The following is a 71,921-nucleotide window of genomic DNA, read 5'->3' as shown; positions in this document are numbered from 1 at the left end:
TCTCAGCCTTGTCCCTTGTACAGACCCACCCGAGACTGGCTTAAAACCCAGTCGAGCTAATCACACAAAGACAATATTAACAAAAGATGATTAATTATCTGAAACAGGTGTATCGCAGTATAGAAGGAAACTTTTTGTATGAGAAAATTGCTCGCTTTAACTAAACTTTTAATAGAACATCTTGAAGCCTCTCGAAGTCTTTCTCAGAATTGTACCAAACAGAATTCACAGAAGAAGATAAAGGACAGGCGACGACCCCGAGCCGACCCTGAAACCAAACGGGACCTGCAACCAGCGAGGGGGAATTCTGCTAAGAGAGAAGAACAGAGAGAATTGAATAAATGATGTATTTAAGGAACTGGACGGTTGCTTAGAAACTTATGAAGATTCTAGACTTGATGCAATCGGTTTAAGAAATGTATATAAACTGGTCTAAGCGAGTTGAGCTTTGCCACTCACTCAGGTGACGGCCCAACTCCGAGTTGTCAATAAAGCAAACCTAGAGGTACTCACGTCTGGTTTTTCCCTTGTAGAGATGGCACCCCAGATGGGACTCTAGGACACAAGAGGAAGGAGAGCCAGGAAATCCTCCGGACAAGCCCCTTACCAACGCTCACTTGCCGGCAACAATAGGCGAGTTCACCTACGAGACTTGGGCACGGGTGATTCCAGACAAAACTGGGAGTACTCTTGTGTTTAAACTTGCTAAGAGCTTAGCTAAGTCCATTAGAATTTTTGTGAAAATGGGAACTGTACCCAGCGTTGGAAGGGGGACGCCCCTTGCTGAGGTCTTAGAGAATTGGAAGCAAATAACTTTGGCACAAACTTTACAGGAGCGAAGGTTAATTTTGCTGTGCCAGGAGGAATGGCCGTTCCTGACTCGGACTAGAGGAGGAGGACGACCTATGAATATTTGGCCTCCTACAGGAACAACCTTTAAACTCCATAAATTAAAATTTTTAAGGATAATATTGGAAGATTCTGGCAGCCAGGATATTGATTATTGGCATATATGGTATAATTGGGCTTATCGAAGGCGTAAACCACCTAAGACAAAAGTGAGCTCGCCTCCCTCCGCCCCAGAGGCCGAGGAGGTTAATTATGAGAGATTTAATTATGTGGCAAAGTAAAATGCCAAGACTGAGAGATGATGCCGAAAAACGTGCACAAATGTCGTCTGGAATAGTTACTGACTATACTCCTAATCGGAATGATGTGAAAACTCTGTTGAGAGAATTATTCCAGATGGATGAAAGAGAAAAGATTTTCCAAAAGGACAGAGAAATTGCTCAAAGGGGGCAAGGGGTAAACCCCTGGCCCACTGAAAATCCTCTTTGCGACCTAACTACTCCAGATGGCATGCAAGCCTACCAGGTTGCTGTCCGGCAATTATTAGATGCCGTGCGGCAGTGTGGTGAAAAGACTGCAAATTGGACAAAAGTTTTAGAGTGCAGACAAAAACCTGATGAACATCCAAGCGATTACTGGACACAGCTAAAAGCAACTTTATTAAAGTATGGGGGGATGACAAGGGAAAATTTTCAGGAACCACTAGCCATTAGTGTTTTTGTGGAACAATCATCCCCAGACATTAATAAATATTTTAAAAAGCACATGCCAGGATGGCAAGGGGAAACCTTAACTGAAATACTTAGTATTGCTACCTTTGTTTGGGACGGAAGAGATGAAGAAAAACAGAAGAGAGAGAGAGTGAGAAACAGAAACAGGAAAGAAAGCGAGAACGACAGGGAAAGGAGAGGGAAATCAGTCTATTGGCAGCTGCTATAACACAAACTTACAACCCCAGGGGAAGAGGTAGGGGTCTCTCAAGAGGAAACCCGAGGGGCAGAGGACGTGGGGGAAGAGCCCCATTTCCCCCATTTCAAAACCAGTCACAGAATCACAGATTCACAGAATCACAGCATCACAGAATAGTAGGGGTTGGAAGGGACCTCTGTGGGTCATCTAGTCCAACTCACCTGCCGAAGCAGGGTCACCTAGAGCAGGCTGCACAGGACCTTGTCCAGGTAGGTCTTGAATATCTCCAGAGAAGGAGACTCCACAACCTCCCTGGGCAGCCTGTTCCAGTGCTCCGTCACCCTCAGAGTGAAGGAGTTCTTCCTCATGTTCAGACGGAACTTCCTGTGCTTCAGTTAGTGCCCATTGCCCCTTGTCCTGTCACTGGGCACCACTGAAAAGAGCTTGGCCCCATCCTCCTCACACCCACCCTTCAGATATTTGTAGGCATTTATTAGGTCCCCTCTCAGCCTTCTCTTCTTCAGGCTGAACAAGCCCAGCTCCCTCAGCCTCTCCTCGTAGCAGAGATGTTCCAGCCCCCTCATCATCCTTGTAGCCCTCCGCTGGACTCTCTCCAGTAGCTCTTCATCTTTCTTGAACTGGGGAGCCCAGAACTGGACACAGTACTCCAGATGAGGCCTCAGCAGGGCAGTGTAGAGGAAAAGGAGAACCTCCCTCGACCTGCTGGCCATACTCTTCTTGATGCACCCCAGGATTCCATTGGCTTTCTTGGCAGCCAGGGCACACTGCTGGCTCATGGTCAACCTGTCGTCCACCAGGACACCCAGGTCCCTGTCCGCAGAGCTGCACTCCAGCAGGTCCGCCGCAAGCCTGTACTGGTGCATGGTGTTGTTCCTCCCCAGGTGCAGGACCCTGCATTTGTCTTTGTTGAACCTCATCAGGTTCCTCTCTGCCCAACTTCCCAGCCTGTCCAGGTCACGATGAATGGCAGCACAGCCTTCCGGTTTGTCTACCACACCTCCCAGTTTGGTGTCATCAGCAAACTTGCTGAGGGTACATTCTAACTCTTCATCCAGGTCGTTGATGAAGAAGTTAAACAAGACTGGGCCCAGTACTGATCCCTGGGGGACACCACTAGTTACCAGCCTCCAACTAGACTCAGCGCCACTGATGACAACCCTCTGAGTTCTGCCATTCAGCCAGTTCTCCATCCACCTCACCGACCACTCATCCAGCCCACACTTCCTGAGCTTCCCTAGGAGGATATCATGGGAGACTGTGTCGAAAGCCTTGCTGAAGTCCAGGTAGACAACATCCACGGCTCTCCCTTCATCTACCCAGCCAGTCATGTCATTGTAGAAAGCTATCAGATTGGTCAGGCATGATTTCCCCTTGGTGAATCCATGCTGACTACTCCTGATAACCTTCTTTTCTTCCACTTGCTTGATGATGGCCTCCAGGATAAGCTGCTCCATCACCTTTCCCGGGATGGAGGTGAGGCTGACCGGCCTGTAGTTCCCTGGGTCCTCCTTCTTGCCCTTTTGGAAGATTGGAGTGACATTGGCCTTTCTCCAGTCCTCGGGCACCTCTCCTGTCCTCCAGGACCTCTCAAAGATGACGGAGAGTGGCTCAGCAATGACATCCACCAGCTCTCTCAGCACTCGTGGGTGCATTCCATCGGGGCCCATGGATTTGTGGATGTCCAGATCACTTAAGCGATCCCTCATGCAGTCCTCCTCGACCAAGGGAAAGTCGTCCTCTTTGTAGGCTTCTTCTCTTACGTCCGGGGCCTGGGATTCCTGAGGGCCATTCTTAGCACTGAAGACTGAAGCAAAGAAGGCATTCAGTAGCTCTGCCTTCTCCGCATCCTCCATCACCAGGACACCCGTCTCATTCAGCAGCAGCCCCACATTGTCCCTAGCCTTTCTTTTGCTGCTGATGTAGTTGAAGAAGCCCTTCTTGTTGTTTTTGACATCCCTTGCCAGATTCCATTCCAGGTGGGCCTTGGCCTTCCTCGTCGCATCCCTGCATGCTCTCACCACGTTTCTGTACTCTTCCCAAGTGGCCTGCCCCTCTTTCCACATTCCATGGACCTTTCTCTTCTGCCTGATCTCCGCTAGAAGCTCCTTGTTTAACCATGCAGGTCTCCTGCCTCCTTTGCTCGATTTCTTTCTCAGGGGGATGCACTGCTCCTGAGCATGGAAGAAGTGACGTTTAAAGAGCGACCAGCCCTCTTGGACCCCCCTGCCTTCGAGAGCCCTGGCCCACGGGATTCCTCCCAGTAGCTCCTTGAAGAGGGCAAAGTCAGCCCTCCTGAGGTCCAGGGTTTTGATCCTGCTTATTGCCCTGCTTCCTCCACGCAGGATCCTGAACTCCACCATTTCATGGTCACTGCAGCCGAGTCTACCTCCGACCTTCACATCCTCCACCAGTCCCTCCTTGTTTGTTAACACGAGGTCCAGCAGCGCGCCTTTCCTTGTTGGTTCCTCCACCACTTGCATCACAAAGTTATCATCGATGCTCTGTAGGAACCTCCTGGATTGCACCTGCCTAGCGGTATGGTCTTCCCAGCTGATGTCAGGGTGGTTGAAGTCCCCCATGAGAACCAGGGCCTGTGATTGTGAGGCTGCTTGCAGCTGCCTGTAGAAGGCCTCATCAATCTCCTCCTCCTGGTCAGGCGGCCTGTAGTACACACCCACCATAATGTCACCCTTATGAGCCTGTCCCTTAATTCTAACCCACAAGCTTTCAACTTGTTCCTCATTTGCCCCCAGGCCAAGCTCAATGCATTCTACTTGCTCCCTCACATATAGAGCAACTCCCCCACCTCTCCTTGTTGGTCTGTCTTTCCTAAAGAGTCTGTAGCCATCCATGACAGCATGCCAGTCATGCGAGTTGTCCTACCACGTTTCTGCGATGGCGACCAAGTCGTAGCCGTCCTGCTTTATAATGGTTTCCGGCTCCTCCTGTTTATTGCCCATGCTACGTGCGTTGGTATAGACACACTTGAGCTGGGCTGTCAATCTCACCCCTGGTCTTGGCACGCCAAGCCTATGCTCATCCCTAGTGAGCTGGGCAATATCCCCTTCCCCAGTCAACTTCTAATACTCTAGAATGTTTTTATTGTGGAAATTTAGGACATCTTCAACGGGAATGTCCGCTTCGCCCAAGAAGTCCTGGACGAGGAGCCACCCCTGCGTATCCACCGCGTCCTCATTCGCAGTGAAATATTAGAGACTCCACACTTGCCGGAGAAACGCGAAAATGTCCCTCGAAGGAGTAGAGGTAAATGAGTACGGACGAGTTCCTGCAAAGGTAAATGGGATTTCTGTAACGTTTTTAGTAGATGCGGGAGCAACGTTGTCTCTATTAAGCTATGCCATTCCACAAGTTTCAGAAGAAAAAGTAATTATACGGGGAGCGTTAAAAATTTTATCCGCACACGAGTGGGTTACACTAGGTTTTGCTTTATTCACAACTCAGAGTTGGGCCATCACCTCAGTGAGTGGCAAAGGTTAACTCGCTAGACCAGTTTATATACATTTATTAAACCGATTACATCAAGTCTAGAATCTTCATAAGTTTCTAAGCAACCGTTCCGTTCCTTTGAGTACATCATTTATTAAGTTCTTTCTATTCTTCTGTCTTCGTAGAATTCTCCCTCGCTGGTTTCAGGCCTTGCTTGGTTTCAGGGTCGTCTGGGCTTCTTTTGTAAATTCTGTTTGATACAATCCATACAATTCATTTCTATCCCAATTGCAACATACCGATTGTATGGTTTCTTAACACAGCTGTGTTTACACAGCTGAATCTACATACTAGTTCTATGATTTTATTCTATTCTATAATCAATCTTTATAACCAATCTCTAACATTCCCTCCTTTTGTTTTTATTGCATCCCTGCAATTACTAATTATTATATTTCCAAACTTTTTTTTTTTGACACTTCTTAGTGATTGACATTAAACAAGTTATTATACATTGAACAATCACAAACAGACAAACAACGATTATTACAACAAAGAATACCTGGACTTCAGGAGATATACCTTGATACCAATAAGCATGGTTTCTCATCTGGGAAAAAGAATCCTGGAGGTACAAAAGGTATTGAGTGATTTGCTCATCTCCATCCAAAAGGCTAGTTTTTGCTGGAACATAAGTTCTCGGAACGGCAAGAATTCTACCAAAAAGAATTTCTGCAGGGGACACTCCTACAGGTTGTCTTGGAGTGTTTCTAATATCCCATAAAACTAAGTTCAAAGCTTCTGGCCATTTTAATCCAGTTTGTTTACAAACCTTAACTAACTTTTTCTTCATAGTTCTATTCATCCTTTCTACTTGTCCAGAGGACTCTGGATAATAAGGGATGTGTAATTGTTGTCTAATTCTTAAAGCATGACATATTTCAACCAAAATAGCTGCCGTGAAGTGTGCTCCCCTATCTGAGTCAATTATTTCTGGAACGCCATATCGTGGAATTAATTCTTTTAACACAATCTTAACTACTGGTTTTGAATCATTCTTTCTTGTTGGGAAAGCTTCTACCCATCTGGATAACTGATCTACAATCACTAACAAGTACGCATAACCCAGAGTTTTAGGCATCTCAGCATAATCAATTTGGAGCTTTTGAAAAGGAAAGGTGGCCGGAGGCCTTTTACCTTGTGGCAGGTTAATTTGCAATGTAGCATATTGCTTGCAGAGTTTACAGTTCTCACAAACTCTTTGTGCTGCAGCGTAAATTCCTGGCACTGTCCACAGTCTTTGAATTCAGGAGGCTATGCTCTCCGGTCCTCCATGAGTTTTCTCATGGAACCAACGGGTTAAGGGTAATAAATACCTTTTTGGCAACAGAGGTTTGTTGTTCAAAATCCATTGCTCTCCTTGCCTTTGAGCTCCTAGTCATTCCCATAAGGATAGTTCATCTTCGGTTAAGGATTCATAGAGTTGGCACATGTCCGGTGGGCTTGTCCATTCTGCCTTTGTTTGCAGTGCAGCCATAAGAAGGTTGCAATGCCTAGCAGCTGCTCGGGCTGCTTGATCAGCCAAGTGGTTACCTCTTGAGACGGCATCTTGTTTTGCTGGCTGCTTCTCTCAGTGCGACAACTTCCGCACCTTGCGCTCCCAGAGACAAAGGTAGAGGTCCAGCAATTAATATCGTTGTTTCTGTCGTCACCGCAAAACCCACAACCCGTCGTTCTTTATCGTAATATGATGATCCATCTGTAAAAAGACTCATCTCCGGGTTATCAAGTGGTTGATCTGTTATGTCGTCTCGAGACTTGCTAGTAAAGGTTAAAATTTGCATACAGTCATGAGTATCTTTTTCACCATCAGTTGGCAAAGGTAACAGTGTGGCAGGGTTAAGCGTGTTGCACCTTTCCAATTTCAAATTGTCAGCTAATAACAATACCAATTCATAATGATGTGCTCTTTGGGGTGAAAGAGATTTTTCAGCATATTGTTTTAACAAAATTTCCACCTCATGGGGTACGCATACGGTTAGTGCATGTCCTAAAACAATTGACCTAGATTTTTCTACCATCTCAGCTGCAGCTGCAATTGCTCGGATACAAAACGGAGTTCCTTTTACTACAGGATCTAACGTAGTTAAAAAATAAGCTACTGGTCTTTCATGAGGCTCTAAAGTTTGGACTAAAATTCCTCTGGCTGTTCCCTTTATCTCATCACAATAAAGTTTAAAGGGTTTGGTATAATCAGGGAGTCCTAATGCTGGGGCATTCAGTAAGGCATTCTTTAGTGTCCGAAAAGCTTTTTCTCTTTCAGATCCCCATGCTATAGGTTCCACCTCCTCATTCCTGGTTGCTTCATGCAACGGTTTTGCTATTTCACTAAATCCAGGGATCCAAGATCTGCAAAATCCAACTTGCCCAAAAAATCCCCTTAACTGCTTCTTAGTGGTAGGTCTTGGCAGTTCCTGTATTATTTTAACTCTTTCAGGATCAATTTCTCTTTTTCCCGGACTTAATAAAAATCCCAGGTACTTTACCTTAATCTGGCAAAACTGCAGTTTGGATGGAGAGACTCGATGACCCTTCTGCACCAATTGACAACACAAATATTTAGTATCACGTATACAATTTTCTTTTGTCTTTCTCACAAGTAAAAGATCATCCACATATTGTATAAGAACAGACAAACAGGGAAAATTTAAATCTTGTAAATCATTTCTCAAAATCTGAGAGAAAATAGTGGGTGAACTAGTAAAACCTTGCAGCAATCGTGTCCAGGTTAACTGTTTCCCTTGCCAGGTAAAGGCAAAAATATGTTGACTTTGTTCTGCTATTGGTATACAAAAAAAAAGGCTCCTGTTAAATCAAGCACAGTATAATACTGGCCCCAAGGAGGTATTTGAGTTAATATCAAACTCGGGTCTGGAACAACTGGATGGGGTGCAATGACATGCTCATTAACTGCTTGTAAATCTTGAACAAACCTATATTCAGGGTCTCCGTCGTTGTCCAACCTGTTTTTACTTACAGGTAAAATTGGGGTATTATAAGGGCTCCTACATTCTTTTAGAATTCTCTCTTTTAAGAATTTATCAGTTTGTTTACCAATACTAGGAATTGCTTCTGAAACTATTGGATATTGTTGAACAGAAGGAGGTGTCCCTCCTTTTGTTTGGATTACCACAGGATCAGCTGATTTTAAGAGCCCTACTTCATCTCCAGAAGTGCTCCATAATTCATGAGGAATATCAGAGAGTTCCTCAGGGATCTTTTTTCCCTCCTTTTTATTTTCTGGTATTTTGATTAAAGACATGCCAATTACTATTAATTGGATACCAGTTGGAGTTAAAGAGATACAAGTGCCAAATTCTTGCAACAAATCCCGTCCCAGCAAAGACACAGGTATTTCAGGGGAGACAACAAACTTTCCCCGAGCCATTTTTTCTCCCAATAACACTGGAAGGGGAAGCGAAAGGGGCAATTCTTTACCTCCCACCACTCCATCTACCTTTATTTTTTCTCCTGATAATTGCAGAACAAAAAAGTTTAATAATGATATAATTGCTCCCATATCTACTAGAAAATTGACAAAAGTACCATTTACCTTTGCTGTGACGTGACCGTTATGATCTACCTTAACTCCAACCATTTCCATCAATTACTGTGAGTGAGGTCTGGGAGGTCTTTCTCCGTAGTTTCTAACTTCGACTGCCAAAGTCACTGGTCTCAAGGGGCATGCACGCTGTATATGACCTAAATTACCACAATAAAAACATTCAGGAGTGTTAAAATATGGGGAAACAGGGGGAGGAAGACCTCTGCCTCTTTAGCCTCTTCCTCTGATTCCTCTTCGGGGAAATCCCCGGCATCTTCCTCTTTGGTTATAATTCTGAGCAATCGCTGCAGTGAGCAAGACGATTTCTCTTTCTTTTTCTTTGCGTTCTCTCTTCCTCTCTGCTTTCAGTTTCTCCTCTTCTTGCTTCTGTTGTTCTTCGCTCCTTTCGTCAAATTTTTCTCTTTCATCTGGTTGGAATAATTCTCGGAGGAGAGTTCTTACAACATTCCAATTAGGAAAATAATCAGTTATGATGCCAGATAATAGTTGAGCACATTTTTCTGCATCATCTCGTAGTCTCGGCATTTTTGCTTGCCAAGCTACCAAATCTCCTTGTTTCCAAGGTTCACGTCTCACCATGGCTTGGATTGCAGGGACCTCTGGCGGGGCTCCTGGTACTGCCCTAGGGTTTGGAATGTAATCCAATTTCATGGGATACATTCCAATCCCTTTTGAGGTAGAATTATCATCGTCTGCCTTCGGAGCAGAAGGAGCAAAGGGAGCAGAGGGTGATAATCGACCTCCATTATTATGATTACCTGCAGGTTTCCTTCTTTGTTGGGCCCAATTATACCAAATATACCAATAATCAATATCTTTAGTTCCTGTATTTTCTAAAATTATTCGCAAAAATTTTAACTTCTGTATCTTGAAAGTTCCCTTAGGGGGCCACACATCCATAGGTCCCCCTCCTCTAGTTCTAGTGAGAAATGGCCATTCCTCCTGACATAATAATATCAATTTCTTTTTCTTCAAAGTCTGAGACAAAGGTATATTACTCCAATTTTCTAGAACCTCAGCAAGGGGCGTCCCCCTTTCAACGCTGGGTGTAGTTCCCATATCAAATACTTCAAGCAAAATTTAAACACAAGAGAAAAATCTCAACAATCATTCTGAACACACTCGAGACCAAAAGCTCTCAGACTCACCTAGTCCTTCTGTTTTGTGCCGGCACTTTGAGTGTTGGTCTCGGATGTTCCCAGAAAAGATCCTGAGTATCCATCTCCTGTGTCCTAGTGTCCCATCGGGGGTGCCAAATTCTGTTAAAAATTTTATCCTCGCACGAGTGGGTTACACTAGGTTTTGCTTTATTCACAACTCAGAGTTGGGCCATCACCTCAGTGAGTGGCAAAGGTTAACTCGCTAGACCAGTTTATATACATTTATTAAACCGATTACATCAAGTCTAGAATCTTCATAAGTTTCTAAGCAACCGTTCCGTTCCTTTGAGTACATCATTTATTAAGTTCTTTCTATTCTTCTGTCTTCGTAGAATTCTCCCTCGCTGGTTTCAGGCCTTGCTTGGTTTCAGGGTCGTCTGGGCTTCTTTTGTAAATTCTGTTTGATACAATCCATACAATTCATTTCTATCCCAATTGCAACATACCGATTGTATGGTTTCTTAACACAGCTGTGTTTACACAGCTGAATCTACATACTAGTTCTATGATTTTATTCTATTCTATAATCAATCTTTATAACCAATCTCTAACAGGAGCCCCAATACTCCAGTCAGAGAAATGGATCCCCTGCTCCGGCCCCTCTTCAGATCACCTTTTGGACTGAGGGGAGTCACTGCCTGTCACTGAGGGGAGTTACAGTATGGGAAGCGTGTTTCAGGACTGCACAGGACTTATTATGGGATGTTTAGGGGAGGAACTAAAGGTGGGGAAAGGGATGGATCTAGGTGATATGGGGAGGAACAAGAGTGGGAAAGTAGAGGGATAAGGAAATAAAAGGCACTGGTTGCCTGTAAACAAGTGGTTGGTTGGTATGCTTGTCTGGCCATGTCCTCCACCTGATCAGTGCAGTCTGTCCTGTCTTCTTATTAAATCCCTTTCTAATTCTTTTCTGGATGAGGGACTGTCTGTTCTGTGTGCATGCATGTGCATGGGAGTCTGAGTGTCAGCAAATGGAGTCTGACCACAAGTCGGAGGGCCTGTGTGTCTGTGGTGCCAGCAACTGCAGCGACTGAGGGTGTGCATGCCATTGTGGGATCACTACTGAATATTAAGCCAGACTAGCTGGCAAGTAGGATAAAAGGCTTGGGAGCCAGGTATCAAAGCAGCCATATGTCTGGGATGGATACTGGAGAGATCAGAGGGCATGCAAGTTGGCTACTGGAGGGACCTTTGGATCTAGGGGTTGATGGAGAGACTCATTTGTATGTGTGTGTGTGTGTCTATGCATGAGGCAACCAGAGACAAGAAGATCCAAGGGCTAGTTCCCAGGTAGACTGAGTGTTTAAGATCAATTACTGGAAGGATCCATAGCTTGTGTCTGCGTGTATGTTTGTGCATGCAAGGGGGTCTGTTTACCAACAACTGGAGTGGGTTTGTGACCTTGAGCGCTTGCATGTCCAGGTGTCATATTGCATATATTTATATATTTCTCACTGACTTCATCCTGATCAGCCAGGGAGGGGACCACGATGAGACTGTTGGTGCCATTTGTGTTTGCATGGGTGCTGTGTTCTCTGTAATGATCTGTGTAACTGGTTGTGTATATATGTGCATTGTATACATGTGTGTATATGTGTGCCTACTGGGAATAATTTCTTAGCCTTGCTACTGATTGGTCTTGGGAGCATGGAGCTGGAGTAGCTCACCTTTGTCAGGCTCCTGGATTCATTAACTCCTAACAATTCCTCCTGACCAATTTCAGAGGAAGGATCCTCTGAAATGGCTCTCTGTATTCCTCGGATTTTTGCAATCTCTATGTTTGGACCTACTCTTGAGTGGTATTGATAATAGCATACTAAGTGCTGTGAGGCAGTGTTATAAATATAGATGTTATGCATTGTAGCAATGCTTCCCACATATTCAGACCTGTGATGCAGTATTCGGAACCATGGTAATGTGGCTTTTGTTCAGCGTGAATTGGAGCTTTCCTCCAAGGCCCTTCCTAGGACTACTTGAGAGCTTAGAGATTCATAGACTGTTTGCAGGTTTATGGCCTAATGGTGTTTTAAATTTTACATTGATCTAGTGCAGCTGTTTTGTCCAATAGACTCTTAGTATGAGGCTGTCTCACAACTTGCTATTTGTTATTTTTTGCTGTTTGAATTGATACTACTATAAATCCAAATAAAGTAGCTTATTACACCGACCTGTTTGCATAGTAAATGACTAGTGACCAGACATGATCTAGACATTAGGGATCATTTCACCCATTATCAAAGTGCCACATTTATACAGACACCTTTATTATTGCAGGTTGAGAGGGGAAAAATAAAGAAACTTTTTAAAATCTACATGTGGTTTTCAAGTTACAAAACTGACTCCCTGTCTTAGTACTCCCTGGTCATCTGTTTATGGATCAACACATCTGAATAACAAATAGCTGGTTTGTTATTGCATAAACATGGTTTTGAGATCACAGAATGGAACTGTTCTCAGTTTGGGGGGAGGGAGCATTTAATTTTTTTCCCTTGATGTCCTTGTAACTTTTGAAAGTGGTTGCGTGGGTTTGTCTTCACAGAGCTCACATGGGAATTATTTATGAATATGGCTTTTTTCAAAATGGTCTTCACTTGACCCTGCTCATCATGGACTTTGAAATGCCTGGAATTCAGAGACAGGCTAGAGAGTATCCCTGTGATTCAAAGCACTATCAGACCAGATAGCTTAAGGAGCAATTAAAAATATTTTTTACCGCCTTTGTATCACGTGTAGTGTGGCTTGTTAAATCTGTCGAAGGCTGAATGAAGCTATTTAGCGTGACAGGAATTACTGCTGTGCCAAGAGTTAGGGAATTAGATAGAAAGAAGCTTCTGATTGTGATATAAGCACTGTCTGTGTGATATGCAAATGATTTTTAGTTAAGTTATATGCAGTAACACAGGGCTGTATACTCATGTGCGCATTGCTGTCATATTACTATGTGAAGGTTGTAGCATGCATGTAGATGAGAGGTTGTACTGGGTCTGGCTGGGATGGAGCAGCCCATATGGTGCTGTACTTTGCATTTGTGACTAAAAAAGTGTTGATAATACACCAATGTTTTGACTCCTACTGAACAGTGCTTGCACAGTGTCAAGGCTTTCTCTATCTCCCTCCCCCCCCTCCCCAGGAGGAGGAGGAGGGGGGGTGGGTAAGGGGCTGGAAGGGGACATAGCTGGGACAGCTGAACCAAAATGACCAAAGAAATATTCCATACCATATGACATCATGCTCAGCAATAAAAGCTCAGGGAAAGGAGGAGGTAGGGGGGAGATGTTCGTGGTTATGACATTTGTCTTCCTAAGCTACCACTATGCATGCTGAGGTCCTGCATCCCAGGAAGTGGTTGGGCATCTGCCTGCCAATGGAAGTAGTAGTAGTGAATGAATTCCTCTTTTTGTTTTGCTTGCATGCACAGCTTTTGCTTTCCCTATTAAACTGGCATTATCTCTATCCATGACTCTTCTCACCTTCCTTCTATTTTCTCCCCATCCCACAGGAGAGGGGAGTGAGTGACAGGCAGGGTGGGTGTTTTGGCTGATGGCTGGGGTCAACCCACCACATTAGTCCTTTTTATTGACAAGCTAAAAAGTTTGGGACATGAGATGACAGTTTTCATCTGCGCGTGCTATACCTGTTGCGGTTGTTAATTGGCAGGCTTCTGTGTGGGTCACAGAGCTTGCTTGCTTTACAGTCTCTTAGAGTCTAGGGTTTGTTACTAGCTACTTTCAGCTCTTGCTGATTATTGTACTGCTTATCACTCTATTTTACTGTGCCTGGGAAAATTTTGATAAAAGCAATGGCCATGCACTTAGGTGGCATACAGCCCTGACACTGATGCTGTTTCTGTGCTGAGTGAGTTGTCTTGTAGACAGAAGGAAGGATTACACCTCCCTCTTCTCCTCTGGGATTGATGTGGCTAGGTTTGTTGAATGGGCTCCCGAGGTTTTTGTGCACCCTCATTGTAAGGGTATGTGGAAGGAGAGTGTCCCTCCTTTAAGGGCATCTGGTCAAAGGAGCCATAAACAAGAACATACAGAGCCAAACCTGACTGACACGTGATAAGGGAGGTCATGATGAGAACAAACCTGGTCAGTCATACTAATTGGTAAGGATATATGGAGTCTGAGAACGTTGATTTTCACAGCTGGGAGAATAAGGAAAGAGAGGGAGACAAACACGCAGAGACATAAAACCTTGTCACCGTTTAGAGCAGGGTGACAATAAACTGAGTGGCAGATGCTCTCTCTTAACCCCTGCCCTCCCCACCAGGGGAAGGGAAAAAGGAGAAAAAGACAGACTTACAAATGGAATATGAAAACCAGCTTTACTAATAATGCTAATAATACTAATTATATTAATAATAAAAGAAATAAAACAAAATATACAAAACTGATACTGAGTTTCCTGGAGCTGGGTGCTGAGGAGTGGTAGAGACAAAGCATTATGAACTGACCGCAATCCCCATTCCCAGTCCCCCTGTGCTGCTTGGTGGGAGGAGGTAGAAGAGTCTAGAGTGAAGTTGAGCCTGGGAAGATGAGGGGGTGAGGGGAAGGTGTTTTTTAGATTTGTTTTTATTTCTCACTATCTTACTCTCTTATTAATTGGCAATAAGTTAAATTAGTGTTCCCCAAGTCAAATCTGTTTTGCCAGTGATAGTAATTGCTGAGCAATCTCCCTGTCCTTATCTCGACCCATGAACTTTTTCATCGTATTTTCTCCCCTTGTCCTGTTGATGGAGGGGAAGTGATAAAGTGACTCGGTGGGCACCTGGAGGACAGCCAAGGTTAACCCACCACACCTGCCTTCTCTTAAGGAGCAGCTAGTCCTTGCTGCTCCCTGACAAGACCTCTGACATTCCAGGGTACTTGTTCCAGTCAGTGCTGGGGGCTGTGCCTTGTGGCACATCACCATCACCGTTGAAAAGTCGTGCACCACCTTCAGTGGAATTTCCAGGCCCCTTTCTATGCACCCTTCTTCAAAAACGACTGTATCTGTTGGCTACTTCTGGGAGCTGTTTACTTGGCCTGGCAGTTTTATAGGTCTCCCCCTAGTACCTTTCTAGGTTAGCTGGAGACAAAAGCTCAGTGCATCCTCTCATCAGAGGCCACACCTAGAGTACCGTGTCCAGTTCTGAGCTCCTCAATACAAGAGAGATATGGACATACTGAAGAGTCCAGCAAAGGGCCACAAGGATGAATAAGGATCTGGAGCATCTCTCCTATGAGGAAAGGCTGAGAGAGCTGGGACTGTTTAGCCTAGAAAAGGGAAGGCTTGGGGGGATCTTATTAATGTATATAAATACCTGAAGGGAGGGTGTAAATGAGACAGAGCCAGGCTCTTTTCTGTGGTGCCCAGTGACAGGACAAGAGGCAATGGGCACAAACTAAAATACAGGAGGTTCCATCTGAACATCAGGAAACACATTTTTTACTGTGAGGGTGACTGAGCACCACAACAGGTTGCCCAAAGAGGTTGTGGAGTCTCCCTCCTTGGAGTTATTCAAAATCTGTCTGGTCCTGGGCAACTGGCTTTAGGTGACCCTGCTTGAGCAGGGGTGTTGGACCAGATGGCCTCCAGAGGTCCCTTCCAACCTCAACCATTCTGTGATCAGGAATAGCTGACAGAGCTCTTCAGAGCCTGCTAGAGCTTGCTAGATGTAAAAGCCTCTTGTAGCTTTCCTTTCCCAGCAGCATCAGCCACCTTGAAGTTCCTACTCCATTGGAAGCACCTGCCCTCCCCCAGCCCTTTGTGAACTGCTCTCCTGCATCTATGCCCGACCATGCTAGAAATGTTGCTTTCCTGTGTTTCTTCTGGAAATGAAGTGCTTTCATGTTCAGTTGAGGAGAAGGCTGTTCCCTTCATGCTGCAGGGTTGTCATAAGCCCCTCAGGTTGCAGCATGCACATATGGAGTTATGTATGACTTGGAGGGAGCTTTATCTAGGTAGTTTATGGAAGAAACCAAGAAATCTTATATTGTTCCTGTCAGTGTTGGTCACTCAAGGCAAAAACACAACTCTACATTAGCCACAAAATCCCAGAGCATCTATCATGTAGAGATAAAAGTGATGTCAAGAGCCTGAATGGGGAATCATCAGATTTGAGAAGTCATGGCAGCCCAGCGAAGTTCTCACTGACTGGAAAAGGGGAAACATAACCCCTATTTTTAAAAAGGGAAAAAAGGAAGACCCAGGGAACTACAGGCCAGTCAGTCTCACCTCTGTGCGTGGAAAGGTCATGGAGCAGATCCTCCCAGAAACTATGCTAAGGCACATGGAAAATAAGGAGGTGATTGGTGGCAGCCAACATGGCTTCATTAAGGGCAAATCGTGACTGACAAATTTGGTGGCCTTCTATGATGGGATTACAGCGTTAGTGGATAAGGGAAGAGCAACTGATGTCATCTACCTGGACTTGAGCAAAGCATTTGACACTGTCCCGCATGACATCCTTGTCTCTAAATTGGAGAGACATGGATTTGATGGATGGACCATGTCACAATTTAAAGCAGGGCGTCAATAAACTGAGTGACAGACACTCTCTATTAACCCCCACCCTCCCACCAGAGGAAGGGAAAAGGAGGAAAAGGGAGAGAGGCTTACAAATTGAATAAAAAAAGTTTTACTAATAATACTAATAATATTTATAATAAGAGAAATAATGTAAAATATACAAAACCGATACTGAGTTTCCCGGAGTTGGATGCTGGGCGCTGACATCCCACCAGCAGCTGCCAGGCAGCACCAGGAAGTCCCAGACTGGACTCGGCAGTGGGCAGGAACTGGACTCAGGAATGCATGGATAGAAATCTGAATCAGGACCACAGGTAGAACAACGAGCAGGGTCCTTTTCAGAAGCCAGCCATGGACAAAGAGAGCGAGACCCTCGTGATCCCCCAGCTTTAAACTGAGTATGACATGCATGGCATGGAATACCTAGTTGGTCAATATCGGGTCACCTGTCCTGTCCGCCACTCCCTGCAAGTACGACCCCTTCCAACTCCTCACTTGCGGGACCTAAGAGGTCTATCGGTGACCTTGGCTGCTATAGTGATAATTATGAACAGGGGCCTTTTTCTTTTTTTTTTACTATACCAATCCATCCTGATGGTAGTGTTAAGTTTGTGTTTTCAGTGCTGACAACAAATAGACAAGGACCGGTGCAATGGTATCAATGGGTAGTCTTGCCTCAAGGAATGAAAAATTCACCAACAATGTGTCAAATTTATGTGGATGCAGCATTGAGACCATTTAAAGAAAAATACCCACAGCTATTGGTGTATCGTTATATGGATGATATACTAATAGCAGGAAAAGACAACACTGAACAGATTAAACAAGAATTGTGAAACATGTTGGAGGTCTATCAGTTACAAATTGCACCTGAAAAGGTGCAAAGGGTCTCACCATGGAAATATTTGGGGTGGAAATTATTAGACCACACCATCGAGCCTCAAAAGGTGTCAACAAGAGTGAATGTTCAAACACTTAACGATGTGCAAATTTTGTTAGGAAACATTAGTTGGGTGAGGAATTTATTGGGCATTGACAATCAGATATTGCAACCGTTGTTTGAATTATTAAAAGGAGATACAGAATTAACAGTGCCCAGATTGCTAACAAAAGAATCAGAACAGGCCTTGCAAAAGGTAGAACAAATTTTAAGTCAAAGGCAAGCACATCGTATTGTGTATATACATCCTATACATCCTATAGAATTATTAATCATTAATAATGATTTTCAACCCATAGGACTGATAATGCAATGGGTAGACAAAGAGCCAGAAACAGGAAGATTAAAAATTTTGGAATGGCAGTTTTTATCTCACCAGCCTCAAAAAACAATCACGACCAGACCAGAAATGTTTGCACAGTTAATCATGAAAGGTAGAAACCGAATTGTGGAATTGAGTGGAAAAGAACCCGAAACTATTATCATTCCTATGACAGAGCAATATTTACAATGGTGTTTACAAAATGGCCAGTTTTTACAGATTGCTTTAGCAGCTTTTACTGGACAGATAAAGGTGCAACATCCAAGTCATCGCCTGATTACTTTTATGGAGCAACAGTGTTCAGAGCAGAAATCTAAGTGTAGTGCGACTCCAGTAAATGGGCCAACAGTTTTTACAGATGGTAGTGGAAAAACTGGAAAGGCAGCCCTGACTTGGCTTGAAAATGGACAGTGGAAATCACACGTAGTGATTTTACAGGCCTCCCCACAAATTGTAGAATTCTGAGCAATAATTTAAGTATTTAAAAAAAGGATGAAAGAGCCAGTTAATATTATCACGGCCTCGGCCTATGTAGCTGGAGTGGTGCAACGCTTGGAAAGATAATTTTTAAAACATTAATCATCTGGAGATGAGTCTGGAGAGCTGACTGCTGGAAACTGGAGTGGCACTTTTCCTAACAGAATTCCCTTTGGTGATTGTTTTACCTTGCAATTCAAGCACTCGTGCCTCTAGACTTGAGGTAGGTTTTCCATCCCACTTCCTCATGTCCTCTCCGTGGTCATGCAGGTAGAACCACAGGGTGCCCCGTGGTGTGTAGCTTCTGTATCCGCTCTCTTGAGCAGAGAAACGCTTGTTCCTAATAGCTGAGATGGTGGCCCGTACAGGTGGGGAGTAGGACATGCTCTCTTTGAGTCACTGGACCTTCTGGGACAATTTTTCCACAGCTGAGACAAGGGAGGAAGAGAGACTTTCTTCATATTGCCGGAGTCAGCCACTTCATCCACTGTTGGTGCCTCTTCACCTTTCCAGTTTACAACTGCCAGTGAGTTGGCATATGAGGATGGTGCACTCCGTACAAACTTCCTCCACATGGGTCGTGTGCACTGGACTTCATCTGGGTCTGTGGGTAACTGCTCATCGTCTGTGTCATAGTAAACCAGCTCCCACACAGCTAATTCCCTCAGGTACTGGATACCTCTCTCCATATTGGTCCACTTGCCTGGAAAACACACAACATCCTCACTGAAGGGGTACCTTTCCCTCATGCCTGACAGAAGTCTCCTCCAGAGGCCGAGAACTTGTGTCCCTTTTCCAATGGCCTTGTCAATGCCCCCTTCCCTGGCCAGGGATCCCAGCTGCTTGGCTTCCCTGCCCTCTAATTCCAAGCTACTGGCCCCGTTATCCCAGCACCACAGCAGCCAGGTGACAATGTGTTCGCCTGGGTAGCGGCTGAAATCTTTCCGCATGTCTCGCAGCTTGCTCAGGGACAAAACACCAGGGGTGCCCACCATTCTAGGCATTTGCCCATGCTAATCCACATACCCAACCACTCATAGCTACCCAGCCCAGGGGCAGGTCTCTGCATGATGTTGTTAACTACTTATTTATCCCTAAACAAGACTTGAAGCCCATTCAGGAGACAGAACAATAGAAGCATGCTGGCCTGAGCATCCCAGGATACTCGAAATTCTCAAAAGCTGTTACAAGCCTGAAGGAGAGAGGAGAAGTGAAAGAGTGGGGGAAAGCATCCCCTCTGGTTTTCCCCACAGAGTGGGTTCGATTATTAATAGATTCTGAGAGATAGCATCCAAAGTATGGAAATGACCGCAGTGCTGCACACAAATACAAGCCTAACTTCATGCCCAGTGATGTTATCATATCATAAATCGATATTGCATAGTACAGCAAAATGGTAATCCTGATCCTTTTCCCAGAGGTAATGAACAGCATTGCAGGGAACACATACAGCAGATAAGGCTTTACATACCACAGCCATCTGACCAAACACAGCAGCATTTTGACCAGTGACTATTAAACTAATACAATAAATGTGTATAATAAATTCTAAGAAAGTTGTTTTAACACACTCTGCTCAGCACTGCTGTTATCCCCACCCCACGTTTGGGTGTCAAATTAAATGTTGCAGTTTGGCCGTGGCCAACAACAAAGGGCCACGGGTCGCTCTATCGCCCCCCCCCCCGCTGGGGTGGGGAGGAGAATGGAAAGAAAAAGGAAAAACTCGTGGTTCGGGATAAGGGCAGTTTAACAGAACAGAAAACAAAACAAACAGTAACAGCAACAATACTGATAAGGAGAATATACAAAACAAACAGTGAAATGCACAGAGCAACTCTCACTGCCCGATGCCCTGCGCGCTCGCGAGCCATGATTAACTTCCCCACAGCCAGCTTCCCCATCCGGAACCCAGCATGACGGCATATGGTATCAAATACCCTGTCTGTTTGTCCAGTTTGGGTCAGCCGGCCCTGCTGTGTCCCCTCCTGGCTTCTGGTGAAAATTAACCCTATCCTGGCCGAACCCAGGACAAGTCCACAATATATTTTGAAGTATACATTCAAAGAAGATGTATCTGTTGTAATCAATAAAATTAAAAAAACACAGAGAGAAAGAAAGTGTTATTCATAAATAAAACTTGATTACAAATACTTGAAATTTATTCTAACAAGCATGGAATTTCCAGTCCAGATTGTATATGCTAGAGGAGTCAATGCTTTTATAGCCTGGGGTTTTTTTGTTTGATTTGAGTTGGGTTGCATTCTTTTTCCTGTCCATTGGTGTTGCAGAATAAGTTTATTCAACGAAATTCTTTAAACCTATTCTTTTAGCTGTATTTTTATGTTTGAATAACTTTGCTTAGCATGAATTAGAAGGAGAGTGTGAGCTTGCTGGAATTCCAGGTCTCTTGTCGTGACCTTATCCTGGCCTGATTGCTGGGATACAGGAAGGCCCTGGCACCACTGTGAACTGGGAGATAAGGAGGCTACTGCTGTCAGAGGAAGCTGTAACTCTTTCAGATAAAAACTGCTAACATAACGGCCTGTCTGGAGACAAAGGAAGAATCCAATAAGGAACAAAAGGACCCCAGACCAAGAATTACCATTGGACCAAGAGGTGCATGCAAGGCACATGAACAGCATGGACATAAATTGCAAGGGTATAAATGTCCAGGGATTTCTTTGTTCTGAGTCCCTCTCTTAAAGAGGCACCCAGTCTGGAGTGTTTCTTTTCTGTACCTTTCAATCTATTTCTTTAATTAAATTACTTTATAAGCACAGACGTCTGAGACTATGCTATGGGAAACCTAGGGTCCAGAACTTTAACAACTGGGATGATTTAAATGCAAAATCTGTTCTAGCAATGATCCTTCTGGCACTGTTCTGACTTCAAATAACTTTCTGAAATGCCTGAAATATGTTACTATGTACAGAATAGTATTTTGAAGGCAAGCTGTATATTTAATGATATATATGTATAGTATAAATACATACACATAAAAATTAGTGTATTATTTCCTCTTATTTCTTTTTTTTTTTAACTTCTAAATTTGCCCAAACCAAGATAGTGCTGTATGATGTTTACTGGCAAGCACTTTGCTATGGAAAGATTTACTTTTTCAAGTAAGTTTTAAAAAAATAATATCAGTGACTCCTTCTTGGAAACAGCAATACATTTATGAGTGGTTGTTTTAATTCAAACCCATTGATCTCAGAGTCATGAGGGCTGACAGTCTTGAAGGAATTTTCATTCTATTTCTGTTAAGTTCTATTCTCATTAAGGTCATGTACAACATAATGGACATATACAATAATTTTAAAATACTAGTCCATACATTTTTTACTATATTGCTGAACTAGTTTTTCTTATTGTTTGTGTCCTGTTCTCATTCTTAATAAAATCAAAAACATAACAAACCACCAGGGATTTTAAGTCATTTGTCAGCATTACTGCATTTTGATCATATCTCTGTATTCCATATCAATTTAATGACAGATCTGCCCATTTGATGAGTCTTAGCTTCTGTCACCACTTACACTGGTAGACTGAAGCATCTGGGTAAAAATAAGCTGAATTCTATCTGTTATATAGTAGCATTAAATAGAGATAGAAAATCAAAGATTTGAGCAAATTTTAAATCTTTAACTGGAAGTTTGTTTTCTTGCTTTCTGTTGTAGACCAATGTAAGTGTTTATATGATGAAAACCAGCCAAACTTTTAGTATCTCCCCAAATTAAGAAATGTGAAATACTATAATACGCACTTAGATAAAGAAAACAGTGGATTTATTTTACATCCACCGAATAGGTTGATTATTTCATAGAATCATAGAATGGATTGGGTTGGAAGGGATCTTTAGAGGTCATCTAGCTCAACCTCCCTGCAGTGAGCAGGGACATCTTCAACTAGACCAGGTTGCTCAGAGTCCTGTCCAACCTGGCCTTGAATGTTTCCAGGGATGAGGCCTCCACAACCTCTCTGGGCAATCCGTTACAGTGTTTCACCACCCTCACTGTAAAAAATTTCTTCCTTAGATCCAGTCTAAATCTACCCTCCCTTAATCTGAAACCATTATTCCTTGTCCTGTCACAACAGGCCTTGCTAAAAAGATTGTCCCCATCTTTCCTATAGGCCCCCTTCAGGTACTGAAAGCCCACAATAAGGTCTCCCCACAGCCTTCTCTTCTCCAGGCTGAACAGTCCCAACTCTCTCAGTCTGTCCTCAAAGCAGAGGTACTCCAGCCCTCCGATCATCTTTGTGGCCCTCCTCTGGACCCACTCCAACAGCTCCATGTCCTTCTTGCGCTGGGCGCTCCAGAGCTGGACACAGGACTCCAGGTAGGGTCTCACCAGAGCGGAGCAGAGGGGCAGAATGACCTCCCTCGATCTGCTGGCCACGCTTCTCTTGATGCAGCCCAGAATCCCGTCCACTAGTTCTTTAAACACCTGCAAGTTTACTCTCCTAAAATTCAGGGTCTTGACCTTACTCTTCTCCTGGCCCATGTCCCTTGAGATCATGAATTCCACCAGTGCACGGTTATTGCAGCCCAGGCTGCCACCTCTCTAATTAGCTCATCTGTGTTGGTAAGCAACAGGTCCAGTAGTGCTTCTCCTCTGGTTGGGCTGTCTATCACCTGGATGAAAAAGTTATCCTCAATGCACTCCAAGAGTCTTCTGGACTGTGTACAGCTTGCTGCACTGCTTTACAGAGTGTGGGTATGTCATTAGTGCCCTGATCTTCCAGGTAGCCAGGTGGTTTCTCCCCCCCCCACCAAATATGATATGCCAGTATGAAACTTGTATTTGAACATTTGATAATGAACACTTGATGAATTTCAAAAACATGGTCCTATGTAATGTCTCAAGTAGATCAGTCCTTATCTTTTTTTTTTTTTGCTGTTTTGTATCCTGAGGATGGGAGCAGTTTTTGCCTAACAGAGATGCAAATACCCTTATATAACTTTTTAGGTGGGAGTAAAGTAAACACAGTGCTATAAGAAAGGTACAGATGTCACTTTCATGCAACTGTTTTTTCATGTTAAATGATTATCTTTCATTTAATACTTTCCTAGGTCAGGAGCAGATGAATTCAGCTAGCTTGCTCGCTTCCTTCCTTCCTGAGATTCTGCTATAATATTGCATTAGCTCATGCTATAACTCAGTGCAAATTTCTACGCTGTTCATTGTATTTACTAGACATAACAGAATTGTTGCATATTGCTAGTCTTACGCATGGCATTAATCTAAAATGACAGGGGTAATTAAGGAGGCTTAGATTAGTATGGTGAAGAGTTTGCACTATCTTTTGAAGTTCCTCTCTTATTCCTAGAACATGAGTTTGACAGAATAAAATGGCCCTTGTTTTGGTATATAATTGCTGAATGTGTGCATTGCTGTTCTCAAGTTCAGGACTGTGCAGGCCGAGTCTGACTGTGCTCTGATTCTGTGCTTTCCTCCCACATAGGTAATATTTGCAGAGTTGTTTCAGCTTCCATCTCCACCACATATTGAGGTTATGTACACAGCACTCCTCATTGAACTGTGCAAACTCCAGCCTGGCTCTTTACCACAAGTTGTACCCTTTTCATGCTGCACGGAGTATTTTTTTCTTTTGTTCTGTACAAGATGGAATAGCAATAAATGTCAGAAGTAATAAATTTTCCTTCTTTGCATATTTAGCTGTATGAAACTTTGCCAATAACACTGCTCACATGAAGGAATAACACAGCTCAACAGTCATAAATAAAGCCTGCATTCACATCTAAGCCTGTTCTTTAGCTTGCAGACCAGGCAAACTGAGAGACCTTGTTCCAGTTCTTCCCGATTCTTTCTCAGATCTTTCTGAGGAGCCTTCTTGTAGCCAAGGGATGGAATAAATACCTTGCATGATTCTGAGCCCTGTTTTTACATCAGGACAGCTTGTGGAATGGTTATAGTCACATTAAAACCTGGAAAAGGAAAGGAAATTATTAATTTCTTAGATCTTTTGTTTTAACAGTGGTATGAGTGCTCCTAGTCCATTTCACTGCAAATTGTAGTAGATAATTTAAATTAACCTGTTTAAGTTTGCACTGAAATGGACTGGGAGTATTCATAAAGTCAATAATAATCTCTCAGGTCAGAGAGTAGCTAATGGTGAGGAAAGAAGTATCAGCTCCTAGCTAATTCCGAGTGTTGCATTGGCCCCTTTTCATTGTAGTTTTAGACTGTGGCTAATGAGCTGCAGTCACTGAGAACGGAGGACTAACAGACATACCTACTGGTAATTCCATTCCCAAATTTTTATTCTACTGCTTGGAATCACCTAGTAATTGTAACCACGTAGCCTAAACTCTCACGGAGACTACCCCTAAAATTGTGGGGACCTGCTTGCAGTAAGTATCAATAGGGATACAGCAACAAAGGATCAGGGTTGGCTGGCCGTGGTCTTTGGGTCAGGCCAGTGTGGACTTACTTTCTTGAGCTGGAATAATGAGCAAAGATGGTCCATTGATTAGGCAGCAACAGGAGCATGTGAAGCTAAAACTGTGAGATCATAAAAATGTGGTCCCTAATGAGGTTGATGTCCATTCATATCATCAGTGTGCAGTTTTTGTTGTCTCATGGTTGGGATTCTGGCTTCCAGTAAAAGCAGCTAATGGTCTCACTGTAATTAATGGAAGAAAAACAGACTTGGATTAGAGAATAGATGTTACTTATTGGAGAAACCTGCATGCTTCATTATTTATTTATTCCTGTGGCTTTTTCAAAATTGGGTAAGTCATGATATAGAGACAGGGAGCTGTCAGTAGAGAGTTGATGAAATCATCTCTGAAAAATGGAGAGAGTAACTTATGATTTCAGATGCTTCTCTGTTAACCTTAATAAGAAACTTTCAGCTTGCACAAGCCACAGAAATGCTTTACATGCGCTTGGATACAATGAATACTACATGTATAGACAGGTAAGTATATATTTTGGGGACAACAGAAAATGTTTCTCATTTTTCTTGTGCATTGGATATTGATGCATTTTTTAAAAGGATCATCTGAAAACCTTTATAAACAGTTTGGTTCTGTACAAAATGTTTTGGGGGCTCTAGACTTGAGCCATCTAAAGAGAAGGTAAGGGACGGACTGACCACTTGCCTTTCTTCCCCCAGAAATTCTTTCCTTCAAGTCACTAGTCTGATTAGCTACACAGTGCAGCTGTAAAAACTATGACAACTCTTCCACATCCATACCTCCTTCTGTTATGTACTACTTTCTCCTCCCTATTGGCCTGAGGAAAGAAAAGGTTAGAAGTGGGTTTATGGGAAGGTTGTCTAGCTGGAAAAGAGCAGTGGTGTTTCTGTGCTTTGAGTGGTCTGCATTATGTAGAACTAAAATTACTGTGCAAAAATGTGAAAACCTGTAGACTTGCACTAAGTTTTTTTCACTTCTTATTTTAGTAAGTCATTAGTCTCGCATATGCACCAGAACAAGAGAGACTGCACATTCATCTGTAATGGCTGGCTTTTGACTCTCAGTTCAGTCTTTTTGTATGAGTCAACATCTATATCTATTTAATGCATTAATGACTACAGATTGGAGAGTTTGGGCTTACCTTTGAGATTTTCTTATAGATGTATTCTACTTGTCAATTAGGAGGTTTGCGGGGACTTTTTTTGTTTGTAATTTTTCTTTGCAGTTCTGGCATTTAATAGAGCTTTCTTCTTTTAAAAAAAGGTTTATTAACTGGTTTTCCCACCACCTGAGTAACTTTCAGTTCCGTTGGAGCTGGGGAGATTGGTAAGTCAGTCTTTGTCTCCCATCAGAACTTAAACCTTCAAACTTATCCAGCAAATGTCACAACACAGTGGTTCTGTTAACTGCTTTCCACTAACACTTTTGACCCCTCCCCCCCACCTATTTACTATCATTCCTCTGGTAGACAAGGTTGGTAACCTTTAGTCACTATGAAAACGATCCCAGTTTTCTGTAATGAATATCCAAGCAGTACTGTGTTCTGTAAACAATGGAAACCTGATTTGCTTGTAGATTTTTGTCCTTATCATCTCAGTGAGCTGTTTGCAAGCTTTTCAGAAGGGTTCTTCTACTTATCAGTAATTTGCCTTGACCCTCCTTCCCTTTGGCTCCCTGTGTAACCTCACTCTCTGAGTGCCATCCTAACATGATGCCCCTTCCCCTGAATCTTTTGGCTTCTAGCAGGAGCTCCCTGCACACCTTCAGTGCCTAACCATAGCTTTCCCAAAGCCTTGTATTACAGGTACCATGCCTTTTGCTTACTCCCATCCTGTCCTGCTCCCACATATAAAGAAAGATTACTTGGGGACTTAGTCCTCCCTACAGTCTAATTTGTGCAGCCTTCCACCATACCTGCATCCCACAGCCAATGTGCCTAGGTGTCCCTGGGAAGAGGGGTGCAGCCCTGTATGTGATGTGTTACTTCAGATTTACTTATGTCCCCTGTATTGTGCCAATTGGGAGTTGTGCCTTTGCTGCTTATCATGTTTGTTCATGTTGACTGACCAAGTGGGAGCCTCCAAATAGATGTTTTTTCATTGCCTGCATTCCCCTTGTTGGGAACACTGATGTGGATATCTCTCTACCAAGCTGCTAGTTTTCACAAAACTTTTGAGGATATAACTGTCTTTGAGACTTCTCTTTCTCTGAAATGTATTTAATATCAGCTAAGAACCCAAAAATTGTTTGGAGGGAGGAACTTAGTGAAATCATACAAGCTTTGTTTCCTCGGGAAAGCAGTCTAACCAACAGAGCAAACACTGCTTTAATTTTTCAGAGTAGTCATTCAAAAAGTTACCTTATGAAGATGGGATTCCTAAGATTGCTAATGGCCAATAAGGAAATAGTGATAGACTGACTCCTTGTCTTCAAATTGTGTACACTGTAAAACATGAAAGTCTAAAACAATCATCTGCTGACTAGGGAGTAATCTGCTGGTCAGCTGCTGTGGGTGACACCTGTTTAGCTGGTAAGCAGAAATGCAGCTCCCAGAGTACAGAAAACAGAAGCGGTTAGCAGGGCAGTCAGCACACTAGGGAGCTCCAGACAGTGTGGGGCTGTACAGCAATGGTGGTGATGTGCCACAGGGCTCTGTCCCCAGCACTGGTTGGAAACGACACCCCTGGTAAAATTAAAAGCCTTATTCCAGATGGAGCTTTAGAGGAAGAATGTCGCTGTCAAGGTCTGGAGCTGCAGGAATTGCCTGAAGCAGGAGGTAGCGGTGCTTTTGCTTGTGGGAGGTGTGCGCTGGTCAAAAAGCAGAGTCGCCAGGTAAAGGAGCTGTGTAAGGAGGTGAGCAGGCTGTTGCAGCATTAGGGAAGGCAAACGGATCAACAGGGTCTGCGCAGAGACCTTGCAAAGACCAGAGCCTGAGCCATATAGTGCAAGGAAGAAGGGACAGCAAGAAGCTACACTTAAACCAGTGGTGGATGGAGATAGCCAAGATGGGTGAGGTCAGAGACTTGTAACATCTGGAGCAGGAGAAAGGCTCCTTCTCTTCCCTTAGATTTGAACTTGTAGAATCAGTACAGTCCTGTAATAGCTAATGCATGGGAACAGGCTCTGTAAGGGAGGCTTCAAAGCCAGCTGGGCGTGAATTGTGTGTTAGCACCAGGAGGAACCAGTGGATGACAGTGGTTGGAGATCCCTTTCTGCAGGGGATGGAAGCACCCATCTGCTGATCAGACATACGGTTATGGAAGGTTTGTTTCTTGCTAAGGGCCCATATCCAGGATGGTTGTGGAGAGACTGTTAAGACTTGTCTGGCCCTTGGACTATTACCTCTTGCTGCTCATCTACGTGGGCACCAATAACACTGTTGGGGAGACCTGGAATATATCAAGAGTAACTACAGAGCTCTGGGGACAAAGGTGAAGGACATGGGTGGTATTCTCAAACCTACATGAAGAGTGGATGCATTCTGTGAGTTGACATCTGGCTGCATGGCTGGTGTTGCAGGCAGCACTTTGGCTTTTATGACTATGAGACCCTCTGAGGAATAAGGATTGCTAGGGAGAGCCAGGATCCATCTGACAAGGTGAGGCAAGAGCATCTTTACCAACAGGCTTGTCAACCTGGTGAGAATGGCTTTCAACTAGGTATGGTGGGTGATGGAATTCATACCATGAAGTGACACGAGAGAATGAAAAATGGGGTGGAAAGTATGTGGGGCGGGGTGATGGGAGTGAGAAAGCACTTGGAAGAATAAAGCAGGACAAAAGGGTCCCCTTCAAGTGCCTGTGCACAAATGCACACAGCCTGGGAAACAAGCAAAGTGCTAGAGCTCTGTGTGCAGATGGAGAACTGTGATGAGTAGCTGAGCTGTGGTGGGAGAGCTCATATAATCACAGTTCTGTAATGGTTGGATTCAGACTGTTCAGAAAAGACAGGCAGGGAAGAAGAGGAGGGGACTTGCCCTCTATGTGAAGAACCAGATTGAATACATGGACTTCTTCTATGGAATAGGCAACAGGCTGATTGAAAGCTTGTCCGTCAAGATGGGAGGAGAGGCTAGTGAGGGTGACATCATGGTGGGAGTTACAAACTGCCTGATCAGAATCACGAGTGCTGAGGGAGCTGGCAGATGTCCTTGTTGAGCCACTCTCCATCATCTTTGAAAGGTCCTGGAGGACAGGAGAGGTGCCCGAGGACTGGAGAAAGGCCAATGTCACTCCAATCTTCCAAAAGGACAAGAAGGAGGACCCAGGGAACTACAGGCCGGTCAGCCTCACCTCCATCCCGGGAAAGGTGATGGAGTAGCTCATTCTAGAGGTCATCATCAAGCAAGTGGAGGAAAAGAAGGTTATCAGGAGTAGTCAGCATGGATTCACCAAGGGGAAATCATGCTTGCCCAATCTGATAGCTTTCTACAATGACATGACAGGCTGGGTAGATGAGGGGAGAGCCGTGGATGTTGTCTACCTAGACTTCAGCAAGGCTTTCGACACTGTCTCCCCTAACATCCTCCTAGGGAAGCTCAGGAAGTGTGGGCTGGATGAGTGGTCGGTGAGGTGGATTGAGAACTGGCTGAATGGCAGAGCTCAGAGGGTTGTCGTCAGCGGCACTGAGTCTAGTTGGAGGCCGGTAACTAGTGGTGTCCCCCAGGGGTCAGTACTGGGCCCAGTCTTGTTCAACTTCTTCATCAATGACCTGGATGAAGAGTCAGAATGTACCCTCAGCAAGTTTGCTGATGACACAAAACTGTGAGGAGTGGCTGATACACCGGAAGGCTGTGCTGCCATTCAGCGAGACCTGGACAGGCTGGGAAGTTGGGCAGAGAGGAACCTGATGAGGTTCAACAAGGGCAAGTGCAGGGTCCTGCACCTGGGGAGGAACAACCTCATGCATCAGTACAGGCTTGTGGCGGACCTGCTGGAGAGCAGCTCTGCGGAGAGGGACTTGGGTGTGCTGGTGGATGACAAGTTGACCATGAGCCAGCAGTGTGCCCTGGCTGCCAAGAAGGCCAATGGGATCCTGGGGTACATTAAGAAGAGTGTTGCCAGCAGGTCGAGGGAGGTTCTCCTCCCCATCTACTCTGCCCTAGTGAGGCCCCATCTGGAGTACTGTTTCCAGTTCTGGGCTGCCCAGTTCAAGAAAGATGAGGAGCTACTGGAGAGAGTCCAGCGGAGGGCGACGAGGATGATGAGGGGCCTGGAGCAACTGACTTCTCTAGTGGGAGATGTATGATTCCTCGCTTCAGTTAGTTTCCACAATATAAGTACCCTGAATACGTATGTGGTTACAATATATAAGTACCATGAATACGTCTGTGGTTAGCTAACAATGTTATTCCTATTTACCATTGCTTAATAGTTAATGATTGGAAACTTAATTGTTCGTTCCTACTAATGTCCAGATAGGTAGGGCTGTGCAAGGGACATAGCAGCATTGTTCATGTTTATGGTTAACTGATTTCACCACCTTGGTTACAGGATCCTGGGATGCATTAGGAGGAGTATGACCAGTAGGTCGAGGGAGGTTCTTCTCCCCCTCTGCACTGCCCTAGTGAGGCCCCATCTCGAGTACTCTGTGTAGTTCTGGGCTCCCCAGTTCAAGAAAGATGAGGAGCTACTGGAGAGAGTCCAGCGGAGGTCTACGAGGATGATGAGGGGCCTGGAGCATCTCTCCTACGAGGAAAGGCTGAGGGAGCTGGGCTTGTTTAGCCTGAAGAAGAGAAGGCTGAGAGGGGACCTTATAAATGCCTGTAAATATCTGAAGGTTGGGTGTCAGGAGGATGGAGCCAGACTCTTTTCAGTGGTGCCCAGAGACAGGACAAGGGGCAATGGGCACAAACTGAAGCATAGGAAATTCCATCTGAACATGAGGAAGAACTTCTTCCCTCTGAGGGTGACGGAGCAGTGGAACAGGCTGCCCAGAGAGGTTGTGGAGTCTCCTTCTCTGGAGATATTCAAGACCTGCCTGGACAAGGTCCTATGCAGCCTGCTCTAGGTGACCCTGCTTTGGCAGGGGGGTTGGACTAGATGACCCACAGAGGTCCCTTCCAACCCCTAACATCCTGTGATTCTGTAATTAGAAAGCAGTCAGTCATCTTTAAACAACTGGAAGAATTCTCCGAATGACAGGCCCTGTTCTTTGTGGAGGACTTAAACATCCCTGACATCTGCTGGAAGGGCAACACAGAGGGATGCAAGTAGTCAAGGAGATTTCTGGAGTTTGTCAGGAATAACTTCTTGACACAGGTACCGTACGGGCCAACCAGGAGTGACACACAGATTAATCTGCTGTTCACTAACAAGAAAGAATAGGCTTGGCTGTAGCGACCATGAAATAGTGGAGCTCAAGATCCTGAGGGGAGTGAGGAAGGAGAGTAGCAGAGTACAGATCCTAGACTTCAGGAGAGCAGATGTGGTCTTATTCAGGGGACTGGTAGGGAGGATCCCATGACAGACAGCTCTGAAGGGCAAAGGAACTCCAAAGAGCAGCCAAGTCTTTAAGGACACCCTCGTTCAAGTACATGAATGGTCTATCCTGATACTCAGGAAACCAAGTAGGCCAGCTTGGCTAATCAGGGAGATCATAACTGAGGTCCAATGCAAAAGGATGTGCACAGGAGGTGGAAGCAAGGACAGTCTACAAAGGAGGAATTTAGAAACATTTCTTGGGCATGCAGGAACGGTATTAGGAAAACCAAAGCTCAACTTGAATTGAGATCTGCAAAGGACATAAAGGGCAATGAGAGCTTCTGTTGCTACATTATCAGTAAAAGAATAAACAAGGAAAATGCAGGCCTGCAGCTGAATGGGGCAGGTGATTTAGTGACAGCAGAGGTTGCTAAGGTACTGTACTGGGTTTGCATGGCAAGGTTTTGGTAGCAGGGGGGCTACAGGGGTAGATTCTGTGAGAAGCTGCTAGAAGCTTCCCCAGTGTCTGATAGAGCCAATGCCAGACAGCTCCAAATGGACCCGCTGCTGGCCAAGGCCGAGCCCATCAGTGATGGTGGTAGCGCCTCTGTGATAACGTATTTAAGAAGGGGGAAAAAAATCTGCATAACAGCAATTTGTAGCAGGAGAGAGAGGAGTGAGAATATATGAGAGAAACAACTCTGCAGACGCCAAGGTCAGCGAAGAAGGAGGGGGAGGAGGTGCTCCAGGCACTGGAGCAGAGATTCACCTGCAACCTGTGGAGAAGGCCATGGTGAGGCAGGCTATCCCCCTGCAGCTTGTGGAGGACCCCACGCCAGAGCAGGTGGATGTACCCTGAAAGAGGATGAGACCCTGTGGAGAGCCTGTGCTGGAGCAGGCTCCTGCCAGGACCTGTGGACCCATGGAGAGAGAAGCCCACGCTGAAGCAGGTTTGCTGGCAGGACTTGTGACCCCGTGTGGGACCCACGCTGGAGCATGGTGTTCCTGAAGGAAGTTCCGTGGAAAGGGCCCATGTTGGAGCAGTTCGTGGAGGACTGTCTCCCATGGGAGGGACCCCATGCTGGAGCAGGGGAAGAGGAAAGAGCAGCAGAGGCAATGTGTGAGGAATTGACTGCAACCCCCATTCCCCATCCCCCTGTACCGCTCGGGTGGAGGAGGTAGAGAATTCGGGAGTAAAGTTGAGCCCAGGAAAAAGGAAGGGGTGGGAGGAAGGTGTTTTTAAGATTTGATTTTATTTCTCATCCTGCTCTGATTTGATTGGCAATAAATTAAATTAATTTCCCCGAGTTGAGTCTGTTTTGCCCGTGATGGTAGTTGCTGAGTGATCTCTCCCTATCCTTATCTTGACCCACGAGCCTTTCATCATATTTTTTCTCTCCCCTGTCCAGCTGAGGAGGGGGAGTGATAGAATGGCTTTTGTGGGCATCTAGCATCCAGCCAGGCTAAACCACGTCAGGTACTCAATGCCTTTTTTGCCTCAGCTTTCACAAACATGGTCTCCTGAGTCTCTGTGCTTAGAGATAGTGTTCAAGGAGGAGAAGAATTACCAGTAGTGGAAGAGGATCAAGTCAGGAATCTCTTCAGAAATCTCAACCCATACAAATTCATGGGACCAAATGGGATGCATCTGAGGGTGCTGGGAGAGCTGGGCGATTTCATTGTGAAGCTGCTCTCTGTTGTCTTTGAAAGGCTGTGTAGATCAGGAGACGCCCCCGATAATTGAAGAAAGGCAAATGTTGCACCCATTTTCAGAAAAGGCCAACAGAACAATCTGTGGAACTCTAAGCCTGTCAGTCTCGTTTTGGTCCCTGGGAAAATCATGGAGTGAGTCTTCTTGGAACGCATTTCTGAGCACAAGGGATAAGAAGGTGACTGGGAACAGTCAGTATGAGTTTACCAAGGGTAAATCATGCCTGACCAACCTCATTGCCTTGTATAATAAAAGGACTAAATTTGTGGATGAGGGGAGAGCAGTGAGTGTCGTCCACCTTGACTTCATAAAAGCTTTTTATGTGGTCTCCTACAGAAACCTTGTATCCAAATTGGATTGTTATGGTGTAGATGGATGAAAACCTGTCTGGTTTGTCAGGCTCAGAGAGTAGTGGTTAATGGTTTATACTCTACCTGGAGCCTGGTTACAAGTGGAGTACTACAGGGGTCAATCCTGGGACCTGTCCTGTATAAGATCTTTATCAATGACCTGGAGGAGACAGAATGCACCCTCATCAAGCTTGCAGATGACATTGCATTTGGGAGTGCAGTTGATATGCTTGAGGACAGGGCTGTCATTCAGAGGGACCTATTCAGGCTGGAGAAATGGCCTCAGAGGAACCTCCCAAAATTCTACAAGGACAAACACAGAGTCCTGTACTTGGAATGAACTAACTCCCTGCAATGTTGCAGGGTTGCAGGTGGGGGACTGACTGGCTGGGGAGCAGCTCTGCTGAAAAGGACTTGGGGATCCTGCTGGACAATAGGCTAAACAAAAGCCAGCAGTGTGCCTTGGCAGTGACAAAGGCCAAACAGTATCCTGGGCAGTGTCAACAGGAGCGCATCCAGTAGATTGAGGGAAGTGATTATTCCCCTTTACTTGGCACTTGTTAGACCTCATCTAGAGCACTGTGTCCAGTTTTAGCCCCCCCAATACAAGACAGACATTGAGAAACTGGTGGGAGTTAATCAGATGACCACCAAGCTGAGGGCTGCAGCACATGCTCTGTGAGGAGGGGCTGAGGGAACTGTGCTTGTTCAGCCTGGAGGAAAGAAGGCTTCAGGGGGACCTAACAGCAGCCTTCTAATACCTACAAGGAGGTTACTGAGAGGACAAGGCCAGTCTCCTTACTGAGGTGCATGACAGGAGGACGAGAGACAGTGGCCACAAATTTAAACAGGGGAGGTTCCATCTGGATATAAAGCAAAATAATTCATTGTGAGGATAAGCACTAGAGCAGGGGCCCAGAGAAGTTGTGGCATCTCCATCCTTGGAGGTTTTCAGAACTGGTTGGACAAAACCTTGAGTGACCTAGTTTGAATTAATTGTTGACCATGCTTTGAGCAGGAAGTTGGAGTATGTAGCCTCCTGAGATTCTTTCCAACCTGAATGATTTTATGAATTGTGGTTTTCCAGTGAATGTTCCCTACCTGTTGTATTAGAACACAAATACATTTGTTAGAAATTACCATGTGGGTTTTTTTTTTCTTTGATAGGTCAGACTGTCTTACTCAGGACCTTGAGAAGCCCAAATCCAAATTTGTGAGAGAGGTTTTGGAAAAATGCATGAGGTAAGTAAGACTTCCGAACATCTTGCTTTTGTAGTTACGTTGAATTGAAGTTCGGCTATTGCTTCCAGGTAATGATGCATTCCTTTTAATGTGTCTCTTGTCTTAAGCATACATATTTTCTCAGTTAACTTTTTTAGCTGAAGTCTGTTCTGTTGTCTTGCTCAGTTTTGTTCTAGTGTATCTGTTGTAGGGCACTGCTTTTCCTAGTGGACTGGGGGACAAATAGGTGGAGCAAGTGGAGGTGACATCCTTCTAGGTACAAATTAAGAAGGCTTTACTTTTTCTGCCTGGGGATAGGTAAAAAGAGTTGATAACAGGGCAGTCGGGGAAGGAAAAAGAGTTCATGTAATTTGCCGGAAAACAGTGGTTATTTACAGAAATAGGGGGGTTTATTATATCCCTAGTTTAAGATAAATAAGTATCTTGATTGTTCTGGGCATCTCCGATTCTCATGGACATTAAAAAGAAGCTGCAAAAGCACAACAGCTGTCAGGATTAGGCTAATGATTGTGGAAATGGGGGGTATAGGAGAGTGCAAGAGCAAAATGTTCATAGAACCTATGTAATTCAGTATTTTACATGGAACAAGCTTACCTGTTGTTTTGTGAGAGTTTAATATATGAAGTGTGAAATTGTCATGCTGCAAAAAGATTTCATTTTGTCTGTGGCTCCTTTTGATTTTACTGCGAATTTAGTAGAGGAATTCAGTGTTTGTAAGGTAAGTAAGATGGAAGGTAAAATGAAGCCATTTGGTTTAATCTTCCCCGCCCCCCCCCCGTCCTGCTTTTAATACCAGTATTTTACCACATGTCCCCGTAGCATCTTAGACTTGTGTGAGGATGAAATTCTAGTATTAAGCATCTACTAGAAAGTTTTGATCGTTAGCTCTTACTATATGTCAGGAACTACCATTGCAATGAGTAAACATTTTGATTTTATATTTTTTTTGCACAGTCCAAATTAAAAAATAGGAAAAATACTTTAAATTAGTGAGTTGAGTTAGCCCTGATGATGATATGCCGTAATAATTCTACTGCTGTGAAACTTACTTTTGTAGGCTTTCCTACCGTCAGCGAATAATAGACATCGTTCCTCCAAGCTTTTCTGTCCTCAGTCCTGCAAAACCAGCGTGTCTTTACAAATATGGAGATGAAGGCAACAGTAAGTATTTAAGTTACTGAAACTTTAATTCCAAGCAAATTGTTTCAAAGCAAGAGAATGTCCTAGCTTGAGTGTCAAGTCACTTAACTTCATGAAGGAGAACTGAACTGAAATAAATATGCTTGATTTTGATCTAGTGCTACGTCTGGATCTTTCTAATCTAAACCTTTTTTTAAGAAACAAAAAAAAGTCTAGCTGTATGAAGTTAAATCACGCTGAGGTGACTGCAGTCTAGGTGCTACAGCATTGCTTTGGTTTGCCAGGAGTATGAAAAAAGAAAATTTCGTTTATTTCCATCATTCAGGCAGAATGAATGTAGCAAGAAATAATATGGACTTGTTTTTGAATGAATGGGGCACTTAATAAAAAATTTTACTCAACAAATTTGGTTTAATGACGCAAGCAGAGATGCAGCAAATCATGTGAAGAATCTGTCATTATCAAAGGCAGAGATAAGTGAGAAAATGCAGGTAAGTATTGTATTTTTGAGAAGCTGATGGAAATTAGAATGGAGTTTTAATCAGGGGAGTTATTTGCCCCTCAACTCTGAAGGTGCTAGAAAAGGGCTTGAATTTGTGAAGAACAGGAAATCCGTTGACGGATTTTATGGAATGGTCATGTGGACAGTGGTATTGGGAGCAGCAAGTTTTGGGGGTAGCTGGGAAGTGTGCATGCTTCTCTGAGTAACACACTGATGTAAAAATACTCATTCCATCCTAGACTTGAAAAGGATTATATGAATTTTCTGTTTTCATTTAGGGTCTCTTCCTGGGTATGCTGTAGCACTCTGTTTAACGATTGCAATTAAAAATAAGGCCAGTAACGATGAAATCTTCAACATTTTAAAAGATGTGCCTAATCCAAATAAGGATGATGACGATGGTAAGGACATCTGATATTAGGGATTGCAAGGTTGTCATTAGTTTTGCATCTAAACCATTTTGCTGTCCTGTAGTTATGGTTTCTGCTGCTAATTGAACTGTATGCTTTCCTTTCTAGTAGTTGGTTTCAATTTAACAAAAAATGGAAGTAACATACAATTGTCAGTGTTTCTTCTGTTCTTGTCATGTACAGAGACAGGTCTGTTCTAGTTAATAGAAGCAACCTGGCCCTTGATGTGGGTTCTGCTAATTATCCACAGAGGTGACATGAAGGATATTTAACATTTTTCTTTGCCTTCAGCATTAGAGCTCATTTCATGGTGTCAGCTTTGTCCCAAAGATCCAGTGCCTTTGTCCCACTTGAGAGCTTGATATAGACCCATAGCAGTTAAAGCTAGCACCCTGGCTATCTTAGCTTTCCCTAGGTCTAAATTAAACTGGCATTCTCACAATAGGACTTTGCTCGAGTTCTTTCCAGCTTTGCTGTTGGTCCAGCCACACCTAATGCTCGACTTCCAAAGCAAATGTGCTCTTGGGGTCTGAAAGGAGTGTGAGCTACAGGTTTGAGAAGTGATCTTTAAAACATAGGGACAGTTTGGGTAATACTGCAATTCTTGTAAGTGTTCTGTTATGCAGGCACAGAGCAGAAGTGAGCCCTTTTTTGCTTGAGAGATAGTATTGTTTTCCTTGATTTGCTATAAAGACCACGTAGTAATTGATGTTCCTTTTCTTACCCGTTGTTGCCAGCAGGTCTACAGCATTGTCCAGGGGATTCAGAACCATTCACCTCAAGTGTCCCGCATCCCCTACACACAATTGGTGCCCCCCTTCCCCAACCATTACAAATACCCAACCTCTGTATTATAATCATCTGTGGCTTCCTCTCTTCTCATCCATTCCCCCTTTCCCATGCTCTATGGCCTGCCTTGTCTCCAACCCAATGCAGACTTCTGCAGCGTCTTCAGCTGTTGTTCCCTGCTTCTCTCCATCAGTGCCGTTTGATTCCACTAGCATGGCTGTCTCTCTGCTGTTATTTCTCATTAACCTGGAACTATTTCTACATGTTTTCTCCATGACAGGTGGAAGTCCCAAGAACTGCACCTTTTAGAAGATATTTACTAACTCCCTGTTCAGCCTTGCAAAATCCAGTCGCTGAAACTTAATTTATTGTTTTAATTAATTTTACAAAAATTATCTTTAAAGATTTTGGAGCAACTTAAAACCTCTACTTGAAGTACTTACTGTTTTAACTTTAAATAACTTGCAGATGAAGGATTCACCTTCAATCCTTTGAAAATAGAAGTTTTTGTACAGACTCTGCTCCATCTAGCTGCGAAGTCTTTCAGCCACTCCTTCAGTGCTCTTGCTAAGTAAGTGTGGTATGCGTGTTATTTTGGGCTTACAGAACCATTTCATTCCGACAGTGAAGTGCCTGATAAAATAACTAATCTACAAGCTTCAGTAACATTTTAGATGCTACACAATGTGATGTGACGGTGTGTTTTGGGCAGAGGCAGTAACACTACTAGTTCAAGACCCGCCTGGACAAGGTCCTATGCAGCCTGCTGTAGGCGACCCTGCTTCGGCAGGGGGTTTGGACTAGATGACCCACAGAGGTCCCTTCCAACCCCTACCATTCTGTGATTCTGTGTGATTCTGTGAAAATTAGGTTACATAGCTGAATGGAGTTATTAACAAGACCATACACATTTTAAGCATGTTGATTGCATTAAGGTGAGGGTTCTGTCTGCTTTAAGTCTCTTGCAAGTACAAAGATACATATCAATTTGAGGTTTTCCTTTCGTCACATCTGGGGATATCAGTGTTCTTCACCTGAGCATGACTCTGAGCACGACTCTGAGCACATCCTTGAATATCTGATTCTACCAGTAGCCCTGTAGGGGTTCTAAAATAGAGACTATTTGGTACTCAGTCACTGCACAGAAGCAATTAGGCCTTTCCTGGAGTTTAATGTTGGCAGAAAGTGCGAGAGGAAACATACATCTGTGCAGTGGAGAATGCTGTAAATGCCTGTTATTGAAATAAAAAACCCAAAATCTTTGTAGCTTTCTCAAATGCAAATGCTACTCTTGAAATTGAGCTGAAATAAATCCCCTTGTAGCCTACAAAGATGTCCTTCAGCCCAACTCTCATCTTGCTTTTGTTTCTAACAAAAGGTATTGCACCATGAGTTAGTTGCTTGCACAAGCATACTGCTGTTGGGTTGTGCTGTTGTGTTTAAATCAATCAGTAACATGCAGATTAGTCAGTTGGTTAAAAAAAACCAAAACAAACAAACAAAAAACGAACGGAGGGGAAATAATTTGTGTGACAATTCATCAACTCACTAAGTGTGTAGATATTTCTGTATGTGACTCCTAATTATGAAAATTTAATCCAGCTAAAATATGAACAGGACATTGAGTTGCTGGACTGTGTCCAAAGAAGAGCAACGAAGCTGGTGAAGGGTCTAGAGAACAAGTCCTATGAGGAGCAGCTGAAGGAGCTGGGGCTGTTTAGTCTGGAGAAGAGGAGGCTCAGGGGAGACCCTATTGCTGTCTACAGCTACCTGAAAGGAGGTTGTAGTGAGGCAGGTGTTGGTCTCCTCTCCCAAGTAACTAGCGACAGGATGAGAGGCAATGGCCCCAAGTTGCGTCAGGGGAGGTTTAGATTGGACATTAGGAAAACTTTCTTTACTGAAAGAGCGGTCAGGCATTGGAACAGGCTGCCCAGGGAAGTGGTGGAGTCACCATCCCTGGAGGCGTTAAAAAACCGTGTAGATATGGTACTTCGGGACATGGTTTAGTAGGCATGATGATGTTGGGGTGACAGTTGGACTTGATGATCTTAGAGGTCTTTTCCAACCTTAATGATTCTATTCTGTGATTCTGTTCTATTCTATGAAGAGAGTTGATAGGAAGTCTTAAGTAATCTTTCTAACAAGCGTGGTGTGTTATGATTCTTTGTGCATACTATTGCAAAGTCTTGAGAAACACCCACTGTGTAATAAAAAATATCCTGGCTAGTGTCCGGATTAGCTACTTGCAAATCTATTACATCCTCATAATGATAGTTTCTAAATCAAACAAATGAGGCACTCTGTCTATACTTTCCTTTGAAAGAGGAAAGTTATTGCTCAAGCCATGGGTTCTCTGTTTTTGGTTTTATTTGAATTACTGAACTTTATTTAGACTTATGAAGTCCACGAGACAAAGAGCTATTACCTGACTGGAAGAAAAGTTGGAGCTGAAAATGGTCACAGTGCAGTGGAGAGCTTATTGCCTGTCCTGGAGGTGCTTGCAAGTGCTTGACTGCTTTGTGATGCTAATGAATTTTATGTTTAGAAGACCCCAAAGAATAATGGGAGAGGAGTACTGCTGCAGCTGGCTTTAAAACATACTTACTATAGTTTGCCCTGCTTTTTTTCTCTCTCATCAAGCCTTACTTATTCTTCCTTAACTGTCCAACAGCACATTATGCTACTAGTATCTGAAGTGCTGGGAAGCCACCGTAGAGTGGATCAGGTGGTTTGTTTCTTTGCTGTGTGTTCTGTATTCCAGAGACTGATGCATATTTTAATGTACAAAGCCATATAGTGTATGCATGGGGGGAACCTTTCCGAAACCCCTTTGGCTGGCTCCATCTGTGAGTTCACAAGCATAATATACTTCAGAGCATCACAGAGACGGAACAACTGGTAGATCAGTTCATTTTAAAATTAGTCATTTGCTGAGCGTCCTGAGGAGCAAGTGATATTGCTTCACGTTGAGTGACTGCATACCTCCCATGAAAGTATCATATCTACTACAGTGTGTTGCAACAACCAGTATGACTCAAAATCAGTTAAGTAGGTGTTTTAAAAAAAATAAAAAAGAATTAAAAAAAAAAATCAACCCACAACTTCCTAAATACACCTAAGCAATATAAAATTAATTCTAGAATATTTTTGGAGTGCATGCTCTTAAAGACGTGCTTTAACTTCTAGAGGACTGACTGCAACTGTTTAAGCAAAATGAGATGAAAATAACTTATTTTTGACACTGCATACTTCATGCTGTTAAACTGTCTCAGTATGAAAGAGGTGGTCATGTGTCTTACTGAATTATCTTTCTATTTATACAACTTCATATACTTTACAAATGTAAAAGCTTGATTTTTGTCTGCACATGGAAGATTTATAATGACGGTTTATAACAAATGATGGTCACTAGCCTATAGTCAGTAACATAAGGAGCAGGACTCTGTGTATTCAGAGCTATAGTGGTTTCACTGCTGCATATCAACAGTGATATCCATAAGGTCAAAAAGAGCCATTTAAACTTTATAGCTACATTACATAAACTGTACTGTGAACGCTGACATAGAAGTCAACTCTACTGGAGTAGATGCTCTCAGTGCTTTCCTCGGTAGAGGGGGGATTGAATAATGGTCTATGGTTATGGAAACACCTATCAACAAAGTCCAAGGCACAAAAAGCAGCAAATTTCACTCTGCCTGCATATAGATAAGCACACCAAGCAGCAGAGTTCTCCCCTGCATTTAAAAACATGAGAACTGTAGCCTAGCTCTGAGGAGTAAGGTTGCCCCTGATGCCGTGAAAAGCCGGAATTGAAGACTCAATAGTAGGCAGACTATTAAGCAGGTATTCTTTATTGCGGCGCCGGGCACACGGGGGATCTCTCCTCCAAACGTGTGCACCGAAGAGACACAGTTACTAGGTATTTATGCTATGTTAACATACATATTAATTACATTTCCAAGAAATGTTTATCATAGTAATGGCTTTTCCAAGAATTCATTAATATATGGTAATATCCGTCGCACATGTTTGTTTGGCGTCTCTCGGCAGGGGTCTTCAGATTATCCTGCAGCCTCCTTATCTCTGTAGTTTGCATACCTGTTCTCCCAAGGCCCAGGCGCCTAAAGGGATTATTCAGGAGTCCCTTGTCTTGCAACCGTCCCAATATTCACAAAGAACCAAGACTTGTTTCTGACCACCTGAAGTGATAACATCCCCTACATGTTACATTTGTTACATTTACAGTTATCAATCCCTCCTTTTCTTTTGAGGATTTGTAGCTAGAAAGCTATGAATCCTCACTATTCTATTTTGTAGGTATTATTTTCAAATTCCTTTAGTCTTTCACGCCAAGGCTCTGGGAAAAGTATTTTCCAGTTTCTACTTGGTGCCTGATCTTGTTCCTTTTCCTGTCACTGTATGTCTCAACTGAGCCCTGACAACACCAAAGGAAACATTTGAGAGACATGCAAACAAGTATTCCCAAAACCACCAGTGTGATCATTCCCATGAATAATTGTTTCAACCACTCTAAATTGGGGAGCCAAGAGGTTAAATTTTGTTCCCCTACTTACAAGTGGGTTGTCTTCCCGTTTGGCTCGTCTCCATGATGTTCTTAATATGCCTTTAGGTATTTGGGACTGATTATATATTCGGTCCTGGCTGACTAGATGACCTATGGTACACATTCCCTTCCAACCCGCAGGGAGCTGCTTTCTGCTAATGCCATCACCACATCGCCACCAATACCCGTCAGGTATATTTACAGGGCCCATCAGTGGCTGTGAGATTAGCTCCGTAAAATGTTTCGCAGTTTACCCAGCCAATTGGTACATTCCTCAAAAAATCCCAGTTCGAGGGGCTATAGGTTTCTAATTGGGTTCTGCTACAAAAATCCATATATATCATGCCTGTCCCTTTCAAATTGCAAGTTCCTACTTCTACTGCAGTTTTGTTGATCAAATAATCATTCCACCCATCCCTGCAAGTACAATTTTTGTGTGTATGGAAGGGGGTCAGCACGAACAAGTGTTGGATCTTGCTTTCCATAGGCAGCTATTATTGCTGACCAATATCTGGGATTGTCACAATTCCAATGAGTGGATCATACCCCGTATAAAGGGAGTCTCATGTCACCTTTTGGTAAGGCAGTACAAATCCAACAATCAAATCTTGGTCCAGTTATGTAGTTCGAGTTGTCGTGATCACAGTATACTAAAAAGCCTAGGTTTAACAAAGTTACCACCGCAATCATAGTTTCAAACCGCCAGCCTTTTTGACCATCCATCCTGGTTTAGGAGCCTTCTTCACTCGGGAATAATGGATCCAGGCCGGTTGTTCTCTAATCTTGATTGCAGTGAAGGTAGTCAGCAATACCTGGTAAGGTCCATTCCACTTCTCTCTCAGTGGATCACCTGAAAAATTCTTAACATAAACCCAATCTCCAGGGCGAAATGGATGGATCGAGTGATCTAACCCTTTAGCCCTGGTACCCAAAACATTTTTACTAATCCTTTCTAATTGTTTTCCTAAGGATATAACATAATTTTGTAGATACTGATTTCCCAACTGGTTCAAATCTTCCCCCCGATGTTTAGCCTGATATGGTCTCCCATATACTATCTCAAAAGGGCTCAAATTTTCTTTGGCCCTAGGTTTTACACGTATCCGAAGTAGTGCAATAGGCAATGCTTGGTACCAATATAGATTCGCTTTTTGGCATATTTTTGCATCTTTTCTACTTGCCCACTGGCTTGTGGTCTGTAGGGCGTATGTAACTGCCAATTGATTCCTAACAGTTTGCTGACCTGTTGCACTACTTCTGCACAAAAATGCGTCCCCCTATCTGAGGAGATAATTGTCGGTACCCCAAATCGAGGTATTATTTCATTTAATAATACCTTCGTTACTTCCCTTGCTTTATTTGTTCTACAAGGGAATGCTTCTGGCCAACCTGAAAAGGTATCCGTAAGTACTAATAAGTACTTGTACCCTCCTTTTCTTGGAAGTTCAGAGAAATCAATTTGCCAATGTTGTCCTGGTATACTTCCCTTCCCAATACCTCCTAATTGTACCCGGTTACCTGTATTGGGGTTATTTTTAAACATGTTTCCCATTGTTGGGTTACTTGTCGGACTGTAGTATACAAATTTTTCCCTATTAATTTCTGATTTAAAAATTTGTACAGGGAGTCCGCTCTCCAGTGTGTCCTATTGTGTTCTTCTTTAACCACCCCCCAGATCTGTTTAGCAGGGATTATAATTCTGCCATCACTTAAGTAGGCCCACCCCTGGGATGGAACTTGGCCCCCTAATCCCTCTATTAATTCTTCATCAGCTTTAGAATACTCAACATTTTCTTGGTCACTCAGGTTTCTATTTCTATAATCTGGAATTAAGGCTAAAATCTCTTGCATTCTCTCTGCTGCCTGTTTAGCTTCAGAGTCAGCCAACCTGTTACCTCTTTCCTGGTCAGTGTTACCCTTCAGGTGTCCTCGGCAGTACATGATGGCAACTTTTGCTGGTAGTTGAACAGCTTCTAATAGTCGAAGGATTTCCTCAGCGTATTTAATCTGCTTCCCTTGCGCAGTTAGTAGTCCTCGCTCCTTCCAAATTGTCCCGTGAGTGTGGACAACTCCAAAGGCATATTTGGAATCTGTCCATATATTTATCTTTTTCCTTTTGTTAACTCCAGAGCCCTAGTTAGGGCAATAGTTTCAGCCTTTTGAGCTGATGTTCTAGCAGGTAGTGATTGAGAACAAACTACTTCGTCTGCTGTTGTCACCGCATACCTGGCCTTTCGAATACCTTGTCCGACAATGCTGCTTCCATCAGTGAACCAGGAGTCCTGTGCATCTTCCAGGGGTTCCTCTTTCAGATCTGGTCTGCTGGAGTACACAGTCTCTATGGTTTCTAAGCAATCATGTACCGATGGTTCAGAGATTGATCCGCTGAGAAAAGAAGCTGGGTTCGTAATATTAGTTACTACAATATTAATATTCTCTGATTCAATTAGAATGGAAATTGGGATGGGGAAAGCCAGTAGTTCCCTTTTTGTTGCAGTACAGCTGATATTCTGTGTGAGATCGGTACTGTGATCTTTTGGCCCAAGGTGAATTTTCGGGCTTCCTGAATACTCAAGACCACCGCCGCCACAGCTTGCAGACATCCTGGCCATCCTTTGCTTACTCCATCCAGCTGTTTAGCAAAATAGGCCACAGCTCTTTTGTAGGGTCCCAGCTGTTGAGCTAGAATCCCCAGAGCTATGCCTTGTCTCTCATGAGAAAACAGCCAAAAGGATTTGGTAACATTAGGCAGGCCCAGAGCGGGGGCCTTCATTAGATCTTGCTTAAGTGTCTGAAATGCATTTTGAGCTTCTTTGCACCAGATCAATCGGGTGGGGTTGTTTTTCAGAAGTTCACATAAGGGTCTCACTATTATTCCGTAATTATAAATCCATAACCAGCACCAACCTGTCAGTCCCAGAAAGGTCCTGAGCTCTTTTACCATCTGACGGAGGGGAGTCCTGCAGATGGCTTCATTCTGTTCTGTTCCTAGTTCTCTTTGTCCAGACAGCTCGCATCCAAGGTAGGTTACCCGTTGCCGCACCATCTGAGTTTTCTGTTGAGAGACTTGATACCCATTTAATCTCAAAAACTTTAACAAACTGATAGTCTACTGTATACAGTCAGGTTTTGTTTCAGTTGCTATTAATGTCATCTACATGCTGTAAAAGGGTTCCATCTCTGGAGGGTGCGTTCCATGCTTCAAGTTCTCGTGCTAGTTGATTTTCAAAGATCGTTGGGCTATGCTTAAAACCTTGGGGTAACACTGTCCAGGCAAGCTGGGGTTTTTTACCCGTGGTAGGATTTTCCCACTCAAATGCAAATAAATTCAGACTTTCTTTGGCTAAAGGCAGACAGAAGAATGCATCATTTAAATCCAATACCGTAAACCATACTTGCTACCACATGGTGTACGTCCCTAACAATCTTATTCACTTCTCTTAAATCCTGTACTACCCAGTAAGTTCCACCTGTTTTTGTTTTTTTTTTTACTGGTAACACAGGAGTATTGTATTCTGATTCACACTCCACTAGTAGTCCATACTGTAAAAAGTTACCTTGTTTCCCCTCTTTTTCATTTTGTTTTTCTGTTGCTTAACTTCTAAGAACTTTGCTGCTTTTTTTTTTTTTTTTTTCATTTAGAGCAGCAGCTAGCAAAGCAGCTTGTAACTTGATACCTTTCTGTTCTAATCACTTTACACAAGCCTCTGTAAAATCCAGAGGGGTTTTCCTTTGGATTTTTTTTTTTCTTTTCAATACCGCGTGAAACTTTTCATCTCCAATACTTTTTAACTGTCCACAAAACCGCATCAATTCTAACAACATATCATAATTCAATTAATTGTTTGTGAGGGCATCACCTCCCTCCGAAGCTCATGTTACAATAAAATAACTTCTCAACTTCTCCACCAATCGGTTAACACAACACACACACACACACACAACCTAGAAGCGATCTTTTAAAATGCTTCTGTTTACAAACTGTATCACCTAAGTACAACAATATATACAGGCAAACCACTTCAGTTAACATGTTTATATACATAGAGCTCTTTCAAAACAATATATACAGTATATTGAATACATACCCCAAAACTAGAGTCCCTAAATGATCGATCAATGCCAAATAACTAGAGAACTTGTAACCCCACAATATGTACCAACTTCTAAGTATTTTAAAACCTATCCCCAAATTCCCAATTCAATTCCTAAATCATGCCTATTTTCTTTAAGCAAACCAAACCCCATACATTATTAAGATGTTGTCAAGTGAGGGGTCTCCCCCTACTTTTCCCAATGTTGCCATCTAGATCCTGGGAGAGACTCTCAAAATCCCCCCCACGGGAAGAACCTGCACTGATACTTAAGAAATCAGAAACCACGGCCCCGATGAATCAGAGTTCAAATACAACAGTCCCAAGTCAAAAACCGGAAATCAGCAGAACGGACCAAACGTTTTTTTCCTATTTTTTTCCTCTTTTTTTTTTCCTCTTTTTTTTTTCTTTCTTTCTTTTTTTTTTTTTTTTTTTTGACTTATTTGTCTTTCACACAGAGGCTTCATACACAGTCACACAAGCTTTCCAATGTGTTAGAGTACATCCTAAGGGGCTTTTCTTTAAAATACCACTGCTTTGCTGTCCCCCATTTTACTTTGTTGATTCTGTACCTCTGTTAGTCTTTATCTTAACAATTTTAATCTGTCGTCCCCTTCTGTCCCGCTCTGACCACGTTCCAAAAATGTCACAATTAATATTCTGGTCACAAGAAAAGAGGTTCACCGTGCAAGGTGGGTTTTTTTTGGTGGTGTTTTTTTTTGGTTTTTTTTTTGGTTTTACGATGCCTGATGGGTATGTTAACAAGCCAGTATCCGAGATATCCGATATCCGAGTTCAATACCAACAAATCCGTATCGCCAGAAGTACAACTTAAGCAGGTTTCCTAAGCGTACCATACCGAATGTACATTATTACAGAAGTACAAAGCTTAACCTGTGCCTGTACCAACGCACAACTACCAAAAGCACGTTATTACAGAAGTGCAGAGCACAACCCGTGCCTGCACCAACGCACCAATACCCAAAAGTACGTTATTACAGAAGTACAAAGCTTAACCCATGCTTGTACCAACGCACAATTACCAAAAGCACGTTATTACAGAAGTGCAAAGCTTAACCCGTGCCTGCACCAACGTACCAAGACGTACACCCTCAGGCACTAGTAGCCTGGTGTACAGCGCTCAGCGTAGGACGTCTCCTACGACTTACGAGAACTCTCCAAATGACCGGTCTCACATACCAAAACAGAGAAAGAAAGTAAAAAAAAGAATACCTTTACTCGTTTAGATGGTCCTTGTCTGCTCCCGCAGTGATCCGAGTGAGGCGAGGAGTCCCTCCGGGAAATCCCGGGGGTACCCTAGGGAGTCCTGTTCTCAGCGGGTCCTGCAGCCCAGCAGAGCGGGTCCCATCTGGGGTGCCAGAAATGATGCCGTGAAAAGCCAGAATTGAAGACTCAATAGTCGGCAGACTATTAAGCAGGTATTCTTTATTGCGGCGCCGGGCACACGGGGGATCTCTCCTCCAAACGTGTGCACCGAAGAGACACAGTTACTAGGTATTTATGCTATGTTAACATACATATTCATTACATTTCCAAGAAATGTTTATCATAGTAATGGCTTTTCCAAGAATTCATTAATATATGGTAATGTCTGTCGCACATGTTTGTTTGGCGTCTCTCGGCAGGGGTCTTCAGATTATCCTGCAGCCTCCTTATCTCTGTAGTTTGCATACCTGTTCTCCCAAGGCCCAGGCGCCTAAAGGGATTATTCAGGAGTCCCTTGTCTTGCAACCGTCCCAATATTCACAAAGAACCAAGACTTGTTTCTGACAACCTGAAGTGATAACATCCCCTACATGTTACATTTGTTACATTTACAGTTATCACCCCTGAGGCAGGGTTACATTGCTTTTAGGAGTTGTCTTGTCTCTGCAACCTTTTAAACTCAGGACAGCTCTATTTGTGAGAGGGTAGCCTTTCCAGAATTGTTGCAGATTGGCCAAAAGAAAATGTTGGGACCATCTAAACCACTTGCTATGTGTCTTTTGCTTCATTGCCCTGGTCCTAACCCCTCCATTGACAACTTATATTTCTTTAAAGGTTTCATGAAGTCTTCAAAGTACTTGCTGAAAGTGATGAGGGTAAACTCCATGTCCTGAGAGTTGTATACGAGGGTTGGAAGAATCATCCACAGGTAAGAGCATCAATGGGAGATATTTGTTGAAGTTTCAACAGAAAGTCGTGTTAAAATATAAAGCATTACAATTTCCTTTACTTAAAAATGCATTCTGTTGTCTATTTGTATTTAAAAGAATCGAAGTTGTTTTTACTACTGTTAAGTGCCTTAAACTGGACATCAAATTTATTCTCTATCAATGAGGCTTTCACCTTAAAAGTTCAGTGTAGAAGATTTGCAGCTTTGTGCCATACTCTGGTTTACAAGAGAATAACTTAAAAACCAAACGAAACCCAACCCAATCTTGTTTTTCTTCAAAATTTCAGTACTAGAACAGTGTTCTCATGCTTTGTGCTTTTTAAGATGTAGATCTTGTAACACAGAAGTAGGCTGAAGAGAGAACCTGGTTAGAAGGTTAGAAGGCAAAAAGAGAGAACCTGATTATTTAGCACTTCTGTGGTTTTTCACTAGCAATCACAATGACCCACAAAGACCAGATTGGAATCAGTGTTATGCACAGACAGAGCAAGTAAATCTGCTCTCAACCAACGTTCAGAACAAGAAGAATTTGTCTGTGACACTACCATGGTTAAAGTTCATACCGGAGTCTGATGAAATAATGTGCTGAAAGAACTATGAAAAATACCTCAGTTGTTTAAAACGTGCAATTTCTTCACAGCGGTTGTTGTTTCCCCATGTTGTCATCATTTAATAAATGAAGCTCAGTAAGAAACTTGTGTTCAGTTTTTCTGCATTGGTTATTTGGATATTTCTCGCTGGTCTGTTTGTAATATATGGTATTATATATGTATATATATGTGTGTATACATAGAATCATAGAATCATAGAAAGTTTTGGGTTGGAAGGGACCCCTAGAGGTCATCTAGTCCAACCCCCCCGCAGCGAGCAGGGACACCACTAACTAGACCAGGTTGCTCAGAGCCCTGTCCAACCTGGTCTTGAATGTTTCCAGTGATGGGGCCTCCACTACCTCTCTGGGCAACCCGTTCCAGTGTTTCACCACCCTCATTGTAAAGAATTTCTTCCTTATATCTAGCCTAAATCTACCCTGTTTTAGTTTAAAACCATTACCCCTCGTCCTATCACTGTTGTCTCTACTAAACAGATTGTCCCCATCTTTCCTATAGGCTCCCTTTAAGTACTGAAATGCTGCAATCAGGTCTCCCCACAGCCTTCTCTTCTCCAGGCTGAACAAGCCCAACTCTCTCAGCCTGTCCTCACAGGAGAGGTGCTCCAGCCCTCGGATCATTTTTGTAGCCCTCCTTTGGACCTGCTCCAACAGTTCCATGTCCTTCTTGTGCTGAGGGCTCCAGAGCTGAACGCAGGTCTCACCAGAGCAGAGTAGAGGGGCAGAATCACCTCTCTCGACCTGCTGGCCACGCTTCTCTTGATGCAGCCCAGGACACGGTTGGCCCTCTGGGCTGCCAGCGCACGTTGCCGGCTCATGTCCAGCCTTTCGTCTATCAGTACCCCCAAGTCCCTCTCAGCAGGGCTGCTCTCGATCCTTTCATCCCCCAGCCTGTATTGGTACCGGGGATTACCCCGACCCAGGTGTAGGACCTTGCACTTGGCCTTGTTGAACCTCATGAGGTTCACACAGGCCCACCTCTCCAGCTTGTCCAGGTCCCTCTGGATGGCATCCCGTCCTTCTGGTGTCTCAACCGTACCACTCAGCTTGGTGTCATCTGCAAACTTGCTGAGGGTACACTCGATGTTGCTGTCCATGTCATTGATAAATATATTGAACAGCACCGGTCCCAGTACGGACCCCTGAGGGACTCCACTCGTCACTGGTCTCCATCTGGACATTGAGCCGTTGACCACTACCCTTTGGCTGCGACCATCCAACCAATTCCTTATCCACCGAACGGTCCACCCATCAAATCCATGGCTCTCCAATTTAGAGAGAAGGATGTTGTGGGGGACCGTGTCAAAGGCTTTACAAAAATCCAGATAGATGACATCCATAGGTTTTCCCTTGTCCACCCTTGTTGTTACACCATCATAGAAAGCCACTAGGTTGGTCAGGCAGGACTTGTCCTTGGTGAAGCCATGCTGGCTGTCTCGAATCACCTCCCTGGCCTCCATGTGCCTTAGCATATCTTCTAGGAGGATCTGTTCCATGATCTTCCCAGGCACAGAGGTGAGGCTGACAGGTCGGTAGTTCCCAGGGTCCTCCTTCCTACCCTTTTTAAAAAGGGGCACAATGTTTCCCTTTTTCCAGTCACCAGGGACTTCCCCTGACTGCCATGACTTTTCAAATATGATGGAGAGTGGCTTGGCAACTACATCAGCCAGTTCCCTCAGGACTCTGGGATGCATCTCATCAGGTCCCATGGACTTCTGTATGTTTAGGTTCTTCAGGAGGTCCCGAACCTGGTCTTCACTTACAGCTGGAGGGATTTTACCCTCCTGGTCTCCTTTATGCCATCCATCGACTCGGGAGGGGTGAGGAGAGAGGTTGCCAGTGAAGACTGAGGAAAAAAAGTTGTTGAGTACCTCAGCTTTCTCCTCATCTGCTGTTGCCAGTTTGCCGGTCTCGCTCATGAGCGGGGGTACGCTTTCTTTGACCATCTTTTTCCGGCTGACATACCTGTAGAAGCCCTTCTTGTTATTTTTCGCATCCCTTGCCAAGTTCAGCTCCAGCTGTGCCTTGGCCTTCCTGACCCCATCCCTACACAACCGGGCAGCTTCCTTATACTCTTCCCAGGAAGCCAGTCCCTGCTTCCACTGCCTGTGCAGTTCCCTCTTCTTCCTTAGTTTGACCAGCATCTCTTGTCTCAGCCATGCCGGTCTCTTCCCTTCTCTGCCCGACTTCTTACACTTGGGGATCGAGAGCTCTTGCGCTCTCTGGAATACATCCTTAAAGACCTGCCAGCTCTGTTCTGTTCCCCTGTCCCTGAGGACCGTTCCCCAGGGAGTCCTTCTGACTGTCTCCTTGAAGAGCTGGAAATTTGCCCTCCTAAAATTTAGGGTCCTGACTATGCTCTTCGTTATTCCCATTTCCCTCAGTAGCGTTAGTTCCACCAGCATGTGGTCACTGCAGCCCGGGCTACCTCCGATCTTGACATCCCCAACGAGCTCACTCGCATTGGTGACCACCGGGTCTAGTATTGCATCCCCTCGGGTAGGAGTGCTTATTACCTGGCTTAAGAAGTTGTCTTCAATGCATTCTAGGAACCTGCTGGATTGCCTACAGCTTGCCGTGTTGCTTTTCCAGCAGATGTCGGGGTGGTTGAAGTCCCCCAGTAGGATGAGAGCCTGCGAGCGCGAAGCCTCCTGGAGTTGGAGGAAGAACGCTTCGTCTATCAGCTCCTCTTGATCTGGCGGCCTGTAGTAGACACCAACCACTAGGTTCCCTTTGTTGCCTCTCTCTCTGATTCTTACCCATAAGCTTTCGACCTGGTCGTGGTTATTCTTCAGGGACAGCTCTTCACTCTGTAGTGTTTTCTTGATGTAAAGGGCAACGCCCCCGACCCTCCTTCCTCACCTGTCCCTTCTGAACAGCCTGTAGCCATCAAGAGCTACATTCCAGTCGTGGGATTCATCTCACCAAGTTTCCGTGATGGCAATCAGGTCGTAGCTTTCCAGCAGCACGATTGCGTCCAACTCCTCCTGTTTGTTTCCCATGCTGCGTGCGTTTGTATAGAGGCATTTCATCTGAGCTGTCGGCCTCGTTACCTTCATAGCAGAGCACCCCTTTTTTCCCTTGAGATGTTTCATGGGTATTTTCTTGTTGGCACCTGATACCTCAGGCGCCTCCAGCTCCCTTCCGCAAGACTTCCACATTGCTGCAGTGTCCCTCGCATGCTGCTGGGCAACGGGTTGAGGGCTCCTACTAGCCCCCCGTCCCTCTAACCATTGTGTATCCTCCCCTAGCCTGTCGCTGGCAAGCCTCATAGGTTCCCCTTCCCCCTTCACCTCTAGTTTAAAGCCCTATGTGCATATATATTTTATATATTGCATTTATATTATATTATATATATATATCAGACATCACCAAGCTGAGTGGTGCAGTTGACACACCAGAAGGATGGGATGCCATCCAGGGGGACCTGGACAAGCTCATAAAGTCACCAATGTGCGCTCGCAGCCCGGAAGGCCAACTGTTTCCTGGGCTGCATCAAGAGAATTATGGCCAGCAGGTTGAGGGAGGTCATTCTGCCCCTCTGCTCTGCTCTGGTGAGACCCCACCTGGAGTCCTGCGTCCAGCTCTGGAGGCACCAGCACAAGAAGGACATGGAGCTGTTGGAGTGGGTCCAGAGGAGGGCCACAAAGATGATCGGAGGGCTGGAGCACCTCTCCTATGAGGAAAGGCTGAGAGAGTTGGGCTTGTTCAGCCTGGAGAAGTGAGGGCTGCGGGGAGACCTTATAGCGGGCTTTCAGTACCTGAAGGGGGCCTATAGGAAAGAGGGGGAAAATATTTTCAGCCGGGCTTGTTGTGACAGGACAAGGACTAACGGTTTTAAATTAAGGGAGGGTAGATTTAGACTGGATATAAGGAAGAAATTTTTTACAGTGAGGGTGGTGAAACACTGGAACAGATTGCCCAGAGAGGCAGTGGAGGCCCCATCCCTGGAAACATTCAAGGCCAGGTTGGATGGGGCTGTAAGCAACGCGGTCTAGTTGAAGATATCCCTGCTCACTGCAGGGGGGCTGAGCTAGATGACCTCTAAATGTCTCTTCCAACCCAAAGCATTCTATGATTCTATGATTCTATGATATTATGTCTGGAAGTGATTGGTGCCTCAGTTGCATGAGCCAGACTTCCAAAAGTAATCTCATTGAGTGCTGGAGAATCCTTGCATCTTCTACTGGGCCTAAGGCCCATTTTCTAGCGTTACTAAAAGATTACTTTTAATATTCTTAAAAGTCATGTCCTGAAAGAGAGGCAACATATTGTAAAATAGCTTCTTAAATAAAAGGAACAAAAAAAGCATAGATTAAATATATATATAAAATCCTACCTGAAATATCAGCCTTTAAATTCTGGATGGTCACAGCCTCAACTGTTTTCTGGGGCCACAAAGGCTTTAATGTCCTAAAGGGAAACTTTAGCATCAGGATTGAATACGTTCACAAATTCCTATGTCTGTGTTACATGAAGGCTCAAACGACGTAATCTGGATAATGCCAGGAAGAATTTCTTAAGACAAATGCATATAGGAAGCAATCTTCGAAATTGAGAAATGAGTCATGCATTCTCTGATTCGTTCCGTTAATTTAGTTTTCTACCTGAAACTGAGCTTTGTTACATTTCCCTATTCTATTTGAGAATGGATGATTATGAGAATAAATATGTTGCAGGTTGAGTTTCTTGGGTATTTCGGTATGGAGTACACGAATAATTAAGATGGGCCCTTTCTTCTGAATGGCACAAAGCTGTTCTAATCACAGGATAGTTTTTGTAGCTGCCTGCTTGATTTTCCCACAAGCCTCATCGAGATAGGGTCCTGTAGTAAACACTTGTATACAGTGCTGGTTTCATTCTAAAATGAAGAGGTACTGAAGGAAAGAGCAGATGGTTGTGGTTGGGGACTGTTGCAGTCCAAGGAGAGTAGGCTAGCAGTTGCTGCTACCTTATAGTTATGTAACAGGAACGTGTCTTCTGATTGGCTACTCCAATGTTGACTATTGGGACTTGCTTCTCTGATACCTTGCCTCAAAATTCAGTTCTTGTATTTTTGCTCTTGGGAATAGCAGAAGTACTCACTTGAATGAAAAGTGAAGTCATCACTCTCATGAGGAGTAAAGACAGTTTGTTAAAATGTGAATGCATACTTGGCGTGATTGATACAGCTCCCCTAGTCTGAGCATTTTTAGGTTCAGCAAATGAGATGTCTGCTTTAAGCAGTACTAGCTTCCTAAAGTGTTTGAAATCACTCATTAGTTTGACTAATGTATTTGCAAAGCTGCGTAAAACCAAACTTGACTCTAATACCTTTTCATACAACCCAGCACTGGTTGTACCTTAGCCTACAATAATTTCACAGACTCCATGTTGCAGCAGGTAAACTTGACCATTTCTTGTGGTAGGAATGACCATCTTGTCTTTCTCAAAATGTAGATGATTGCTGTTCTTGTGGATAAGATGATTCGAACACAGATTGTTGATTGCGCTGCAGTAGCAAACTGGATCTTCTCTTCAGAACTTGCACATGATTTTACTAGGTAACAAGTGTGGAATTTCTGTCTTCAGTTGCTTTTTATCTGATCTTTTATTTTAAACAGAATCCATTTTTTTTCACTTAAAATAATTGTAGTTTTTACTTTCATTATTTTGCTTTAAACTCTACATAAAATTCTGTTGCTTCCCTAAAACGCATGCTTTAGTATTTTCTGTTGAGCCACAGCGTGCATTTCTATGTCCTGCAAAAGCTATGCTAGGAAGATTCGTGCAAGTAGCCTGTAAGTTTGCCAAAGTGGAAGGAGAAGCTCTAGGACCATTTCTGTACAAGAACTGTTAACCCTGTTGTATAGCTGCTAGCCATGGTGGAGTCTTGGCTTGCACCTAGGACATGTATCCTGCATCACCCTCAGATATATTGTTTATTGAGAGCGGGGAAAATGCTCAGGCCTGGCAGTTTGATGCTAGTAGTGTTGCAGAATGATTCTGAAATAAAGTGCTGGTTTGGTAATTCATTGCAAAGTACAGGTAAGAAGTGAGTGATATGCTTTCTTAATATTGAATGTTTGCTCACTGCAGTAGATGTCCTAGGTAATAATGACGAAATGTTATAAATTTCCCCCAGATCAGTGTCGTGCACTTCTCTATTTGTTTATTAATTTGCTCTGTAGCAATAGAAAGTTGCCCTGTTTCTGGTGGTTTGAATAAGAGTTGAGAGTTATAGCAGACCTGTGCATTTTCTGTCTTGGAACAGTGTGCAATTTACTGTTTTGGGGTCTGCATCTTTCCTAGGTTCTATGTCTGGGAAATCTTACATTCCACAATTCGTAAAATGAACAAGCATGTACTGAAGATTCACAAAGAACTGGAGGAGACTAAGGCAAGATTGGCAAGACAGCACAAAAGAGTAATTTGTTTATTTTCTTTTATACATATATTTGACACTAAGTAACCTGCAGGCTGTCACGTTTCAGACTGACATGAAATTGGTTCTTGGAGAGGCTGAATAAAAACACTGTCAGGAGGCATATCTACGCGTGTTGCCATCTCTGTTACCAGGACACTAAAGCGGACACATTTTTCATATGTTTTTCTAAAGGCTGTTGGAGCCTGAGGATTCAATGAAGTCTTTAAAGAAGTTCACGTGCATTTGTACCATTCAAGGTTATTCTTGTAAGTTTTTGTTCCAACGTGAGCTTCTTTCACTCTGTTTTTTTGAGTCTTGGTTCCTGTTACATTATTGGGTAGCAAAAGGAACAGTCAAAATTCATACGCAAGTTCATAGAATGAATCATAGAAGAATAGAATTCTTTGAGTTGGAAGGGACCTTTAGAGGTCATCTAGCTCAACCTCCCTGCAGTTGGCAGGGACATCTTCAACTAGACCAGGTTGCTTACAGCCCCGTCCAACCTGGCCTTGAATGTTTCCAGGGATGGGGCCTCCACTACTTCTCTGGGCAACCCGTTCCAGTGTTTCACCACCCTCACTGTAAAAAATTTCTTCCTTATACCCAGTCTAAATCTACCCTCCCTTAATTTAAAACCATTACTCCTTGTCCTATCACAACGGGCCTTGCTAAAAAGATTGTCCCCATCTTTCCTATGGGCCCCCTTCAGGTACTGAAAGGCTGCTATAAGGTCTCCCCGCAGCTTTCTCTTCTCCAGGCTGAACAGTCCCAACTCTCTCAGCCTTTCCTCACAGGAGAGGTGCTCCAGCCCTCCGATCATCTTTGTGATCCTCCTCCGGACCCACTCCAACAGCTCCATGTCCTTCTTGTGCTGGGGGCTCCAGAGCTGGACGCAGGACTCCAGGTGGGGTCTCACCAGAGCAGAGCAGAGGGGCAGAATGACCTCCCTCAACCTGCTGGCCATGATTCTCTTGATGCAGTCCAGGAAACAGTTGGCCTTCCGGGCTGCGAGCGCACATTGGTGGCTCACGTCCAGCTTTTCATCCACCAGTACCCCCAAGTCCTTCTCAGCAGGGCTGCTCTCAATCCCTTCTCCACCCAGCCTGTATTGATAGCAGGGGGTTGCCCCGACCCAGGTGCAGGACCTTGCACTTGGCCTTGTTGAACCTCATGAGGTTCACACAGGCCCACTTTATGAGCTTGTCCAGGTCCCTCTGGATGGCATCCCAGCCTTCTGGTGTGTCATCTGCACCACTCAGCTTGGTGCCATCTGTAAACTTTCTGAGGGTGCACTCGATCTTGCTATGTCATTGATGAAAATGTTAAACAGCACCGGTCCCAGTACGGACCCCTAAGGGACACCACTCCTCACCGGCGTCCATTTCGACATGGAACCGTTGACCACTAGCCTCTGGCTGCAACCTTCTAAACAATTCCTTAGCCACCAAACAGTCCACCCATCAAATCCATGGCTCTCCAATTTAGAGAGAAGGATGTTGTGAGGGACTGTGTCGAAGGCTTTACAGAAGTCCAGATAGATCAAATCCATAGTTCTTCCCTTGTCCACTGATCTAGTCACGCCATCATAGAAAGCCACTAGGTTGGTCAGGCAGGACTTGTCCTTGGTGAAGCCATGCTGGCTGTCTCGATTCACCTCCCTGTCGTCAATGTGCCTTAGCAGAGCTTCTAGGAGGATCTGTTCCATGATCTTCCCAGGCACAGAGGTGAGGCTGACAGGTCGGTAGTTCCCAGGGTCCTCCTTCCTACCCTTTTTAAAAATGGGCCCAATGTTTCCCTTCTTCCAGTCACCAGGGACTTCACCTGACTGCCATGACCTTTCAAATATCATAGAGAGTGGCTTGGCAACTCCATCAGCTAATTCCCTCAGGACTCTGGGATGCATCTTGTCAGGTCCCATACACTTATGTGTGTTCAGGTTCCTCAGGTGGTCCCGAACCTGGTCTTCACTTACAGCTGGAGGGATTTTACCCCCCTGGTCCCCATCTTGTGGTCCATCAATTGGGGAGGGGCAAGGAGAGAGGTTGCCAGTGAAGACTGAGGAAAAAAAGTTGTTGAGTACCTCAGCTTTCTCCTCATCTGTTGGTACGAGGTCGCCATTCTTGTTCATTGGGAGGGTACGCTTTCTTTGACTTTCTTTTTGTGGTTGACATACCTGTAGAAGCCCTTCTTGTTATTCTTAGCATCCCTTGCGAAGTTCAGCTCCAGCTGTGCCTTGGCCCTCCTGACCCCCTCCCTACACAACTGGGCAGCATCCCTATACTCTTCCCAGGATACCTGTCCCTGCTTCCACTGCCTGTGCAGTTCCCTCTTGCCCTTTAGTTTGACCAGCAGGTCTTGACTCAGCCATGCTGGTCTCTTCCATTCCTTGCCTGATTTCTTACACCTGGGGACTGAGAGCTCCTGCACTCAATGGAAAGCATCCTTAAAGATCTGCCAGCTCTGATCTGCTCCCCTGTCCCTGAGGACCATTTCCCAGGGGGTCCTACTGACTAACTCCTTGAAGAGCTGGAAGTTGGCTTTCCTACAGTTTAGGGTCCTGACTATACTCCTCACCCTTCCCATATCCCTCAGGACTGTGAACTCCACCAATGCATGATCACTGCAGCCCAGGCTGCCTCCAGTCTTGATTTCACTGATGAGCTCACTTGCATTGGTGAGCATCAGGTCCAGTATTGCATCCCCTCGGGTAGGGCTGTCTATTACCTGGCTGAAGAAGTTGTCATTGCATTCTAGGAGTCTCCTGGATTGACTACAGCTCACAGTGCTACTTTTCCAGCAGATGCCGAAGTGGTTCAAGTCCCCCAGTAGGATGAGAGACTGTTTCTGTGGGATCAATGACTCGACCAATATGATCCATAACAGTCAACTTTATTAGCAGAGAATCTGGATTATATAGACAGCACTCGGTTATGATTGGTCACTATGCATAAAACATCTATCAAAAAAACACCCGGGTTACATAAGCAGTACTCAACTATGATTGGTCATTATTCATAGAATGCCTGTTTACCCGCAGCCGGCCTGAGAAATGTCTGTTTTCCCGCAGCCTGCCTGAGAATGGCCTTGAGGCCTGTGCTGCTGGAAGCCTGTGCTGCTACAAACCGATCAAGTCCATAACAGAGTGTCTGGGTTGCTCACAATATGTCCCTGTTCTTCCAGAAATCCCACAAGAGACTGCGAGCACGAAGCCTCCTGGAGCTGGAGGAAGAAGGCTTTGTCAGTAGGCTCCCCTTGATCAGGTGGCCTGTAGTAGACACCCACAACAAGGTTCCCTTTGTTGCCTCTGTCTCTGATTCTTACCCATAGGCTTTCGATCTGCTCGTGGCTATTCTTCAGGGACAGCTCTTCAGATTGTATTGATTTCTTGATGTAGAGGGCAACGCCTCCACCCCTCTTTCCCTGCCTGTCGCCATCGACAGCCACATTCCAATCATGGGGGTCATCCCACCAAGTTTCAGTAACGGCAATCAGGTCATAGCTTTCTAGCTGCACGGTAGCTTCCAGCTCTTCCTGTTTGTTTCTCATGCTGTGTGCGTTTGTGTAGAAGCACTTCATCTGGGCTTCAAGACCCGCCTGGACAAGGTCCTCTGCGGCCTGCTGTAGGTGACCCTGCTTCGGCGGGAGGGTTGGACTAGATGACCTACAGAGGTCCCTTCCAACCTCTACCATTCTGTGATTCTGTGGCTGTTGGCCGTGTCACCTTCGTAGAGGAACACCCCTTGTTTCCCTTGGGGTGTTTCACAGATGCTTCCTTGTTGGCTCCTACTACCTCAGGAGCTCCCAGCTCATCTCGGCAAAACTTGGACTGTGCTGCAGTGTCCCCAGCACACCTCTGGGCAACAGGCTGAGGGCCCGTACTATCACCCTGTCCCTCCAACCATTGTGTATCACCCCATAGTTTGTCACCGGCAAGCCTGATATGTTCCCCCTCCCCCTTCACACCTAGTTTAAAGCCCTGCCAATGAGCCCCGCAAGCTCCTGAGCAAAGACCCTCTTTCCCCTTTGAGAAAGGTGAGTCCCATCTGACGCCAGGAAGCCTGGTGCCGTGTAGGCCATCCTATTGTCAAAAAAGCCAAAGTTGTGTCAGTGACACCAGCCATGGAGTCATGTATTAATAGATTGGGTCTACCTGTTCCTTCCAACGTCACTGCCCACAACTGGAGGGAGGGAGGAAAAAATGACCTGTGCCCCAGATTCCCTCAGTAGCCGCCCCAAGACCCTGAAGTCTCTTTGGATCACCCTTTGGCTACATACTGCAACTTCATCCCCACCCACGTGGAAGAGCAGTAACGGGTAGTAGTCTGAGGGCTGCACTAGGCTCGGTAGTTTCCTAGTGATATCTGTCACCTGGGCTCCTGGGAGGCAGCAGACTTCCCTATGAGGAGGGTCTGCCCAGCATATTGGACCCTCTGTTCCCCTCAGAAGGGAGTCTCCTACAACTATGACCCGTGGATGTGGTAGTAATACAGGGGGTGGGTCTTTCTGTTCTCTGCAACTCCTCTGGTGCAGATGGATCGACACTCGCATCATCCACTGACTGGTCTTCCACAGCTAGAGCCTCATACCTATTGTGCAGAGGCACCTGGGGAGGCCTGGTGGGCAAGGAGAGGGTTTGCTTGCTGCCCGATTGCAGACTTGTTTCCACTTGCCGCTTCCCTTTAAGTCCCTGCCTACATCCTGGTGGGGGGAGGATACTGGATCCCTTTGACCATGGGCTTTTTCTGGTGGCTGTCCCTGTTCAGGTTTCAGGGAGGTGAGAGCATGGCTCCACCAGTCTCTCTCTCGCTCAGACTCCCTGATGCTCCTCTACTTCGTCTCTTAGCTCTGCCACCAGGCCAAGTAGATAGTCCAGCTGATCACACCTTACACAGCTGTTCTCGCCACTGCCATCCATTTCCAGTGCAAGCTGGTGGCACTCCCTGAAGCCGGAGACCTGGACTGCTGTGTCTTCCTGAGAGCTCAGTCTGGGTTGATACCACCTTTCTGGCAAGGGCAGAGGACACAGTCTTCCGCCGGGTGTACACCATGGCTAGGCTCCTGTCCTGGGTTTTGCCAGGACAGGGTTAATTTTCACCAGAAGCCAGGGGACACAGCCAGGCGGGCTGACCCAAACTGGCCAAACAGAACAGGGTATTCAATACCATGTGCCGTCATGCTGGGTTCTGGCTGGAGGGAAGCTGGGTGGCGGGAAGGCAGTTGCTTGCCACCAAGAACAAGGAGGGGACCTAAGACAGAGGGGAATGGAAACAGGTCCCTGTTCAGGGCAGCAGGTGAATCCCCTCCCAGCCTTCCTCATCTCCCCAGTTGCCCTTAAGCAACAGATATGGGGCTCTGGAATGTGAGGGCCTGGCAAATGAGGATGTGGGTGAAGGTCCATCCAGGGGGTTGCCTAGGACAAGTTGGTCAGCCCCATGTATTGTGACTGCCTTGGCTAAGAAAAAAAGGAGGGCAATTGTCATAGGTGATTCCCTTCTGAGGGGAACAGAGGGCCCGATATGCCGACCGGACCCATCCCACAGGGAAGTCTGCTGCCTCCCTGGGGCCCGGGTTAGGGATGTTGCTAGGAAACTCCCCGGTCTGGTGCAGCCCTCTGATTATTACCCGCTCTTGGTAATGCTGGTTGGCGGGGACGGGATCGCAGAGAGAAGTCCCAAGGCCATCAAAAGGGACTTCAGGCGACTCAAGAGGAGTACAGGGGTCTCGTTGGCTGGCCACTGTTGTAAGGGACAACAAAAAATGTTTTTACAAATACATCAACAACAAAAAGAGGGCCAAGGAGAGTCTCCATCCCTTATTGGATGCGAGGGGGAATATTGCCAACAAGGATGAGGAAAAGGCTGAAGTACTTAATGCCTTCTTTGCCTCAGTCTTTAATAGTCAGACTAGTTATTCCCAGGGTAGTCAGCCCCCAGTGCTGGAAGATAGGGTAGCAGTGCGGAACAAACCTCACATAATCCAGGAGGAAGCAGTTAACGACCTGCTAGGCCACCTGGACACTTACAAGTCTATGGGGCTGCATGGGATCCACCCAAGAGTGCTGAGGGAGCTGGCGGAGGAGCTGGCCAAGCCACTCTCCATCATCTATCAGCAGTCCTGCCTAACAGGGGACGTCCAAGAGGACTGGAGGATTGCCCATCTACAAGAAGGGCCGGAAGGAGGATCCAGGGAACTACAGGCCTGTTAGCCTCACCTCGGTGCCGGGGAAGATTATGGGGGGGTTCATCCTGAGTGCACTCACCAGGCATGTGAAGGACAGCCAGGGGATCAGGCCCAGCCAGCATGGGTTCATGAAAGGCAGGTCCTGCTTGACCAACCTAATCTCTTTCTATGACCAGGTGACCCATTTAGTGGACAAAGGAAAGGCTGTGGATGTCATCCACCTGGACTTTAGTAAGGCCTTTGACACTGTTCCCCACAGTATCCTCCTGGAGAAACTGGTTACCCATGGTTTGGATGGGTGTACTCTTTGCTGGGTAAAGAACTGGCTGAATGGCCGAGCGCAGAGAGCTGTGGTGAATGGAGTTAAATCCAGCTGACAGACAGTCACAAGTGGTGTTCCCCAGGGCTCAGTTCTGGGTCTGGTCTTGTTTAATCTCTTTATCAATGATCTGGATGAGGTGATTGAGTGCTCCCTCAGTAAGTTTGCAGATGACACCAAGCTGGGCGAGAGTGTCAATCTGCTCAAAGTGTCGATCTGCTTCGGTAGGAAGGCTGTGCAGAGGAATCTGGACAGACTGGATCGATGGGCCGAGGTCAGCTGTATGAGTTTCAACAAGGCCAAATGCTGGGTCCTGCTCTTGGGTCACAACAACCCCATGCAATGCTATAGGCTTGGGGAGGAGTGGTTGGAAAGCTGCCTGGTGGAAAAGGACTTGGGGGTGTTGGTCGACAGCTGGCTGAACATGAGCCAGCAGTGTGCCCAGGTGGCCAAGGAGGCCAACGACTTCCCAGCTTGTATCAGGAATAGTGTGGCCAGCAGGAGTAGGGTGGTGATTGTGCCCCTGTACTCGGACCTGGTGAGGCCACACCTCGAGTACTGTGTTCAGTTTTGGGCCCCTCACTACAATAAAGACATTGAGGGGCTGGAGCATGTCCAGAGAAGGGCAACAAGGCTGGTGAGGTGTCTAGAGAACAAGTCTTATGAGGAGGGGCTGAAGGAGCTGGGGCTGTTTAGTCGGGAGAAGAGGAGGCTGAGGGGGGACCTTATCACTCTCTACAACTACCTGAAAGGAGGTTGTAGTGAGGCGGGTGTTGGTCTCTTCTCCCAGGTAACTACTGATAGGATGAGAGGCAACGGCCCCAAGTTGCATCAGGGGAGGTTTAGATTGGATATTAGGAATAATTTTTTACTGGAAGTGTGGTCAGACATTGGAATAGGCTGCCCAGGGAGGTGGTGGAGTCAACATCCCTGGAGGTGTTCAAAAACCGTGTGGATACAGCACTTCGGTACATGGTTTAGTAGGCATGGTGGTGTTGGGCGGGTGGTTGGACTTGATGATCTTAGAGGTCTTTTCCAACTTATTATTCTGTGGTTCTATGATTCTATAAGATTGGGGGCAGCCTCGGCTGTAGTGACCATGAAATGGTGAACTTCAGGATTGTGCATGGAGGAAGCAGGGTGATAAGTAGGGTCACAGCCTTAGACTTCAGGAGAGCTAACTTTGGCCTCTTCAAGGACCTACTGGGAGGAATCCCATGGGCCAGGGCTCTCGAAGGCAGGGGGGTCCAAGAGTGCTGGTCGCTGTTTAAACGTCACTTCCTCCATGCTCAGGATCAGTGCATCCCCCTGAGAAAGAAATCTAGCAAAGGAGGCAGGAGTCCCACATGGATGAGCAAGGAGCTTCCAGCGGAACTCAGGTGGAAGAGAAAGGTCCATGGAATGTGGAAAGAGGGATAGGCCACTTGGGAGGAATACAGGAACATTGTCAGAGTATGTAGGGATGCAACCAGGAAGGCTTCCACTCATCTAGATAATTGATGTACAGTCACTAACAAGTATGCATGACCCAGAGTTTTAGGCATTTCAGCATAATCAATTTGGAGCTTTTGAAAAGGAAAGGTGGCCAGAGGCCTTTTACCTTGTGGCAAGTTAATTCGCAATGTAGCATATTGCTTGCAAAGTTTACAGTTCTCACAAACTCTTCGTGCTGCAGCATAAATTCCTGGCACTGTCCACAGTCTTTGGATATGGGAAGCTATGCTCTTAGGTCGTCCATGAGTTTTCTCATGGAACCAACGGGTTAGGGGTAATAAATACCTTTTTGGCAACAGAGGTTTGTTGTTCAAAATCCATTGCTCTCCTTGCCTTTGAGCTCCTAGTCATTCCCATAAGGATTGTTCATCTTCGGTTAAGGATTCATAGAGCTGACACATGTCCGGTGGGCTTGTCCATTCTGCCTTTGTTTGCAGTGCAGCCATAAGAAGGTTGCAATGTCTTGCAGCTGCGGAGACTGCCGAAGTCACTGGTCTCAAGGGGCATGCACGCTGTATATGACCTAAATTACCACAATAAAAACATTCAGGAGTTTTAGAATACAGGGAAACAGGGGGAGGAAGACCTCTGCCTCTTTGACCTCTTCCTCCAGTTCCTCTTCGGGGAAATCCCCGGCCTCTTCCTTTTTGGCTATAATTCTGAGCGATCGCTGCAGCGAGCAGGCTGACTTCTCTTTCTTTTTCTTTACGTTCTCTCTTCCTCTCTGCCTTCAGTTTTCTCCTCTTCTTGCTTCTGTTGTTCTTCACTCCTTCCATCAAAAACAAAAGTTGCTATGCTCAGAATATTAGTCAAAGTTTCACCTTGCCAGCCTGGCATGTGTTTTCGAAATATTTATTGATGTCAGGAGCAGATTGGTCCACAAACACACTTATGGCCAGTGGTTCATGAGTCACTCCCCCGTATTTTAAAAGTGTAGCTTTTAGTCTTCCCCAATAATCACCGGGATGTTCATCAGGTTTTTGCTTACATTCCATTACTTTGGTCTAATTTGTGACTCATTCTCCAGTTTGTCTAACTGCTTCAACTAATTGTTGAACAGCAGTTTGATATGCTTGAAGTCCTTCTGTGGTAGTTACATCCCAGCCTGGATTTTGCTCAGGCCATGGATTAAGTCCATTTCCCCTCTGAGCAATTTCCCCATCTTTTTGTAAAATTTTCTCTTTCCTCTGGTTGGAATAATTCTCAAAGGAGAGTTCTTACATCATTCCAATTAGGAAAATAATCAGTTATGATGCCAGATAATAGTTGAACACATTTTTCTGCATCACCTCGTAGTCTCGGCATTTTTGCTTGCCAAGCTACTAAATCTCCTTGTTTCCAAGGTTCATGTCTTATCATGGCTTGGATTGCAGGGACCTCTAGCAGGGATCCTGGTACACCCCTAGGGTTTAGAATGTAATCCAGTTTCATGGGATACATTCCAATTCCTTTTGAGGTAGAATTATCATTGTCTGCCTTCGGAGCAGAGGGAGCAGAGGGTGATAATCAACCTCCATTATTATGATTACCTGCAGGTTTCCTTCTTTGTTGGGCCCAATTATACCAAATATACCAATAATCAATGTCTTGAGTTCCTGCATCTTCTAGAATTATTCGCAAAAGTTTTATGTATCTTGAAAGTTCCCTTAGGGGGCCACACATCCATAGGTCCCCCTCCTCTAGTTCTAGTGAGAAATGGCCATTCCTCCTGACATAATAATATCAATCTCTTTTTCTGCAAAGTCTGAGACAAAGGTATCTTACTCCAATTGTCTAAAACCTCAGCAAGGGGAGTCCCCCTTTCAACGCTGGGTGTAGTTCCCATTTCAAATATTTAAAGCAAAATTTAAACACAAGAGAAAATCTCAGCAATCATTCTGAACACACTCGAGACAAAAAGCTCTTGGACTCACCTAGTCCTTTTGTTTTGTGCCAGCACTTAAAGCGTTGGTTTCGGGTGTTCCCAGAAAAGATCCTGAGTATCCATCTCCTGTGTCCTAGTGTCCCATCTGGGTCGCCAAATTCTGTTAAAGATTTTACTGTCACACGAATGGGTTACACTAGGTATTGCTTTATTGACAACTCGGAGTTGGGCCATCACCTGAGTGAGTGGCAAAGCTCAACTCGCTTAGACCAGTTTATATACATTTATTAAACCGATTACATCAAGTCTAGAATCTTCATAAGTTTCTAAGCAACTGTCCAGTTCCTTAAATATATCATTTATTCAATTCTCTCTATTCTTGTCTCTTAGCAGAATTCTCCCTCTCTGGTTGCAAGTCCCGTTTGGTTTCAGGGTCGGCTCGGGGTCGTCGCCTGTCCTTTATCTTCTTCTGTGAATTCTGTTTGGTACAATTCTGAGAAAGACTTTGAGAGACTTCAAGATGTTCTGTTAAACTTACTCCTATTTCTAAAATTTAACCTATTGACCTATGACATTAGTCTTGCTACACCTTCTTATTCTTATCTTATGCTAGGTCAGTTGGTTTTTAACCCAGCCATGGTAAGGCCTATACAGGGGACAACTGAGAGCAGCATTCCATGATCGTATGGTTTCTTAACACACCTGTATTCATACAATTGAGTCTATGTTCTAGTTCTGTGATTTTATTCTGTTCTATAGTCACAATCAATCTTCTCTATAATTAATCTCTAACACAATCACATTGCATATTTATACAATAAAGAATGTTTAAAAGAATGTAAGTACCACCTATTAGTTGTACCCTCCTAACTACGATTGTTTAGCTCTTTTCTCACCTCAGTACACCTAAAATTCAATAGGCATACTCAGTGGATAAGTGTCTTTGCTCGAGCCAGGGTCTCCAGCTCAGGGGGCATGATTTTTAGTATTATAATGGGGGTAGTTCAACTAGGGACGCAAGAATTCTTAGTTTCTCTGCCAAGTTTTTTACATACATAAAACATCCTGGTTAACTGTCCTCCTCAAAGTCCAGTTACTTCAGCATGTCCTTGGTTAAAAGATACCAAGTGTTTACTCTTCTGATAAGAGGTGATTCAGTGCCCTCCAGTTGTCAACACAACAGGAACATCTTGTCCCAATTAACCAAGCCTATGAAGTAGTTCTCACCAACTAATCAGCCAACAATTGCTGAGGAAATTTTCAAACAACCAATATCAGCTAAATTTCAGAGTGAGGTAACACGGCAGAAAAAAAAGGTTGCAGCGAAGAAATCAGTCAGACTTTTTCTTTTCTCCAATGTAGTTTCCTTCATTCTGAAGCCAAGTAAGCAAGCGAGCAAGCAAGCAAGCGAAAGGAGCAAGAGAGATCAGAAGCAGCCTTTTTTTGCAGTAAAGAGCATATATTTATATCCACAGATATGGGTCTGAGCTATGAGGCCAAACAGTATGTTTCCCTCCTTTCTTATACTCCCTAATCACAGAGTTAGTTTTCTCACACAGTCATCCCTTGTGACTGTCTTCAGTCATAAACAATCATCCAGCTGCTTCAGGCAGTTTTCCAACCCAACCCTTTCATGCACTCATGCACACAATAACTATTTTCCCATGTGGCCTGCTCAGATCTCTGCGTTCCCATGCTGATTCTCGATTAATCTTCCATAGGTTATGTATAGCTCCATCAAGGTAGTTTTCAACAACTATGCCCTTGAAGAACAGCTAACAGACTGATAAAAGGGGAACATCCTGCCCAGAAGGTGCCGAAAGCTGGATGATTGCTAAAGAAGCATGAATTCAGCAAAAACCTAGGGTAACTAGGAGAAAGGTAGTGTTGTGTTTAGCCTCAGTTTGTAACCAGAGTGATAGAGTCTGCTAACCATAGCAACGAACAACAAAAAGGGGGTGGGGGATTGATACCAATTATTGTATTTTTTTAATCTGTATTCTAGTCTCTAGGTAACCATTAATGCTAACAAAATAGTAGACAATGTGTTTCTCTCAAAAGAGAGTGATGGAGCGTGGTTTCATGTAGCGAAATGAGAAAACTAACCAGGACTGCCAAAATTGCGAGCCGAGTGGGTAAAAGGTAATTCCATCAGGGGGAGATCGCGACCACCGACCCACTGACCACCTATACAAGTAATACCACCTACTCAAAAGAGAACAATGGAAGAGGATGACTGGGTCTGCGGAATAATTTACATGCGAAGCGAGCAAATTTGTACCAGTCACCAAAGGGAATAATAATGAATTCGTATAAATAAAATAAATATGTATATTTTTGATCTATATAAACTGCATGGAAAAAGTATGAGGTATGCACGTTCGGTGGAACTATACCCCGTGCATCCAGTGTTGCAATAAAGAATACCTGCCTTTTAACACTACATTGGTGTTATGAGGTTTTATTCCCGCATTTTTGGTGACAAGTTGGCAACAAAGAACCATGCAGTTGCTCTCTCACTCCTCCCCCCTCCCCGATGGGATGGGGAGGAGAATCAGAAGGAAAAGGCAAAACTCATGGGTTGGGATAAAAACAGTTTAACAGAACGGCAAAGGGAGAAGAAAATAGCAACAATAACACTGATAAAAAGAATATGCAACATGCAATGTTCTCACCACCCAACGCTCAGCATCCTCCAGAGTAGCAAATCCCCTTCTTTCAGCCAGCTCCCCACCTTTTCTACCCTCAATTATGCATCCATTAAAAGAAAGCATCAAAGAACAAAGCATTGTAAAAGTGTTATTCCAACAGTGTGCCTTACACTTGACGTGCAGAAAGCAGACTCCACAATCTGTAAGACTGTAAAGTAGGTATGTTTATTTGGCGCCGGGCAGCATGGGGGGTAGTCCCACCAAAGTCATGCACGCCGAGCAACATCTTGTCTCTTCAATTTATACAACCAAATATTACATATACATTAGATTTTCCAATGCGCTTATACATATGCATCTATCCCCGTTTCATATAAAAATCAGTTCCAAGAAATAATTTCCATATTATAATTAGTTCCAAGAAGTAATTTCCATAGACTCCTCCCAGCTGCGCTTGCGCAGTGCCTCCTGGCAGTGGTCGTTGGGTGTCGCAAGATGAAGGCCCATCCTCTTCATCACGGTGTCCGCTGATTGACCTTTGTTTCTGCACAAACTCAGTTCTTTTCTGGCTCCCATCCATACAGCAGGGTCGGTCTTGACCGGTTCTAGGCGACTCCCAGCCCCTACCAGGAACTAACCCCTTTGTATGGAGATGCAAGACTCTCTGCTTCAGTTAATTTAGACAACAGATAGGCACTATCAGTTTTCTTTAAATGTACCGCAACTATTAGGTAATGCTACTTCTACTAAAATCCCTTTTAACCCCTTCCTTCACACTCAGTGTTAGGAAGATATTGAACTTTTTTTTTTCTTAAGAAGCAGGCGGCATTGTTCTGGATATGAGTTTTGCTATGGGTTTGGAGCCAGCAAAGGGAACTATGGTTTTCTATAAATACTATACTGCTATAAATTCTAAATATCTCTATATTTTATATAAATTAAAGCCAGTCAGTTATAATACTTGAGGAGTTATGACACCTTTAGCATCCACTCTTCATAAAACACTGTATAACAGAAAGTATTCTAATAAAAAATGAAGAGTTATAGGCCTTCATCTTAAACCTGATGGAAAACAACTGAATATGTAAGGACAAGCCAAATTCATGCACAATTGCATGTTTTTAAGAGTTCACTTGTATTTTTCACATACTAATATTGTTGTCCCAAAATCAGGGTTCTTCACCGGGTGTGCAAAGAGCTGATCAACACGCAGAGTCGAGATATTTGTTTATTTCATTGTAACCAAGGTGATGGAATCAGTTGACCATAAACATGAACAATGCTGCTATGTTCCTGGTACAGCCCTACGCACCTGGACATTAGGTCTAAGAACGGAGGGTCTATTCTCTAGGTAACCATTAACGCTAACCATAGTGGGTAATTGTGTTTTTGTCAAGAGAAATGATGGAGTGTGGTTCTGTGAAACGGACTGAAGAAACTGACCAGGACTGCCAAGATTGCGAGCCTGATAGGTAAAAGTTGATTCCGGCAGGGGGAGATCGCGACCACCGACTCACAGACCCCCTACTCAAGTAATACCACCTACCCAAAAAGGAACAATAGAAGAGGGTAACTGAATCTGCGCAACAATCTACGTAAGAAGCGAGAAAAATTTACACCAATCGCCAAAGAGAATAACACTGAATATGCATGAATAAAATAAATATGTATATTTTTGATCTATATAAACTGCACGGAAAAGGTATGAGGTATGCACGTTTGGTGGAATTATCCCCCGTGCATCCAGCGCTGCAATAAAGAATGCCTGCCTTTTAACACTACATTGGTGTTACGAGGTTTTATTCCTGGATTTTCGGTGACAGTTTCTGGTGACCCAGATGGGACCCTGCTTGTGAATACCGATGGATCCACGGGATCACGGGACCTCCAGCTGGCATCGAGGGTTTCTTGAGGAGAACCTCCAATCCCCGGACCGAAGGATTCCAAGTAAGTCCCCTGGAAATTAATTAAGGCATTCTTTTAACAAGTAATGGAGCTCCTGATAGGACGTGGGTTAGAGTCCCACTGAAGCCTGCTCGTAAGGCGTGGCAAAAGCCACGCAGGGTTGGACTAAAGAGGTACCTCGGTTGGAAAGTCTCTGCTCGGTGAAAACCGGTGGAGCGGGGCTGTCCTGGGTTTGGCCAGGACAGGGTTAATTTTCACTGGAATCCAGGAAGGGACACAGCCGGGTGGGCTGACCCCACCTGGCCAAACAGAGCAGGGTATTCCATACCATGTGCCATCATGCTGGGTTCCGGTGGGGGGGAGATGGGCAGTGGGAACTCACTTGTGGCTCGGAAGCGCGCGGCACCGGTCCGGTCCAGGAGAGCGGCTCTCTGGGTCGTGCGGTTTGTGTTGTGTTTTCCTCTTATCTGTATCGTTGTTGTTACTGTTCCCTTTGTTTACTGTTCTGTTAAACTGCCCTTATCCCGACCCACCAGTTTCTGCCTGTTTCTTTCCATTCTCCTCCGCACCCCGGCGGGGGGAGGGGCGGCTGCGTGGCGCTTTTGTTGCCGGCCTCAGCCAAACCATAACATAGCTACAGGAGCACAAATATCCATACCTACCCAAACCGATGCGATCACCTTAGGATTATGACCAGGCCGACCTAAGGTTAAATTAAGTGGCATTAATGGCGCCAGCGAACTATGCCCCACTATTAAATTAAAAATTTGGGTTCCCCTTGAAAAATGAATAACCTCAGTTCGCTTTGCAGTAAAAGATCACTATGAAAAAGTAAATAGATCACCAGTTTGGAGAAGCAAGGATTGGCAGTTGTTGCTAAACCTAGCCAGGAAAACACTTTTCAAGATGGGATGGGTGAAAGCTCATGCTAAGGATGACCAACCAGCTATAAAGTGGAATAAAAAGTTGGATGAGCTAATTAAAATTAGGAAAGACACTATAAATCCCAAATGGTACCAGTTAGGAGAATAGTTGCATCTCAAGTTAGGACATAGTGGAAAGGATGCCGTCTACTTTGCAGCACAAAGCCAAGGCTGGCCTCTTGACAGAAAAGCATGCAAAACCATACATACGGAGTGCCCTCAATCCTGACACAGATTGCAAACTGATCATCCAGGTAAAGCGCAATGTCTGCGCATTAAAGAAGGGAAGACATTATGGTCTACCTGGCAAATTTACTGTATTGGTCTGTTATACGAAGAATTCAAAATTGGAATCAAAATGTGAAATAATAATTAAAACTAACCAGACTATTGCTGCTGTAGGTAGTTTTGTAAAGCCCTACCCTTATTACAGTTAAAAGTTTTGGAATTTTATAAGCTTAAAACTAACTATACTAGGTTTAGAAGAACTTAGAAGGCTATCAGGAGTAGTCAGCATGGATTCACCAAGGGGAAAGCATGCCTGACCAATCTGATAGCTTTCTATGATGGCATGACTGGCTGGGTAGATGAAGGGAGAGCCATAGATGTTGTCTACCTAGACTTCAGCAAGGCTTTCAACACAGTCTCCCATAATATCCTCCTAGGGAAGCTCAGGAAGTATGGGCTGCATGAGTGGTCGGTGGGGTGGATTAAGAACTGGCTGAATGGCAGAACTCAGAGGGTTGTCATCAGCGGCGCTGAGTCTGGTTGGAGGCCTGTAACTAGTGGTGTCCCCCAGGGGTCAGTACTGGGCCCAGCCTTGTTTAACTTCTTCATCAACGAACTGGATGAAGAGTTAGAGTGTACCCTCAGCAAGTTTGCTGATGACACCAAACTGGGAGGTGTGGTGGATACACCGGAAGGCTGTGCTGCCATTCAGCGTGACCTGGACAGGCTGGAAAGCTGGGCAGAGAGGAACCTGATGAGGTTCAACAAAGGTAAGTGCAGGGTCCTGCACCTGGGGAGGAACAACCCCATGCACCAGTACAGGTTTGGGGCAGACCCGCTGGAGAGCAGCTCTGTGGAGAGGGACCTGGGTGTCCTGGTAGACGACAGGTTAACCATGAGCCAGCAGTGTGCCCTGGCTGCCAAGAAGGCCAATGGTATTCTGGGATGCCTCAAGAGGAGTGTGGCCAGCAAGTCGAGGGAGGTTCTCCTTCCCCTCTACACTGCCCTGCTGAGGCCTCATCTGGAGTACTCTGTCCAGTTCTGGGCTCCCCAGTTCAAGAAAGATGAAGAGCTACTGGAGACAGTCCAGCGGAGGGCTACGAGGATGGTGAGGGGACTGGAGCATCTCTCCTACGAGGAGAGGCTGAGGGAGCTGGGCTTGTTTAGCCTGAAGAAGAGAAGGCTGCGAGGGGATCTTCTAAATGCCTATAAATATCTGAAGGGTGGGTGTCAGGA

At 44.7% G+C, this 71,921-nt stretch overlaps 1 protein-coding gene across 1 annotated transcript; it reads left to right on the top strand.

Moving 5' to 3' along the window:
• Positions 1 to 22,932: 22,932 nt before the first annotated feature.
• LOC142365589 (nuclear cap-binding protein subunit 1-like) lies at positions 22,933 to 68,353 on the top strand. The gene is made up of 12 exons (XM_075446495.1): positions 22,933 to 22,978; positions 23,727 to 23,837; positions 25,141 to 25,205; positions 25,969 to 26,031; positions 34,356 to 34,430; positions 35,488 to 35,591; positions 36,351 to 36,473; positions 37,740 to 37,842; positions 47,991 to 48,084; positions 54,155 to 54,258; positions 55,007 to 55,121; positions 65,372 to 68,353. The coding sequence occupies exons 2-12, from the start codon at positions 23,778 to 23,780 to the stop codon at positions 65,657 to 65,659; spliced, it is 1,194 nt and encodes a 397-aa protein (XP_075302610.1). The 5' UTR covers positions 22,933 to 22,978; positions 23,727 to 23,777; the 3' UTR covers positions 65,660 to 68,353.
• The last annotated feature ends 3,568 nt before the right edge of the window (positions 68,354 to 71,921 follow it).

This window comes from Opisthocomus hoazin, chromosome W (genome assembly GCF_030867145.1).
Source record: "Opisthocomus hoazin isolate bOpiHoa1 chromosome W, bOpiHoa1.hap1, whole genome shotgun sequence".
In the NCBI taxonomy this organism is placed as follows: domain Eukaryota; kingdom Metazoa; phylum Chordata; class Aves; order Opisthocomiformes; family Opisthocomidae; genus Opisthocomus; species Opisthocomus hoazin.
Note: the sequence above shows the minus strand (reverse complement) of the source record. Positions and strands in the feature narration are given on the sequence as shown.

Bases quoted from the DNA above. Each gene is read 5' to 3' on its own strand.
- LOC142365589 (XM_075446495.1), top strand. From the start codon at position 23,778: ATGTACACAGCACTCCTCATTGAACTGTGCAAACTCCAGCCTGGCTCT. The intron at 26,032-34,355 runs GTAAGTCAGTCT...TTTCTTTGATAG, and splicing joins CGTTGGAGCTGGGGAGATTG to GTCAGACTGTCTTACTCAGG. The intron at 54,259-55,006 runs GTAACAAGTGTG...CATCTTTCCTAG, and splicing joins CTTGCACATGATTTTACTAG to GTTCTATGTCTGGGAAATCT.